General features: G+C 35.4%; 2 protein-coding genes across 3 annotated transcripts in view; one reads left to right on the plus strand and one right to left on the minus strand.

The window, feature by feature from the left end:
• Window positions 1–2,633, minus strand: part of NUP43 (nucleoporin 43) — a 21,732-nt gene extending 19,099 nt beyond the window's left edge. Inside the window, exons 1-2 of the mRNA XM_074187806.1 lie at window positions 2,448–2,633; window positions 707–829 (exon numbers count right to left, since the gene is read on the minus strand). Of these exons, the coding sequence (XP_074043907.1) occupies window positions 707–829; window positions 2,448–2,567 (243 nt within the window). The 5' untranslated portion in view covers window positions 2,568–2,633. The remainder of the gene's footprint in view (window positions 1–706; window positions 830–2,447) is intronic.
• A 13,065-nt stretch (window positions 2,634–15,698) lies between these two features.
• On the plus strand, window positions 15,699–59,987 carry PCMT1 (protein-L-isoaspartate (D-aspartate) O-methyltransferase). Of its 2 annotated transcripts, none has more exons than XM_074187808.1 (8): window positions 15,699–16,176; window positions 34,221–34,325; window positions 35,683–35,714; window positions 39,840–39,944; window positions 42,764–42,884; window positions 44,729–44,814; window positions 52,684–52,900; window positions 59,154–59,987. In XM_074187808.1, the coding sequence occupies exons 1-7, from the start codon at window positions 15,714–15,716 to the stop codon at window positions 52,861–52,863; spliced, it is 1,092 nt and encodes a 363-aa protein (XP_074043909.1). In that variant the 5' UTR covers window positions 15,699–15,713; the 3' UTR covers window positions 52,864–52,900; window positions 59,154–59,987. The 2 variants fall into 2 exon arrangements, with proteins under 2 accessions (XP_074043909.1, XP_074043908.1); XM_074187807.1 differs by having other exon boundaries at window positions 52,684–52,853.
• The last annotated feature ends 12,102 nt before the right edge of the window (window positions 59,988–72,089 follow it).

Below are 72,089 nucleotides of genomic sequence, written 5' to 3' on the forward strand. Positions count from 1 at the left end.
TAGTTTTGTGACCCTGAGCAAATCACTTTTGCTTTAATCTACTAGAGAAGGAAAGGCAGACTTCTCCAGCACCTTTGTCAGAAAATCTCATAGACAAAATCAAAAAACAAACTGAAGCTCAGAGAAATTCACAAAATTAAAAAAATTCATATTTATCTAGTGGTTTTTTGGAGGATGTAGTGGGGGTAAATCTGAACCCATAATTTCATTAGTGAATAAAATTCTTATATTTGCAAATTGGCAACACAGATCAGCTGCTAGTTTGTAATTCACTGACTGAGATAAAATTGAACCTGGTCTTTCCAATCTTAAAGCCAGCTTTTCATCCACTGAGTCTTGATGCTTCTTATGTAGTGAATTACAATTTATTTTCCTTACAACTCTATAAAGTAGACATGGCAGGAGAATAAGGCTTAAAGATTAGGCTAAAATCTTGTAAATTATATGAAACCAAAAGCTTTCTGTTGCTTATTCCAGTTTGAAACTACTGCCTTTCCTCATCAATAAGTGCAAACTAATGAAAGCATTTTGAAAAATTACTATACCAAAAGTTATTATGATAAATGGATGTTTATATAAATTCAGGTTTTCTTAAATTATTCTTGACCCTAGAAAAGTGAACAACAGATTAACTCTGGACCACAGGAATCTATCTTTACAGAAATAATATTTGATAACATTTTAAGTCTTAAAATGTCTAGGTTACCTGCAAGTCCATTACGTCACCATGATGTTTGATATCACACAATAATTGATGATCTCCTTCAAATACTCCATCAGAACTCAAGTTACCAAAATCTCCAATACACCAGAGAGAAACACTGTTTTCCTATAAATTAACAGCATTTTTGTCATGACAGAGTAAGTCCATTTTATAAAATGATAATCTTTGTTCACTTCAAATATACTATGTTTTTATAGAACCTATATCAGATTACTTGCTATTTTGGAGTAGGGAGAGGAAAGGGAGAGAGGGAGAAAAATTTGGAACTGAAAATATTATAGAAATGAATATTGAAAACTATCTTTTTTTAGGGTTTTTTTTGCAAGGCAATGGAGTTAAGTGACTTGCCCAAGGTCACACAGGTAATTATTAAGTGTCTGAGGCCGGATTTGAACTCAAATACTCCTGACTCCAGGGCCGGTGCTCTATCCACTGCGCCACCTAGCTGCCCCTGAAAACTATCTTTACATGTAATTTTTAAAAAAGCTATTAACAAATATATGATGTTTCATTTATGAATTACCAATTATTTGTTGAGTTTAAAGCACTAAAGTAGTTTCCAATCTGTAGGAACCCTAGGAAGGAGAGGGTGGGGAATGGGGTAAATAAGTATTTCAATGAATACATATGGGCATCATTCATTATTATCATTATGTATTGTTTCAGGCACTGATACTAACAGGACAACCATTATCACAAAGGCACAAAATTTTTGGAATTTATATAGGAGTTCTTATCATTTAACAGAATAATTAAGCATCTTTATTATGAGGAAGGCACTGTAATAGGTGAGGAGCAATCAATGCAAAGAGATAAGAAAGTAAGGAAAGATGCCCACTTTCAGAATAATATTTCAGACCACACATGTAGAAGAATAACTACAAGAAACAAAATAAGTGCATAAGAAAATTATTAAAACAAACACATTTAGGGGCAACTAGATGGCACAGTGAATAGAGCACGGGCCCTGGAGTCAGGAGTACCTGAGTTCAAATCCGGCCTCAGACATTTAATAATTACCTAGCTGTGTGGCCTTGGGCAAGCCACTTAACTCCACTGCCTTGCAAAAACCTTAAGAAAAAAAAAGAAAAATGTAATTTATGAGCAACATTTTTAGACATTGCTTGACAAGGCCGTATTACAAGATTTTTCTCTTCGACCACCCCCCCCATTGCTAGAGAAAATGATTGCCTATGGGAAAAAAATGTTTTAAAAGTAATGAATGAATAAGTCCCCCTTAAATATACCTCTGTTAGCATTTATTAAGTTGTGTACCATATGCCTGACACTGTATTAAAAAGAGAAAAACAAAGCAAAAAAGGCTTAATCCCTGCCTTCAAGGAGCTACCGCTCTAACGGAGTTGCAGGATGCCCACGACTTTTTACAAGCAGGATAAAGTGTGAGCGATGTCGGAGGGAAGGCATTCGGGGGCCGGAGGGTGAATCCGGAGGCAGAGGTGGCCGGCCGGGCTCGGGGTCTCCGCTCACTGGTGGGCGGGAGTCGGTACAATCGTGCCCCCTCCCAGGATTCATCCGTCTCCGCTAGGAAGCATGCCAGGGGCACCGGCGCAACAAAAGGGGAAGAGCCTGGCACGGAGGCTCGCTCACCGCCCTCCTCGCCCTACCTGCGGCTGGGGCGCGGTGCTTTCAGGATGGGCCCAAGGCAGGGCCGGGCGCGGGGAGGAGGAGGGTGGCAGCCCCGACACTGGGCCGGGGAGCTTACCTCGTTGTCCCAAGAGCCGGTGGCGAAGGTCTCGGCAGGCTGCAGGCTCCCCGCGGGCACCGGCCGCCAGCGGGTCTTGCTGATCTTCTGAGATACGAACTTGGCAAAGATCTCTTCCATGGCTGAGGCCTCAACTCCACCGCGCGCCCAATCCCTAGGCCCGCCTCTTCCGGCCTGCTCGCCCACCTGCCCGGCCTCCTCATTGGCTAAGAAAGGACACGCGGGGGACGGCGGCCGGAGAGAGACAAACTTCTTTTTTTGTTTGTTTGTTTTACTTTCTTTTTTATTTTAATTTTTTTTACTTTCTTTAGTTTTTTTTACTTTTCTTTTTTTATTTTAGTTTTTTTGGACTTCGTAGCTTTTTTTTATTTTTTTTAGTGTTTTTTACTTTCTTTTTTAGGTTTTTTTTACTTTTTGAGTTTTTTTAAGTTTTTTTGACTTGCTTTTTTTCATTTTAGTTTTTTTGGACTTTCTTTTTAGCTTTTTTAACTTTTTTTAGTTTTTTAAGTTTTTTTAGTTTTTTTAGTTTTTCTACTTTCTTTTTTTTAGTTTTTTACTTTCTTTTTTTATTTTAGTTTTTTTGGCCTTTCTTTTTAGCTTTTTTTTTATTTTCTTTTTTAGTTTTTTTTACTTTCTTTTTTAGGTTTTTTTACTTTTTAGTTTTTTTTAGTTTTTTTAAGTTTTTTGACTTGCTTTTTTTCATTTTAGTTTTTTTGGACTTTCTTTTTAGCTTTTTAAACTTTTTTTAGTTTTTTTAGTTTTTTACTTTCTTTTTTTAGTTTTTTTACTTTCTTTTTCATTTTAGTTTTTTTGGCCTTTCTTTTTTAGCTTTTTTATTTTCTTTTTTAGGTTTTTTTTACTTTCTTTTTTAGGTTTTTTTACTTTTTTAGTTTTTTTTTAGTTTTTTAAGTTTTTTTGACTTGCTTTTTTGGACTTTCTTTTTAGCTTTTTTTAACTTTTTTTAGTTTTTTTAGTTTTTTTAGTTTTTTTACTTTCTTTTTAAATTTTTTATACTTTTTTTAGTTTTTTACTTACTTTTTTTAGTTTTTTTACTTTCTTTTTTTATTTTAGTTTTTTTGGCCTTTCTTTTTAGCTTTTTTTATTTTCTTTTTTTCAGTTTTTTTTACTTTCTTTTTTAGGTTTTTTACTTTTTTTAGTTTTTTTTGACTTGCTTTTTTCATTTTAGTTTTCTGGACTTTCTTTTTAGCTTTTTTTTACTTTTTTAGTTTTTTTGACTTGCTCTTCATTTTAGCTAGGTTTTGGACTTTCTTTTTAGCTTTTTTACTTTCTTTTTTTAGGTTTTTTTTACTTTTTTTTAGTCTTTTGACTTTCTTTTTTTAGTTTTACTTTCTTCTTTTAGTTTTAACTTTCTTTTTTTTAATTTTTAGTTTTTAGTTTGTTTTTTTTTTTTTTACTTTCAGAGACAAACTTCTTTAGCAGGCTCCGAAAGGCTTTCGATTTTAGGGGCGTGGTGAAATGCTGGCAGCCCTGAGCCCTTGAGGCAAGGGACCCCTGGATGGAAGGTTATCTTTCCGGTTCTCCGAGTTCCTCTTCAACTTTATAGTAAATTTTCATATTTATCCTTGCTTTTGTGAATTTAAGAAAACACTGTTCTTCATCCCTCCTCCTCCCCCCATACCCCATACTCTCTTGGAAGCTGTCAATTATAATTTTTCATTTGTATTTTTAATTAGGAGATGATGGTTATTAAAATACAGGAATTTCAATTTTAAATTAAAATCCAGGGTGTTTCTGACAGCAAATACTCATTTAAAGCAAATCTCCAAATTATGTCTTTATTATTTTTTGTTTCTGTGCAGGTGCAGGTCCCCTCAAAACTGGGGGAAACTATTCAGTAAAGTTTCAGGGGCTTTCTATGAGCAACAAAAGGGAATACAATTCCCTTGTGTGGTCTTCAAGGCCCTTCTCAATGTTGCCTCAAACTTCTCCTCTCTTAACAAGACTGACTTCAGGGGCAGTTTAGGTGGCACAGTGGAAAGAGCATGGGCCCTGGAGTCAGGAGGACCTGAGTTCAAATTCAGCCTCAGACACTTGGTAATTACTTAGCTGTGTGGCCATGGGCAAGCCATTTAACCCCATTGCCTTGCAAAAAAAAAAACCTAAAAAATTAAAAAAAAAAAAGAGTGGCTTCCCATCCATTGGGGCATTGGCTGAACAAGTTATGATACATGAATGTTATGGAACACTATTGTTCTATAAGAAACCATGAATGGGGGTGGCTAGGTGGCACAGTGGATAAAGCACCAGCCCTGGAGTCAGGAGTACCTGGGTTCAAATCCGGTCTCATACACTTAATAATTACTTAGCTGTGTGGCCTTGGGCAAGTCACTTAACCCCATTTGCCTTGCAAAAACATAAAAAACAAACAAAAAAGAAACCATGAATGGTCCGACTCTGGAGAAGCATGGAAAGAATTACAGGAACTGATGCTGAGGGAAGAGAACTGAACCAAGAGAACTTCTTCCTCATTAACAACTTTGTGAGCTGGTCAGCTTGATGGATGAAGCTCTCAGCAGTTCAGAGAGCTAGGACAACCCTATTAGATCCACATCCAGAGGAAGAAAACAAAACAAAACAAAATAAAAGCTACAGAATCCAAATGAACACTTAGCTCACTTTTTTTTAAATTTCTCTTATGTTTTTCTTTCCATTTCCACGGTTTGCTTTCTTTTCCCTTGGTCTTAATTCTCCAATACAAAATGACTAATATTTAAACATATGTTAAACTATGATTTTCTTCTGCTAAAAATAAAAAACAAAAAGTTAGTTTTATCCAAGAACTTTTATTCTTTAGGATCTTACCAAACCCTTGGGTGGATGATCTCATTAAAGAGACCAACCCTGATACAAAACTGGGGGGGGGGGGGGGGGGGGGGGGCATTTTATACAGAAAGGACAAAGAATCATAAAACTGAGTTAGGCTACCAATGAGATTTCATATAGATAACATAGTTCTACATTATGATCTCTCATGAATTACAATATTTGCTTCAAATTCTTACTGATAACAATCCTACTTAGGATGGAAAGGGGATGTTTACAAATATCCTTAGGATTGATCCCTTCTCATTCAAGATGTCTCTTATCTTGTGATTTTTTTTTGACCCAGATAAAGGAATTTATTGGTGTTATTATAAAGCTGACCACAGTAATATTGACAATGATCAAGTCAACATTTAGATGTAGGAGACAGACCTTGACATGGCAGATTAACATTTTTACACACAGAGAGACAATGTTCAGATTTATAATTAGTTGGAGGCTGAGAAATTAATTTAAAAAATCAAAAATATAGAATAAGACTTAGAGACATGTTTAACACAATTGTACATGTATGTTCACTAGATCATTCACCCTGAGGGGAAGGGGGGGGTGGGAAGGGAGGGTGGAAGAAAATTGTGTAACTTATAAATATTCATGTAAATGAATGTGGAGGATGCCCTCCAAGGCAACTGGTTAAGTGACTAGTCCAGGGTCACACAGTAAATTTCTGAAGCTGGATTTGAACTCAGGTCTTCCTTAGTCCAAGGCTGGTACTCTTCACTGTGCCATCTTGCTGCCACAATAGTTAATAACATTTGAAAGATTATAAAACATAAAACAATTACTGCAGGAATCAAAGATAAATGTTCCTTAATCTTCAAAGGAAAAGAAAATAATAGAATCTACTAAGAAACTATAAAGAACTTGACCTAATAGCTAGCATTTATCTAGTGCTTTAAGGTTTACAAAACAAAATATCTCATTATTGTCAAATATTATCTCATTTGATCTTATTAACAACCCTCTGTGGTAGGCACCCCTACTGCCTTTTTACCGTTGAGGAAACTGAGGCAGACAAAGGATAATTGACTTGCCCAGGGTCACACAGTTAGTAAGCCTTGGCTCAATCTATTGTACCACCTAGCTGTCAAGGTAACTTCAACACCTTACACAGGTTCTAAAATGTATTATTGAAGTCAGTTGACATACAGAAAAGAAAGCAGGAATCACAAAGAATCAACTTTGATTCATCAAGGTCATTCCATACTATTGACAGTTTCCAGAGTGGTAGATCAGAGGAATGCTGTAATTATATTTTGCCTAGATTTTAGCAAAATGGACAACAAAAATTCTTATGCTGATCTTCTGTACAAGATGGAAAGATAAGGCTAGACAGTTACATGAAGTAAACTGGTTTAATGATTAGACCAAAAAGTACTTATTAATGGTTCATTGTCATCTGGGAAAGTGTTTGGTTATAATACTGTTTAACATTTTTATCATTGATTTGGATTAAGAGGTTAATGGTATACTTATTATATAATTTGCAGATGACAGAAAGTTAGAAAAGTTAGCTACTACTGGATGAATAGAGTCAACATTTAGAGTGATCTTGATAGACTCTAGAACATTGAACTTGAATGGGATAAAGTCTGAGATTTCTTCAGTAGAATATTATAGATAAGAAATAGTTGAAGTGTGTGTTATGTCTCTTCTGCCCCTCCTCCCCTGACAAGCAACTTCTGGGATGTCAGTGAAATGTTACTGTGACCAAATGTGAAGAGTAAATTGACCCTGCCTTATCTGTCTAAAGTCCAGATGTCCATACATCTCTCAAGGCTAAAGGGGGAACCTGTGTCTGTTTGAATTATATACTTTTTTTCCTTAGATTAGTTTACACACTTAGATTGTGAAGACCACATTCTTAACTAATGAGGATGGGTCGGTGGTGGGGGGAGAGATTACATTAGGATATATGGGTCTTTGTCTCTGTCTCTTTGCCTCCTTCACCTTAAGGCTGAGTGGGGTCCACTTCTCAAGAAACGAATAAATCTTTTTTTTCCTCATACCTTGAGAAATCTCCGAAATTTAACACTCATCTCCCACAAACTGACTCTAATAAAATGGAATTTAATAGGATAAATGTTGATCTTTAAAACATGATCTGGGGGCGGCTAGGTGATGCAGTGGCTAGAGCACGGGCCCTGGAGTCAGGAGTACCTGAGTTCAAATCCAACTTCAGACACTTAATAATTACCTAGCTGTGTGGCCTTGGGCAAGCCACTTAACCCCATTGCCTTGCAAAAAAAAAATAAATAAATAAAACATGATCTGAAAAAAATCAATTTCAAAAAATAAAAGGTAGGAGAGGCATAACGAGACATCAGTTCATCTGCAAGAGATCTGGGAGGTTTTTATATTCTGTAAATTCGGAGTCAGTAGATGTGGCTGCCAAGAAAGCTAATGTAATCTCAAGCTTGATAGAGAGGTACAGGATCCAGAAGTAGGAAAGTAATTATCTTACTGAACTCTGCCCTAGTCAGACTACATTTGAAGTAATGCATTTAGTTCTGGGTGCACCCATTTAGAATGAATCCTGACCCAAGGGGGAAAGCATGGGGAAAGTTAGCCTGGAGAGGAAAAGACTGAGAAGGGCCAAGACAGTTATCTTCCAGTATTTGAAGGGCTATCATGGGGAAGAAGGTTTAAATTTGTTTTCTTGACCCCACAGGGCAAAACTTGCAACAATGGGTAGGAGATACAAGAAAGGCAAATTTAGGCTTGATATAAGGAAAATCCTTCCAACAATTAAACATTTGTAAAAGTGGAATAGGCTGCCTCTCTAGGTAGGAGAGAGCAAGCATTTTGAGAAGGAATTCTCATTCAGATACTGGTTGGATTAGCTGGTCTCTGAGAAAATTTATAGGTCTATAGGTCCAATTCTGATGTCTCCTTGAAAGGTTCTTATATAAATAATCAAATGCACTCATCTACCAAATATAAGATATTTGTAGTTTCATTTAATATACCTTATAGAAGTGGACAGGGCCACTGCAGCTATTCTAATAACACTGAAGAGCCCAACTGTGCTTTAGTGGCCAGAACTTTAGATTTAGGACCAAAAGACCTGGGTCTTGGTCCTGTAAGATTTTCTTTTCAGCCAAAAAGTTGACTGAGTTGTTTAGAAAACACACAACTACCATGCATATTGTTTGGTTCCAAAAAGGACCCCAGGTTAAGAACAACTTAAAGGATGGCCCCTGATGTGTTGGGTAATCCTCTATAGAAAGGAGATTTATGAAGAGACATAGGATAAGTAACATAGGGTAAGAAGGAATGGACAAATTGTAATACATTTCAAGGGCGATTGAGACTAATCTTGAAGGGAGCCAGAGGTGAGAAGGAAAAGCATTCCTGATTTGGGGGACAGTCATTGCAAAGTCTAAATCATAAAATGAAACAAGGGGAAATAATTTAGTAAAAGATAGAGAAATACCAGGTTGTGAAAAATTTTAAATTCCAAATATATTTGAATATATATATTTGGTCCTAAGAGCTGCTGAACTTTATTTTTATTTTTGGAGATATTTGTATTTATTTTATTAAATATATCTAGTTTAATAATAACATAGTGATGAATAATATAATTTAATATTTTATATAGAATATTATACATTATATAATAAATCATGCACAAATGAATTAAATATATTATTAATAAATGTGAATATATTCCATTCAGATAACATAAATATATTATAAACAAATTATGTTATATATAAATATACACTGAAGTTTATTGGGGGAGGCAAGAGTGGGAGGGTGATATAGTTAGACTTAAGCTTTTGTGAAAAACACTTTTGTGACTGTGTGGAGGGTAAATTTGAGATGGGAAATACTTGAGGCATATTTTGAATTAAGTTATTTCAATAGTCTAGAGAGGAGAAATGATAAAGACCTGAATGAGAGTGGTAACAGTGTGAGTGGAAGGAAGAGGATTTATTTGAGAAAAAAGTTGTAATGATAGAAATTAGATCTGGCAACCACAATTATAACTTTGGGATCAGTTAAAGTAAGGATAATATCAAAGTTGAGACCTTGTATCTGAAAGGATGTTGGTACCCTATATAAATTGGATACTGACTCTACCCCTAATTTCTGTCCTCTCCTGAGTAACTAAAATTCTACCTAATCTTTGAGCCAACTTTACCCTTTCCCTCAGTTGGGGTCATATAGAGCTTACACTGCTTAGATGAGTTGGGAGTTTCCAGCTATCGTTATTCCTGTTAAGATGGGCTTTGCCTCAGTCCTTCAAAGTACTATGACTCTCAACCCTCCTTTGCATTACTAATTTGACCTGACAAATTACCTTATGAGTTTGTGGGTTTTACAATCTGTCCTGTTGCTATACCTTAGAAATCTTGATACCTTTTCATCTGCCTTGCAAGTAAAAACTCCTTTGCCTCCCCTATTTAGACTGTAAAATCCTTGAGAGCAAAGACTACTTTGCTTTTCAATTTCAATCTCCAGCACTTAGTATAGTGTTTGTATATACTAAGGGTTTAAGAAAAAATACTTTTCCATTGCATATATAAAAATACCTAGAGGAATGCCCCTAGTATATTAGATATTTCCTGTGGATGTACATAGGATATTTTCCTTATTAATATAAGGTCATAGAAAACATTACAAATAGTTGACTCTGGTCCTACTCTCACACATTCTCTATTTCAGTTCCCCGCCCTCAACTCATTCTCTAGTTTCTTGAAGGGATCTCAGGGTGTCTCTTTTCTCTGTCATTGCCTCAAACTCCCACTGATTGTGTTCTCGTTTTAGGGGCCTGGCGACTACCACCTCACTTCATTTAACCACTTAGCATCAAGATCAGCTTTTTTTTTTTTTTTTTTTTTTTAGGTTTTTTGCAAGGCAAATGGGGTTAAATGGCTTGCCCAAGGCCACACAGCTAGGTAATTATTAAGTGTCTGAGACCATTTGAACCCAAGTACTCCTGACTCCAAGGCGGGAGGGAGCTTTATCTACTAGGCCACCTAGCCTCCCCTAAGATCAGATTTTTTAAAAAAATTAAATGTTTCATTTAATGATAGTTTTCAACAATCATTTTTTGCAAAGTTTTGAGTTTAACATTTTTCTCCCTCCCTCTCTTCTCTCCCCCCTTCCCCGACAGAAAACAATCCAACACAGACCATACATGTATAATTATGCCATGCATGGATCCATGTTAAGTTCTGTTGTGAGAGAAGAACAAGATTAGCTTTTATAAGGAGATATTTACTTCAATATTTACCTCCCACTGAGTGTGTTCTCACCTCCCTTCATTTAACCACTTACCATCAAGATAAGCTTTTATAAGGAATTATTTACTTCAAAGATATAGCTAGAACTAACAAACATTTTCCCCAACACCTTAGGGTCATAATCTATCCCTTCCCCTGGCTAACACTTGGTTCTGGGATCTCTTAGATCCCAGTGGTGGGTTACTTTAGTTTGGTTCAGTTCCTACAGAGCATTAGTCCCTATAAGTTCAAGTCCAAAATTGGGCTGATGCCCAGACCCTTCCTTCTCGAGCTTACTGTTCTTCAACTGGCTATAACATCTCAGCTTGGATTTCCAGACTCCTGGACCCCCATGTTTTGCACCCTTGCATCTCATTAAAGATTCTACCCTCTGTACCTAGAATAGAAAAAGGAGGAAGGGAAAAGTTTTTTGGGCTACTTAGGTTAAAGTGGAAAGTAGTCCCTAGTATTTACATCTTCTTAAAGAAATCAACAGTACCAACAGAAAACAAACAGAACACTTCCTTTTTATCTTTTTTAGGTTTTTTGCAAGGCAATGGGGTTAAGTGGCTTGCCCAAGGCCGCACAGCTAGATAATTATTAAGTGTCTGAGGTCAGATTTGAATTTAGGTACTCCACTCCAGGGCGAGTGCTCTATCTACTGTACCACCTAGCCACCCCATTGAGTGCCATTTCTAAATTTTTTTTCATATCATACATCAGGTATTGAAGTTTGGAAAAGTCAAATATGTAATTTCCATTACAATAAAATTGGTTATTAGTGAGCAGAACTACTACTGCTATTGTTGCTGTTGCTGCCTCACCAACTACAGTTACTATGGTTATTACAAAGGTGTCTCTGAGAGGTAGCTGGCAAGACCCAGGAAGATCTAAGTCCAAGTCCTAACACCTACTGTTTGTGTTGGACTACACAAATCATTTAGTGTTCCAGACAACTTTCCAGTACCATATAAGCTGTAGAACTGAAGCCCTTCTGCTTTGAGAGGGAATTTTCATTCTAGGAGTTCTCCATACAAATGAAATGACAGACTCAGTTATAAAGAAAATTGTGTGTAGACAACTTTTGAAAAAATTTCCCTGTATTATTTTGCACAGGATGCTTTGACTTTTTAGTGTCTCACACATGATGAGATTACAAGATGCTACCATAAAATTGTGTCATGGTCAGAAATATTTTATGGAACTAAATAAACATGAGTTTAAAAAATAATATTTTATTTTCCCTTCAACTTTGTGCTGACACAATTTTCTAAACATTTTAAAAAAGTTTTTAATTTCAAATTTTATCCCTTCATCTCTCCCTTCCCTAACCCATCCCTGAGATAGTAAATAATCCTATATGGGTTATACATATGCAATCATATAAAACATTTTCACATTAGTCACTTTGTACAAGAAGACAAATTTTAAAAAATGAAAGTGAAAAATAGCATGCTTTAGTATGTATTTAAACAATCAATTTTTTCTGGGGAAGTAGATAATATGCTTCATCATTAGTCCCATGAGATTTCCTTGGATCATTGCATTGCTAAGTTATTAACAATACTTCATTGAAAACATCACTGTTATAGTGTACAACATTCTCCTGGTTTTGTTCACTTCACAATGCATCAGTTCATTTAAGTCTTTCCGGGTTTTTCTGAAATCATCTTGCTTGTCATTTCTTATAGCATAATAATATTCCATTGCCATTACAGTTTATTTAGTCATTCCTCAATTGAAGAGCATCCCTTTCAACTGTCCATTCTTAACCACTACAAAAAAGAGCTGCTTTTATAAAAATATGTCCTTCCCCCCCCTTTTATGGGATATAGACTAGCAATAGGATTGCCTGTATCAAAAAGTAATATACAGTTTTATAACCCTTTAGGCACAGTTCCAAATTACTCTCCAGAACGATTGGATCAGTTCACATTTCCAGGGACATATGCTTTAGTGTCCCATTCCCTCCAACAGACCACATTTTCTTTTTTTTTGTCACATTAACTAATCTTATACCAAACTTATAGATGTGAGGCTGTATCTCTTGGCTGTTTTAATTTGCATTTCTCTAATAGATGGTGTTTTAGAGCATTTTCATAAGACTATAGATAACATTGATTTCTTTGTCTGAAAATTGCCTCCTTAAATCCTTTGACCATTTAACAATTGGGCAATGACTTGTATTTTTATAAATTACAGTTCTCTATATACTTGAGAAAAAAGGTCTTTTATCAGAGATACTTGTACCCCCCCCCCCCCCCAGTTTTCTCCTTTTCTTAAATTTTGGATGCATTGGTTTTGTTTGTGAAAAAAACTTTTGAGGGGTGGCTAGGTGGCATAGTGGATAAAGCACTGGCCCTGGAGTCAATAGTCCCTGAGTTCAAATCCAGTCTCAGACACTTAATAATTATGTGGCTGTGTGGCCTTGGGCAAGCCATTTAACCCCATTTGCCTTGCAAAAAAAACCCCAAACTTTTTAATTTTATAAAATCAAAATAATTTATTTTACATTTGGTAATGCTCTCTATCTCTTGTTTGACTATAGATCTACAGAAAAACTTTTCTCTGCTCCCCTAATTTGTTTATGGGATCACTCTTAATGTGGAAATCATGTATAGATTTTGACCTTTTCTTGGAATATGTTGTGGGATGTTGGTCTATCCTAATTTCTGCCATACTGTTTTTTAGTTTTCCCAGCAGTTTTTGTCAAATTAGTTTTTGTTCCAAAAACTTGGATCCCTGTGTTTATCATATACAAGATTGCTATGGTCATTTACTATAATGAAATTTATACCCAATCTTTTCTACTGATCCACCACTCTATTTCTTAGCTAGTACCAGATTATTTTGATAATTATTACTTTATGTTTTTTTCATTGATTCCCTTGATATCGACCTTTTATTTTTCTGGCTGAATTTTGTTACTATTTCTTCTAGCTGTACAAAATATCTTTTGATATTTTGATAGGTATGGCACTAAATAGATTAATTTAAGTAGAATTGTCATTTTTATTATATTAAGTCAAACTACCCATGAGCAATTAATATTTTTCCAGTTGTTTAGATCTGTCTTTCTGTAAAGTATCTTGTAGTTGTGTTCTTATAATTCCTGGGTTTGTCTTGGAAAATAGACTCCCAAGTGTTTTATATCGTCTACAATTATTTTAAATGAAATTTTTCTTAAATCTTGCGGCTGGACTTTATGTAAATTTAAAAAAAGGAATAGTGAATTTTTAAAAAGGAATATTCTTAAAGTGTCACTTTTGGAAAATTTGTTTTCCACCCTATTTAACTGCCTACCTTTTATCCTTGGATTTGTTGATCTGTGATTAATATTAACATTTCTCAATTATCCTAATAGTCTTTTCTTACTCTGAACCCTCACAGTACATATTCCTTCTTTGGAATAAATCATATTTTTTATCATTAATCATATTCTGATAATGCATGCTTTATGCGACCAAGTAGATTAAAAACTACTTGAGAGGTTTTCACAGTACATAGAAAAGTTGATAATCAAAAAAGTGAACTATGAAGTTTTTCTTTTTTCCCCAAATCTATGATGATGCTGACAGCTATTTTTCAGCAACAATTTACTAAGACAGGGCACTATAATCTAATCCATCTAGGTCAGCTTTGAGGAGGGTTATCAGGTTCCTGAGAAAGGCTTCTTTTCCCCCAGTTTCCCCCCCTCCTTCTAAACTGAAAGAACATTGGGTAACTGCAGATGGGTGCAGTAGGAACCTATTGAATTTCCTGAATTCTCCAAATATTCATTGAATAAACACAAATAAAAAACTTTATGTAATACACCAAATAATTTCTGTCATTACACGTTCTGTAGCTGAATGTGTTTATTTTACATCTTCATGTTATATATATATTTTATTCGTGGTCACAGAATCTCCAAGATGATTTACAAACAGGTATTGTTTTCCTTGCATTGAAGATTGGGAAATAGATTCTGTGACTGTGTGAGAGAGCCAGAAAACTTAAGGCTGGTGTGATGGCAGCACAGGGACTTGCCAAAGGAGCTACACTTCATTGAAAATTGTTCATTAATGGGGTTTTGAAAAGACCTTTCTGCCGCAACCAACTTCAAAGCTGGTTAATAAGAGCTTTGGGTGTTGATGGGATGCCTAGGGCAGGGTTCCCTGGCTGCTCTGAATTCATCTACAATAGAGCCCAGACCGATTGTGTCATTTGTGATTCTTAATTTGCTGAAACTGCATGCTTGTCAGGGAAAGAGTAACATACACATCCCGGGATAATGTGGAGTGTTTATCCTTTTGAAGGTCCTTGATTCATTTTTATTGGCAAACTATCATTAGAGCTGGGTAGCAAAATTACCCCATTATCTGCTTTCAAATCTCCCTCCTTCTTCAATCCCCTCAAATCTTGCTTCTCTTGAAATAAGTTTAGGGATTTGGGGTAGGGTGGATTAGGTAAAAGGATTGGACAATTATAGGAAATTAAGAGGGCAAAAAGCAGTTATTTTTTTTTATTAAACTTTTGAAAACTTACCTAGGTATAGATAAAAAAAAATAGGACATTTAAGTGTCAGAAGACCTAGATTAAATTTCCCAATTCTTTCCTTTAGTTGGTATGGGACCACTTGACCAAGGCAGTGTCGTGGAAGAGAAAAACCACATCATTCTACAGATGGGGAACCTGAGGTGCAGAGTGTTTCTCTGACTTGCCTGGAGTCAGTGAGAATGACATCTTCATTTTGGTCAACTGCCACCAAGAAAATCAGATGTTCAAACGTGGGCAGTAAATCTTAAATTCTTAGCAAAACAAAAATTCAATAAGCATTTCTTCTTTTGTCCCCTTCCGACTTGCAAGTTTTGCCGTCCACTTTCCTGATCTCATCCAACACTCCATTTTTATTTTGGCTAGACCATGGGGTTAAGGGGGCTCGCCCAAGGCCACACGGCGAGGTCATTATTAAGTGTTTGAGGCCGGGGCTCTAGACCGCAGGGCCGGAGCTCTACCCACTGCATCACCTAGCTGCCCTCTCGTCATTTTTGCCCCTTTTTTTTAGGTTTTTGCAAGGCAGCGGGGCCCAGCGGCTTGTGCATGCGGTGTCTGAGGCCGCATGGTGTCTGTGCACCGCACCGCGGGGCCGCCCCTCGGCTCATGCTTGGCCACCGTTGCCCAGCACGGAGGGCGGTGAGCGGCGGGCATGCCCCCTGCTGCTCTTCCTCGGCCCGGAGGCCCAGGTGCACGGCGCCGGCGGGCGCTGGGGGCGGGGTGCCCGGGCGGGGAGCGCGCAGGGCTGCTGAGTCAGACCCGCTTTTTTTTTTTTTTTTTTTTAATCCTCGGGCAGCCGCCGCCGCCCGCAGCCCCACCCAGCGCGCCGGCCCCGTCACAGAGCGCATGCGCGCAGCGGGGGATGTCGGGAGCGCGCAGCGGCCCCGGGGGCAGTGGCAGTGGCAGTAGCGGCGGCGGCGGCGGCGGCGGCGGCGGCGGCGGGGACGCGGACGTTGACGGGGTGGTGTCGGTGTGGGAGGTGATCGAGTTCCTCGCCAAGCTGCTGGGCACCGCCGCCGCGCTGAAGCTGGTCCTCTACGTGTTCCAGGCTTGCCTCGCGATGGCCTGGAAGTCCGGCGGGGCCAGTCACTCGGAGCTCATCCAAAACCTCCGCAGTGAGTCCCGCCGCCGCCGCCGCGCTCGCTGGGCGGGGAGGGGCGGTTGGGGCGCCCCCGGGGCCGGGCCGCGCGCCCTTGGAGCCCCGCCAGCCCCGGCACCTGCGGGGGCCGTCAGTCAGGGCTGCGGAGGGGCGTGCCCGAGTGCGGGGACCGCGGAGCCGGGGCCCCCGGACCTCGCCGCACCTTGTCCTCCATCTCCGAGCCCGCGGCGCCGGGTGGGGGGAGGGGGCCGCGCCCGCCGTGGCCGTGACCGTGACCGGGGCCGGGGCCGGGGCCGGGGCCGGCGCGGTCCCGGAAAGGCCTAGAGCGAAGGGCCGCCCGGGCTTCGAGACCCGCAGGGGCGGTTTTCTTTCAGGATCCCTCACACAAGCGGACGAACGAGAAAGCCTGCCTTGAAAGCCAGGGGGGACGTTTCTGTCCCCCGGGTCGCCTCACGGTGACCCGACCCCATTCCCTCGGCTTTCCGAGCTCCACATCGCTTTGCGATTAATCACCTTCTGCCTTGGAAAGTGTCTCAACTTTTGTCATATTTTGCCCTGAAATTTGATTGCCGACTTGCTTCGTGCGCTTTGCTGTCTTTACATGGTTGCCGCCCTGAACGCCTAGGATGCTCAATGCCGATGGAAACACTGAGAACACTTCACACAGCTCTTAAAGCCTGCCATTTAACCCATTTGAAACAAGGAAAGAAGACCCCGTTCAAATTATCAGTGTGGTCTTGGTCCCCTTCTCCATAGACTCAGCTTCTTTATTTTATTATCTTATTTATTTATTTATTTCTTTATTAGAGGTTTTTTTTTTTTTTTTGCAAGGCAATAGGGCTAAGTGGCTTGCCCAAGGCCACACAGCTAGGTCATTATGAAGTGTCTGAAGCCACATTTGAACCCAGGTCCTCCTGACTCCAGGGCTGGTGCTCTATCCGCTGCACCACCCACCTAGTTGCCCCCACTCAGTTTCTTTATCTGTAAATGGGAATAATAATAATTTTGTCACCAAAATCACCAAGTCATTTTGAGGAAAGCATGTTGGACAGCAACTTACCATAATAATCTTGGGAGGTAAGTAATAGCAAATGAGTTTAAAATTTATAGAAGTTCTTTGTCAAGAGTCAAGTCTTGGGGGGGGCTAGGTGGGGGGATGGATAGAGCACCGGCCCTGGAGTCAGGAGGACCTGGGTTCAAATCCTACGCAGACACTATTACCTAGGCTTGTGGCCTTGGGCAAGCCACTTAACCCCATTTCCTTGAAAAATTAAAAAAAAAAGTCAAGTCCTCCATCAGGGTAAGCTATTCATAGAAATTAATGCTAATAGATATTTAAGAAAATTCTTACAAATTATTTCACTTGAAAATGTACTAGGTTTAGTGATTACTTTGGCATGTAAATGTTTCTTCATTATGTGAATTGTACAGGTGCTTAGATTTCTATTTTTTCATGTCCTTTTCTGATAGTAAGAAGAATCTAAATGCTTCTCATGAAGGATTATGTATTTTTTTAATGCTATGAAAGAATTGTAATTAAGTAATAGTGTTCTCCTGGTAAGTTATCTCTGTAGATACTTGGCTGTGGCAGAAATTTGTAAATCAATCAGGCTGTAAAGCCTCCTCTTTTAGGCCTAATTCAGGGTTAGCCAAGACTAGATCTTCTTTCTGGTTGTTTTGTGACTGCCTCCATGTATCTCCTATTGCAGTTTTTCCACTGAAATTTTAAAGATGTTTTTCTGTCTAGTGACTAGGTAATATTTAGCACAGATAATGTTGACTTCATACATATATTATTCTTCATTTTAAAATAAGTGATGAACTTTAGGAGGAAATTAAAGTAGATAAATTGCTTTATCATCTTTTGTAATGCTTGTGAAATTTTAAGTTTCAACTTTTTACTGATGCAATATTTTAACTCCTAAGGTTCTTTTTTTTTTTTTTTAAGGTTTTTGCAAGGCAAATGAGGTTAAGTGGTTTGCCCAAGGCCACACAGCTAGGTTTATATTAAGTGTCAGACTCTGGATTTGAACCCAGGTCCTGCTGACTCCAGGGCCGGTGCTCTATCCACTGCACTACCTAGCCGCCCCAACTTTTAATGATTTTTAAAGAATTACTTTTATGAATTTCATTATAAACTTGTATTGAAAAAATCTTCATTTAAATGTTTTTTTGTTTTTGTTTGCAATGTAAACAAAATGTAATTTTTTGTGTATTCATAACTGATAATATCCATCTCTTTTGTTCATTTTAATATTTGACCAGTATCCTATGATTGGACTTAGTGGTTTGAAACCATTGTAAATAGAATAGTTAATATTAGCAATTAGTAAATACAGTAGTTAAGTTAGCAACCTTTTGTATAACTACATTACAGGGTAGATCCATTAAAAGTTAGCAAACATTTATTTTTTATTTATTTTTTGCAGGGCTAATGGGGTTAAATTAAGTGACTTGCCCAAAGTCACACAGCTAGGTCATTGTCTGAGGTAGGATTTGAACTCAGGTCCTCCTGACTAAAGGGCTAGTGCTCTATCTATCAGTAAACATTTATTAAGTACCAGCTAAGTGCAAGGAATTGTACTTGTCAGAGTATCCAACTTTAGCTACTAGGTGATCTTGCCAGTGAATCTGTTTAATCAACTTGACAGGTTGACAAGAAACTAAAATTAGTTTCTTGGGAAAAATCTACATAGAAATGAAGACCACAATAGTATGTATAGACAGTGTGCTTATTGAACATGTTGAATTTTAAACAGTTGGCTAGCCAGACAATTTAAAAGTTAAAGCAAATATGCAAATGAAGGTTAATCTTATGCTTCTATATTTTAATGGTAAATTTGGTTATGGAAGAAGTCTATATAAATAAAGGGAAGAAATCAATCTATACTGTTTAGTAATCTAAGCTATTAGATATAATTGGAATAAACAGTGGACTGGGAACCTGAAAATCCTAGTTGCTAACACTGACTCTTCCATTTAACCAGGTATGTGATGATATTAAAATTCTGTGGTCCTTAAATTTTCTTATCTATAAAATAAGAAAGATTTAAACCAGAGGATAGCTAAGGTTTTTTCCAGTTCTGAGAAGCTTGGGATTGTTTAGTAATGCAGCCTCTTAAAGCATTGCCTTACAAAACCAGGGATTTAAGGAGAAATTGATTGCTGATTATTGAAATATTAAAGAAGGCTATAAATGCTTAATATTTAAAATAAAACTGTCCAAATCACTATTAATTTGACTAGAGAGCAGTTGATTGCACTGTTTTTTTTTTTAGCTTCTAGATGAGTAGTCAGAGAACATTTAGTAAATGCCTACTGTGTGCCAGATACTCTGCTAAGCTCTGGGTTACAAAAAAAGGTAAAAGATTAGAGGAATGCAGAAATGAAGAGCATTTCAAGCATGAAGGCATAGCAAGAGAAAATACCAAGACCAAGAGATGGAGTTTCTTGATAAACTAATACCAAAAAGCTGGTGTGTCTGGATTGAAGTGTATATGATAGGGAATATGTAAGAACTGGAAAGAGTTAGTCTATGAAGGGTCTTGAAGGTCAACCTGGACTTGGTATATTTGATCCTGGAGGCCATGGGAACCATTGGAGTTTATGAAGTAGAAGGGTGACACGGTTGAACCTGTGCTTTAGGAAAATGTCTTTGGCATCGGAATGGTAACTAGACCAGGTAACTGTGGGGAGAGACTTGAGGCAGCAAACCCACCAACATAGTCCAAGTGTGAGATGATGAGGGCTGGTACCATTTGGTGTCAGAAAAGATGTTGAAAAAAATGAAATCAACAGGTCTTGGCAAAAGATTGGATGGAACTCACGTTGAGAGTTAGTGAAAAGTTGAAGATGTCACCTAGTTTGTAGCCTGATAGACAATGGAAAGTAATATTAAGCTTCAGCATTCCATTATTTTTATTTTATGTACTCAAGTGCCAAATAGCTAATGAGATACTTAGCTATTAGTTTAATAAATCGAGGTCTTATTTAGAATCCAAAAAAATACTTTCTCATTTTATTTAATATCTAGTGAAACTTAATGAGCATTCAAACTTTGATATTGCTTAATATTTAATTTAGATACATTTTTGGCAATTTAATCTTAATTTCTAGTTGCCAAATTGTGTTTAGTGCCTTAAACTAAATATTTAGAGTGCTTAAAGGGGGTAGCGAGGTGGCACAGTAGATAGAACACTGACCTTGGAGTCTGGAGTACCTGAGTTCAAATTCGGCCTCAGACACTTAATAATTACCTAGTTGTGTGACCTTAGGCAAATCACTTTAACCCCATTGCCTTGCAAAAGCCAAAAGAAAGAAAGAAAGAAAGAAAGAAAAAGAATAGAGTACTTAATGTATTTGAGGCAATATGATTTAGTGAATCAGAGTGCTGATATTATTGTTAAGAAACCTAGATTTGGGGTGGCTAGGTGGCCCAGTGGATAGAGCACCGGCCCTGGTGTCAGGAGTACCTGAGTTCAAATCCAGTCTCAGACACTTAATAATTACCTAGCTGTGTGGCCTTGGGCAAGCCACTTAATCCCATTGCTTTACAAAAACCTTTAAAAAAAAAAAAAAAGAAACCTAGATTTAACTTCCATGTTGGGTGACAGTGGACAATACACAAGTCATTTTAACCTCGTTCTCTGTTTACTCATGTGCAAAAATGAGAATAGTATCTATAGAATTTAATTTCTATGATATGAATATGAAGTTCAAAATATTGTATGCAAAATCTTTTGCAAAATTTATAGTATTATGAATGTCAATGGTTGTCCTAGGCAACTCATTTATCCTTCTGGCCTAGAGTTTCTTTTGTTAGATCATCATCCTTGTCTCAACTGGGCCATCTTCTCACTCCCACCCCCACCCCTTTTTGTACTTTTTCCCCCTCCATTCTTTCAGGTGATTGTGACCACATCAGCTCTCATGAGTTTATCATCTTTATGCAGATGACTCCTCTCCCTTCCATGTCTTTTCTCCTGAAATTGAATCCACCACTTTTCTATTGGACTCTCTAATTTCATATCCTTTCAAATCCAAAACAATTCTTTATTCTCCTCTAAATATTAACAGCCTTGTTTCTGACTAGGGCACTATCATACTTTCTATCATCCAAGTTAGCAACCTTTGGAGTCTTCTTCAGTTCACCTTCACCTTCATATTAAACCTATTGTCAGTTTTGGTGTTTCTACCTTCATTGTACTTCCACCTTAATTTCACCCTTATCACTTCTTGTCTAGATTGTTGCCATAATCGGTCTAGTCTCTTCTCTTCAGCCCAACCTCTCCATGCTACTTCATGGACTTCCTCTTATCTCCCAAGAACCTGGATTCCTTAATCTGAGATTTCAGGGACCTGCGAAGTTGTATAGGAAAAAATTATATCGTTTTAATTATTAAATTAAAATTTAGCATTTCTGTGATGCAAAAAAAGGAAAAGAGTCCATAATACAGGAAAAAAAAAGAAACACTGCTTTGGAATGGAATAGATACTTCATTATTTGACTTTTTTCTCATTTTCACAGTCTGGTTCTCACCTGCCTTTCCTAGTTTATTTCAGATTACTCACACATTCAGTTATATCAGTTTGATGTATTTCAAAGTAAAAATTTTGAGGAAAATCTACCTAAAGATAAAGAACTATAATTAAGCATTAAATTTCAAACAATTTAAACTTGTTTAATTCAGAGCATTTACAAGTTAGCCCATATGTGTTGAACAGAGTATCCACTTAGTTTCTTGTGTATAACAAATGTGTAACATTCCATCACCCTTTAATTTGCTCCCTTTCTGGAATGTCTTTCCTTTTCTTGACTATTATAGAATATTTAACTTTCTTTAAAGGTTAGCATAAGTACCATCTCTTTCTGGAAACTTACTTTATTTTTCCCCCTGCCAAAATTAGTGTTTTCTTTGTATGTGTATGTTCCTTGAGGGCAGTCTTTGTTTCATTTTTCAATTTGTTTTTTTTTTTCTAGTCTTCTACTTGGCATTCTGAGACTAGGAACCTGGTTGCCAAGTTTTTGGCAGCATCATAGTAGTTTACATTTGTATATTATTTTAAGGTTAGTAAAAATGCCTTATTTATATTCTTATTTGATCCTTAGAGCAACCCATGAGATGATAGAGCAAATGATGCCTTTATTTTATAGATGAGGAAATTGAGACTCAAGGTTTTAATGACTTTTCTTGAGGCTCACTCATAGCTACCATATTCCTCTGCACTTTGATGGTGCTCATCCGAGTTTTTCCCCTTCATTTCCTTAAATATTTTACTGTAAATTTTATGTACTTAAGAAACAGAACATTTAAATAACAAGATATAAGAAATGATGTAAAATAAAATGCCTGCTTTATATTGGCATGTAAAAAAGACCTTGTTTGGAATTATGAGGTGGGGTATTTATTATTTGACAAGAACAAGTAGTTTATCATCCATATCTTTTTTTTAGCAAAGTATTTGATAAAATAATGTCATACTGTTCTTGTGTACAAAAGAAAGAGAAGTCAACCAGATGATAGCTATAGTTAGGTGATTCAGCATTGATTGACCAGAGTAACAGATGGACATGGTTCCATGTCAACTTGTAAAGGTCTCTCAGTGGGCCTTAGGGAACTTTTCTTTGATCTTGTACTATTTAACATTTTTGGCTATCAATGAGTTTGGTAATGGCATAGAGGGCACATTTGTCCCAATGCAAAGTTGAGAATGGTAGCTAATATATATTTGGATAACAGAGTAAGGATCCAGACATATCTGGACATTGTAGAACAATGGGCCAAATCTAGAAAACTGAGACCACTCAATGACTACTTCAACCTTTAAACTTGTTCTGAAAATAACCTAACCACCTCTGATCTGGCCGACATATGGTATAGCTATTCTATTTAGTTCCATTTTAGTAAAATAAACTCTTAGACTAAGGAAGTTTTTAGATTTTTTTTATTAAAAAAATTAAAAATTAAAATTTATTAAAGGTGGGGCAGACAGAGCTAGGAAAACATTTCATCTTAAAACATCAGATGATTTTTGTGTGCTTGCAAACTCAGTATATCTGTGATATTTCAGCCAAAAGTACAAATTTGACTTTAAACTGCATTGAGGAAAAGGGAAGTAACAGTTGTTCTGTTTACTTCTGTAGTCAGATTTATCTGGAATACTGTGTTCAATTCCAGGCACCTAGGCATCATAATTTTGAGAGGGACTTTGATGTAGAGAGTGCCTAGAATGAGTGTGATCAGAATTGTGGAGAGGCTTTTGAGATAAGTGCCATATGAAGATCAGTTGAAGGATTTGGGTATATTGAGCCTGAAGAAAAGTCTTGGAATAACAAGAAGGTATGAAGCTACCTATCTGAGTTGAAAATAATCCATGTGTAAGGAATTTAGGTCAGTTTCTTTGCCCTAGAACAGAGGTTCCTAAACTGCAGTTCTTTTACTTTCTGGCTTTGAATAAAACTTTCTTATACCTTCTATTCTGTATGAAAACAAATAAATTTTAAAATTTACCTTGCATATCTTCACAGAAAAGAGTTTAATTTTTATTTAGTGTATGCCTTTTTCCACTAATAGTAGTACTGTTGGAATATTTTGATAGGCTAATATAGTTGTTTACTCAATACTATTTTTTTGGAGTGAATATTTATTTAGGACTTCTTATATCTGAGTTATACAGTATTTGCTAAGCACTGGATATACAAATACTAGCAAACTAGCTCAGGGAGCTCACTTTTTTTAAATTACTTGACAGAGGAGAAATGACTTGTTCAGAGTCTCACAGTCATGATCTGTCAAAGGCAAAATTTGAAGTCTGTTTTCTTCCTTCAAGCTCTGAGCTCCATCCACTTTTATAAGCATTCTCTCTCTCTCTCTCTCTCTCTCTCTCTCTCTCTCTCTCTTTCTCTCTTTCTCCTCTCCACTTAACAGAGGCTCAAGAAAATAAAAAGTTTAAGTTTGATACTCTTTAAGAAGACTTCCCTGAAGATTTATCTGACTAGATGCACAAATTACTCAATTACTCTAGGTTGAGAATCCTTTCCCTAGAGGAGACTACTAGGATCTCATGGGTTGAAGTTTTAGAGAGGCATTTTAATGCAGGCTTCTTGGGATATATCATATTTTACTATTTAGCCCACTGCCACTCAGAACTGAGTTCTGTTCTCTCAGCCTCAGGGATATGCTACTTACTGTGCCATCCCGCCCAGCTTGATCTTTTTTATGTTCTAATAGTGAGAAATTAGTGAAAAGAATGATTCAAAAGGAGTTTGGGGATGTGAAATGTTCATGTAACTTTTCTAATTTTAAAATTTGTCTAAACTCTATAGTCATTAGATGCCTTAATTTCTTCAGGTGGAGAAATACTTTCTTTATTCTATTATCTATTTCTTTGTGGCTATCTCAATACAGAAAACCTAATGTTCTAAAATTCAAGCTGATTATTTTCTTTTATAAATCACTTCTGAACTTTATCAGTTTTCAGGTTGTTGACCAACTGTGCTCACGCTCACCTTTGAACTCTGTTTACTACTTTTCTTCCTAAACTATTCTTTATTATATAAAAGAGAAAGAAAACTTTTTAAGTTATGATCAAATCTCAGTGTTCCAGGCAGTATAAAAGTTAAAGAGCAATTGTAGATGGGTAACGGTTAGAAGTTTTCCCTGAGGGTTTGGGAGAGAAGGGCTTCTAATAAAGAAATCATACCTCTGGACTTAAAAAAAAAAGATCAATTCTTCACTTCCTTGTGCAGAATTCTCTTCCCTAATAAGAGGGCTTTTATTTTTTCGTTGTTGAATATGAATTTATAGAGTTGTTGAATTGGAAGAAATCAGCAGAAACTTTTTTTTTTAGATATCCATTTGTATTGATGGAAACACTGAGAATTTCTTGCATCTTTGAAATTTAGGATTTGTTTTTGAAAACTGATTTGAATGCCTTAGTATATGATTTAAGACTTTTTGTGATTTTTTTAAAAAAAACTTTTCTATAATACAAATCAGTACTACAAACTGTGTGTGTTTTAATCAATGTATCCTTTCCCTGTGATCTTTTTTTTGGGGGGGGAAGGAACGACTGTATAAGTCTAGTCACTGTATCATTGAGTCAAAAGATGAAGTTTAGTGATTTGCAAACTGCTGTGCACAATATCACTTTGTAGTTCCATTAGCATTGCTTTATTGTATCTATCATTTGTTATTTCCCTTTTAGTCAGCTTTGTCAATATAATATGTATGAGATAGAAACTCAGAGACATTTAAAATTTTCACTTTTCCTTGTGATTTGGGACTTTTTTTTCATTTGGTTATTCATTCCTTGGTTTTTATTCATTTGAGATAAGGCTAAAAGCTTTTTCAACTACTTACTAATATCTTTTTGCCTCCCTCCCTCCCATCTTTAAAATGAATGAAGGTGGTGAGAGAGAAGGTAAATGATCACTACCATTAACTTTGTCTTATTTCCCCTATCAAAGGTTCTTACATTTTTTCCCCTTTTGATTAACTTGGCAAAGTGGAAGTTGGTTTTCATTGTTAACTCTTCTCTCCCATACTGCCCTCTTAACCATTTTAGTCCTCTACTCACCTAGTGCGCTGAAGAGTTTAACAGATCTATTTTCTTTCCTCATCTCCCCCCCCCCCAACCCCTCCCCCCAACAAAGTCCTGGTCACAGATAAACAATGTTAAGAGAAATTCTGCATTGGTTTTGCTCTCTTTATTATATTAGTTCATTCAAGTCTTAACAGGTTTCCCAGTTTCTCTCCTTTTCATCATTTCTTGTGGCACAATAGTGTCCTTCGTGTGTGTGTGTGTGTGTATGTATGTATACTGTGTATGGTATGTGTGGAGGTATCTGGAAGTTTTTGGCTCTCTATCTGACTCACCTAAGATTCATGTTCTTCTAATACTTCGTTCTGTTATCCCTTCCTTCATGTTTTTTATATAATCTTTTCATGAATCCCTAGTGTGCAAGATAGTAAGCTCCTTTCCTTTTGTTCATATTTCAATGCAAGTGGATTCATTTTACCTTTCCTCTTCTTTTCCCTATTAAAATTCTCAGAACAGAACCAGTACTTTTGTTTTTCTTATTCAACTATCCTTTGGAAACATTGTTTCTGAAAAGATGCTTGTTTTTTCCTCTCCCAATAGAATGTCATTATTGTATGATTACAATTACTCATATAAATTTTCCTTTCTAGATTTTTACTCTGTTGTGGATTTTTCATAGAATGCATTAAAATCCTATCTTTTCCATTAAAGATTCATTTGGAATGTTATGATTGTATATATATATATATATATATATATATATATATATCCAGATATATACATATATATATATATATATATATATTTTCCCTTCTATTTGCTCATTTCTATTATCTTTTGTAGCTTTATGTGTTTTGTATTATCTTTTGTAGCTTGTGTTTGGATTTTGGAGTTTTTACTCAGTCCTCTCATTCAGTCAATAAGTAGCTAATTAAAGTATCCATTTTCAGATACTGTGTTAAGCCAAGGAGATAGCAAGAAAGGATAAAAAAAACAGTCCCTGATATCAAGGAACTTAGTCTAATGAGAGAGAGGAATACAAACAGGATGAATTGGTATAGCAGAGAGAAAACACAAGAATTAAGAGAGATAGAGAAAGTCTTCTGGTGGAAAGAAAAATTTTAGCAGGACCTTGAATGAAGGAAAGCTAAGAAAACCAGGAGATAAAGTACCTGAGGAGGGGGTTGCTCCTGAAAGGGAGGCAGAGAAGGAAAAATGCCCGAAGTTGGGAGATGGTCTTTTTTTTAATGAGTTTTTGAAAATTCTCTATTCCATCAATGATCTATTTTTTTTCTTTTTGAATTATATTCACCTTATTTTTTTGATTGTGGGTTTTTTGGACTTTGAACTCTTTCTGGCTGATCTTAAGTTTTGAGCACATGGACTGTTTTTCTGTTTTTCCCCTCTTTTTGTATCCCCCCTCCCCAGGTGGCACAGTGGATAGAGCACTAGCCCTGAAGTCAGGAGTACCCAAGTTCAAATCCGGCCTCAAGACACTCAATAATTACCTAGCTGTGTGGCCTTGGGCAAGCCACTTAACCCCATTTGCCTTGCAAAAACTTAAAAAAATTTGATTATAATAGTTTTCTTTAACTGAAACTTCTAGGTTTTGCCTATGACACTTCTAGGACATTTACTTTAAGAATTTCTTTGAATAAATTATTCTCTTTTAATTTCACTTTGCCCTCTGATTTTATAATAAACCCCTCATATTTCATTGTTTTCATTGATGATTTCCTGAAATCCAATGATTATTAAATTTTGACCTATTTTCTCAGGTCATTAGTTTTTGTAGATAACCTTATATTTTCTTATATTTTTTCAATCTTATGATTTTATTTTAGTATTTCTTGGTTTATGGAGTCATTGATTTCTTTTTGGTCTATTCTGATTTTTAGGTAATCCTTATTTTTGGGCAAAGGATGATACTTTATATTCTAAGCTACTTTTTTTTTTTATTTCCAATCTCATACCCCAGAGCTTTTATTTCATTGTGCTTCATTTTTTACTCCCAGTATTCATGTAGTCATGAAAATAGAACAGAACAAAACAATTTTTCCTTTGAATTGTTATTCTCATTCTAAACTGGATTTTTTGCATATCTCTTAATTTGGAATTTTTTGTTTTCTTTATGGTATCTTAAATCTACTTTTTTTTTTTTTTTTGGCCTTAGTGGTTGAATTATGAATTTTCAGCAAGACCTCATGCTATCCTTTTTGGGTGAGGAGATTAGAGCTTTTTTGGCCCCAACTTGGATCACATCATTTAGCACTGATATCCACCTCTACCACATATGTCTTTGCTAATAGTATTCTCAGGTTTGAAGGTCCGCCCCCATCTTTCAAAAAAAAATGCTGAATTTTCAGTTTTCTCTGTCTCTTAATAGCTGAAGATCTCTGTTGACCTAGACTGGTTGCTGTTAGTCTTGGAGGCTTCTGCAACCACCCTGGGACTTTCTCCTTAGAACCTTCCATTCTTGCTGGCTCTGGTTGCTGACTTTTCTGTCAGAACCCCCTTTCCTATTATCTATTATCTATTATCACTGTATGAAGTAGATGATGCCATAGTTTTATTAGTTTTTCATTGGATTTATTGATCATGATTTGGTCTGGTATATTTTTAAGATTTTGCTGGAATTAGAAATATGTGAAAACTGGACCTGTCTGAAGTGACCATCTTGGGGAGAAGTTTTTGAATTTTTTTTAAAATAAATTTTATTGATGCTTCTTCCTTTTCTTTGGTTTCTTTTGGGAGGAAGGGTAAAGTGTGCTTCTATTGGTTGTCTGGTATTTCATTATTGGTATTTCAGTTATTCAGAATTTTACTTTTTAATAATATTTTCATTTATGTGGTTATAATCTTGGTACAAGTAGTTCTGGTTTTGTTTATTTCAATTGTATTAATTCAGAAAAATTTAACATCTCTCTGAATTCTTTACATTGGTTGTAATTTAATGCACAGAAATATTTTATTGTATGCATATAACCCAATTAGCCCCCATTTTATTTCCTGTTGTTTAGCTACCACAAAAATGCTATATTTGGTATATATTGGAAAATTATTTTTGTCTTTTACTTATTATGGGATCATTAATACCCAATAGCAGGATTGTTGAATCAAATAAAATTAACATTTTAGCATGTTTCTTGCATAATTCCAAATTATCCAGCATCGTTGGACCAATTCATAGTTCCACTGTTAATACAGTTGTGCTTGCCTTTACATATAGCATTTATTTTAATATTTACCAGTTTGAGAGGCATGACATGAATACACAGAAATTATAATTTGCCTTTCCCTTGTTAGTGATTTGGAACATGTTTTCATATGGTTATTTATAAATTGCAATTCTTTTGAAAACGGTTTCGATCCCTTGATTTATCTATGGATGTGGGATGGTTGTTAATACAAGTTTCCTTTATAACTTGATATTAGACTTTTTTTTTTTTAGGTTTTTGCAAGGCAAATGCGATTAAGTGGCTTGCCCAAGGCCACACAGCTAGGTAATTATTAAGTGTCTGAGACCGGATTTGAACCCAGGTATTCCTGACTCCAAGGCCAGGTGCTTTATCCACTATGCCACCTAGCCGCCCCTTGATATTAGACTTTTAACAGTGGTATTTGTTGTAAAGATTTTTTTCTTTTTGTCTGTTTCTTCTATTTGCATTTATTTTTCTTGTACAAAGTCTTTACATTTTATAATTGAAATTTCTTTTGTTTTATCTCTTATTTCTTTAGTTAAGAATCCTCTTGTTAGCCCTAAAGTGTACAAGGGTACTTCTGTTCATTAATTTTTTTTTTAATGAAAATGACATTTTATATTCAGATCATGTATCCATTTGGAAACTTTCTGTAGCATAAGATGTAAGATGAGGGAAGGCGTCACTGTAATTTTCTTCTTTTAAAAACTCACTTTTCTTTTTATATATTTTGTACATTTGCATTTATACATTTTATACATTTTTCCATATATTCCTTTTTTCTCCCCTTCCCAGAGAAGCCATTCCTTATAATCAAGAATTAAAAGGGGAGAAAACAGTTCAGCAAAACTGATCAATATAACAGAATAATATGCTGTATTCTACTCCTATTGCTGCAGAAGAGGGGAAGTGCCTTCTTATATTTCTTCTTTCGGACCAAGCTTTGTAGTTTTCCAGAATTCATTTGTTGATTGCCACAGTTCTTTACATTTGTTACTATTATGTGTATTGTTTTTCCTAGTTTTATTTGCTTTGTGTCCCATGCTTTTTTTTCCTTTATATTTATTTCTTACGGCACAATAATATTCAATTACTTTTGGACCACAATTTAATTCAGTGAGTCCCTATTTTTCTTGCTCTTAAAAACATTTTGGTGATATTGGTCTTTCCCCCCCCCCTTTTGGGGTGTTGATGTGGAAATGCTAGGCAGAAATCAAGTAGTTAAAACTGTGCCTTTCTATATAGTAGACTGCATCATGAGCCCATGCTAGAGAAAAAAAATGTTTTTATAGTATTCCTTCCTGCTACTCTGAGAAAAGTCCTCCCTTATACCAGACCTTGAATTGATAATAGCCCTCTGTGCAGTATGTTCCTCAGCCACAGAGATTAGAAGGATCGCACAAGGACAGGGAAACAGAGGCAGGAACCCAATGTGATAATAAACTGCTAGCTATCTGTTTCCCAAAATGAGCCTTTGTTATCCCTGAATACTCTGACATAATCCTCTTCACTGTGCTGGGTAGCCCCCTCCCCTTACCCCTCTTCCAGCACATATGCCATCTCTTGTACCCCTTAGTTTTTCTCCCTGCCAGCTGCTTATCCATTAGGGAGTAAACCCAGATGTAGTAGCCTTGTACCTGTGAAATGAAACTTAATCTGACCCTTAACAGCCTGAGTCTTGATGTTAAATTCTTTTCACTTTTGAAACCTTGTCTCATCACCTGTGCCTCAGACTGCATCAGGAGTAAATATATAAATACCTAATATTAGAACTTTTAATTTTCTTTGTCTAAATTTAAATTTTTGCTGGATGGTTGACCCAGTTCACAGAATTAAATTGTATTATCGGTACCACTATCTTTTCACAAACCTTCCAACATAACTGTTTTTTTTTTTGGTCATCTTTGCCTGTTTGTTGAGTGTGAAGTGATAGCTTAAGGGTTGTTTTTGATGTTCATTTCTCCTATTTTTAGTGATTTGTAGTATTTTTATTATTAATTTTCTAAATCTAATTTATGTCAACCCCCAATTGCTAGTTTTCCTAGCAGTTCTTGACAATTAGGGAGACTTTTTTCTTGTACTTTACGTACTTAGCTTTATTAAAAAAAAGTAGGCTATTGCTCTTAATCCTCTGCTTCACTGATCTAGTTTTCTATTTTTTAATCACTACTAAATAGTTAGTTACTTTTTTTGTGATTTGGTTTTAGGTCTGATTATGCTATATGCCTCCTTTTTTATTTTGCTTTTTCAAATTATTTCTCTTGAGCTCCTTAGCCTTTTTATTGCTTCCTTTTTTAGTTACATAAAATATCCCCTTGGTAATTTGCTTTAGCATTAAATCTGTACAGTATTTCATTATCACCATTTTATTATATATACATGTCTCAGCCACAAATTTTGAACTCTTATTATAGAAGTCTTCCTTTATTTTTGTAAAGAATTCAATTTTTTTTCATATCTTGGTAATTATCTCTAGTACCAATTTATCATGTAATCTATCTTACTTTCATTTTATTTCCCAGTTTAGATTTTCTGCTCTAGCCAAACAAAAGAACCTCAGAATTTTTACCCTTATTAATTTTGTTTCCTCTAAAGATTCAGATTGCAATCCATTTCTTTTTATCCCATTTCTTTTTATCCTGTGAAACACTTGACTATGTTCTTCTAAAATAAGTTTACCACAGGAGCTCCTTTCAGTGCATTCCTTATTAATATCCAATGTGAGATACCATAAGAACACTTTGACTTTCTACCTCTCATCTCTCACCATGTGACTAGGCATCTTATTGTAGATTTCCTTGATGATATTTTATTACTTCAGAGTTCCTCTGCTCGCATAGATTCTTAATTTTCCATGATTTTCGTTTCTTCAGAGACTCTTGTATTCATATCTTGCAGTTCAACAATACTAGTAGAATACTGGCTTTAAAAAGGTGATCCTTTATTTCCAGGAAATTCTTAGTCATTATTGGAGTTTTGCAGTTTCCTAAAGGCCTACTCTTCTATCCCTGTTTAATTGTTGGTTTAATTCAGTCTCTTTATATTCTTATTCTAGAGACATAATGACGGGCAAGTTGTATAGGTCCAAAATGCATTCTGTTATCTGAGTAATAGACAGTTTTCTTCCATTTGATCTTTCCTACATGCTTGATCAGGCCAAAACCATCATGGTCCATATATTTTTTTCCATAATTATTGTACATGCCAATTTCCCTTTTTGAAATGCCCTCAATTCTTTTTGTCAAAACTGCTAAAATATTCTATTCCACTATTACCTTTCCAGCATATCTATAATCATCATTATTGAATATTCATTAAGTTCTTATTATGTTTAAGGCACTGATAAGTTCTAGAAATGCAAAAATATGATTACTTTATTCTTTCCAAGGTTACCAAGATCTCTTAATTGTCAAAATCTAATGACTTTTTCATCAGTCCTAATCTTTGATTTCTTTGTAGCTTTTGACACTATCTATTTACCTTCTCTTGGATACTCAGTCTCTTCTAGTTTTTCAGACAACTCTTCTCCCTTGGTTCTCCTCTTATCTTCCTTCTCCTTTTCACTTTTGTTGCCACATCTTCCTCTAGTTGCCATTCATTTACTGGCATCCTAAAGGGCTCTGTCCTTGACTCTCAGCTCTTCTTTCTTGACCATCTTGCTTAATTAAAAATCATTAGTTCCTGTGGGTTTAATGGCTACCTCTTTGCAGATGTCTCTGAGATCCTTATGTCCAGCCATGTTTTCCTGAATTCTATTGCCGTATTGTGAATTGCTCCTTCTACGTGTCTCATAGGCATCTAAATGAAACTTATGCAAAGCAGTTCTGCTTTCAAAACTCACCCTACTCCCAAACATCCTGTTTCTGTTAAGACTGTTAAAGAGCACCCTATCTGAACAATTGCCTAGGTTTTCAGCCTCAGGTGTTCCTCTTGATCCCACTCTCTTCCTCACCTCAAAGACCTTGCCAAGTCGACTTGACCTCATCACAGTGCTTGGTTCTGTAGGCATACTGATTGATTGATAGATGTCCATGCATCCACATTTCTTCTTTGCTCATTTAATTTTTACAATAGTTCAAGCTTTTAGCATTTTTTCTTGTTGGGATATTTGCAAATTTTAGTTTCCTTTCCAATCCATACTCTTGACAGCCGCCAAGTTAATATTTTCAAGTTTAGCGTTTGACTGTGTTAACTCTCCTACTCACAAATTTTCCGGGCCTCCCCCCCCCCAGGATGAGAGAAACATTTATACCTGGCATTTAGAGCCCTCCAACAGTCTGACTCCCACTATGTTTTTTTTTTTTTTTTTTAGCACGAGTTCAGCCTAAACCAGACTAGATTATTTGTGAACCTTTGCACAAACTTGTTCATTGTTCCTGGAGTGTGCTCTCTCCTCACCTCTCTTAGAATCTCTGTCTTGTCTTTTGAACACTGCTCAGGTGTGTGTCAATTCCCACCTGAAGTCTTTTCTGACTGGTATTCGTATTATGGTATTTCTGACTGGTATTCGTATTATTATCTCCTGTAATTACTTTGTATTTATTCATTTGTAATGAATAAGTTTTTTCTAAAATGTAGATGAGTAAAATTTAGACCATTTTATTTTTAGATTGAATTTTCCATTGATTAGAATGTTGCTTTTTGGGGGTGGCTAGGTGGCGCAGTGGATAAAGCACCGGCCCTGGAGTCAGGGGTACCTGGGTTCAAATCTGGTCTCAGACACTTAATAATTACCTAGCTGTGTGGCCTTGGGCAAGCCACTTAACCCCATCTGACTTGCAAAAAAAAAAAGAAACCCTAAAAAAAATTTTTTTGCTTTTCTGCTTGATTTAAAGAATAAAATATATTCATTTGTGATCTTTTCCTTCATGATTCCCATCCTGTCCCCAATATAAAAACTGAATATATTTGTATTCACAAAACTCTCTGTGGAATAAATATAATAATAAGAAATTATTGCTTATTAAAAGTATGGGGAACAGGATTTAGAGAAAGACCTGTAGAGATTATTTAATCCCTAAGCCCCCTCATGTTTTTATGGAGAGAAGCAAATCACAATTTGAATTCATTTCTTTTGGCTCCATATAGGTTAAGGTTTCATCTATCACTCTGGTCACATGAGTTATGTCTTTATCTAACTTTTAAAAGTTAGATATTTTATTAAGTATATGCTATGTTTTGATTAGGTAACCTGTGCTTTTTCCCCATAATGCTGATTAATTTTTTTTTTGCTTTTAAAAACTGGGTGAAAGGAATTTTTAAATACCTAAATTTTTATATTTTGTTGTAAAATCTTTTTATATTTTATATATTGCAGAAAATGGAATAATCAAGTCAGAGAAAGTATTTGAAGTAATGCTGGCCACAGACCGTGCTCACTATGCTAAATGTAATCCCTACATGGATTCTCCGCAATCAATAGGTAAGCTTTGGACTACCAGAAAATTTTGTTCTTTAGTCATTAATTCTTAAATGATTAAGTTTTCCAGGTGACAAGATTCTTTAAGGATTCTTTGACTCATTCTGTAGTGTTGCCTTTGTAGCTTGAATTTTGTTCCTAATCAGGTCCTATTAATCAAATTGTTACAAATTTTTCTTTGCTCATAGTTTTAATAAAAAAATCTTATTTTTAAAAACCTGATAATATGGGAAACATTTGTACTTTTCATTGAATATTTACTAATGTGTAGGGGTCATTAACCATTATCGCTTAAGTTTTTCTACATGGCACTATAATTTTTTTTTTTAGCAAATATTTAGAAGACCTAAGAATAACAAGAGTTCTTATCTTCCTCTCTGCTTCATTTATTCTTGAGTTTTTTGATTGTTTGTTTTTAGAAAGTTCCTTATCTACCTCCTTCTCTGAAGCAGGTTTTTGCTGAACTGCTGAGCCTTGGCAGTAGGCACCTTTGAGGCTTAGAAGTGCCTCAGGATTCTGTCCACCTACTGTCATGCTTTCTCCTTAAATGAAGCACTGTAACACCCAGCAGAGAAGATTCTGGGGAACTTCTGAACCCCGAAGGCACTTGCTACCACAGCTCAGTGAAAACTGCTTCAGAGGAGGAAGCAGGTAAATAAGTTGTGGAGGAAGCAACTGACAGGATATAATTATGCTGAGGACAGGAATGTGTAAACTGATAAGACACCGAACTTGATGGACTATACTTGGGCAAATTAAGAATAGTATTATAGAATTTTGAGGTAATATAACAAGTTGCTCAAATTTCTTTCTCTCTAAAATCATTTTTTTTTTCTTTTTTAGGTGTACTTAGGCTTAAAATGGAATATGAAGTAATGAATTGATTTTGGAAAAGGTGGTCAGTGATTTGTAGTCATTTAAATCAGTATTTGTAACTTTGAGAGAAATAAAGCTAAAACATCTTTTTTGCTTTGCAAAAACTGATAGAAACATTTAGAATATTGAAACTTTTCATTTGTCTTTAAGAGCAGTATGTAAATTGTCTAATGTTAATTTCTACAAAGTTGTACTCTGGAGCAATACAAAGGAAGACGTTAAAATTTCTGAAGGACAGAATTACAGAATTAAAGTGGTGGTTTGCAGAAACTAAAAGAAATCTGTGGGCAAGTCATTATCTTTATTGTTAACAGTTAAATTAATTTTTTTCAATTAACAAAAATTTGTTTTCTCTTCCATCTTCTCTCATTGAAAAGAAAAATCTTTCTAACAAAAATGGATAGTCAAACAAAACAAATTCTTTCCTTAAGCTATTGTTTTTTGTAACTGAACATAAAATATTAATTTTCTCCTTGTTTTACAGGTTTCCAAGCAACAATCAGTGCTCCACACATGGTAAGTTTAAATTTGATCATCTTTGCATATGAGCTGACATAAATTTTGCTGTTTTTTTAGTGTTTTTGCTAAAAATGATTTGAGAATACTTTTTAAAATTTTAATTGTCATTTTGTTAATGTGAAAATTATACTTATCCTTATGTTATAATATTAATAGTATCACATTACCATTTAAAAATATTATTAGAATTTTTGGTTTTAACCTTGCAAAAACTACATAATTTATTGTTTAGAGATCGTTGGAGGTCAGGGGAAGGAGAGGTGGTTTGTGTGTGTGTGTGTGTGTGTGTGTGTGTGTGTGTGTATCTGTCTGTCTATGTTTTAAGAATTTAGAACAATAACTACTCTAATCCCTAGTCAGCATTTTAGGCTGGAGCTATGTACCTCAATTTAAAGATAAAATCCTGATTCTCATCACTTTTGTTTACAGGTCATAAGTAAGAATACTGGCAAAGTTTAAAAGTTAGTTAAGGAACTCAAGCAGTATATAAAAGGAATGCTCAGACAATGCCTGCTTTTCAGCATGGAAGAGTTGTAATTTTTCCTTAGGGAAAGGCTTGGTATCTAGCTCCTAGACCTCTACCATCCTCCCTCCTGGGTACTTATATGGGGAACCCATGGTTTATTTTTTATTATTTGTGTTAATTGAGTAATCTGTTAATGGAAAAAATTACCTGATAGTACTATTATTTTAAAACTAAATTTAAGGGAGGCTAGGTGGCGCAGTGGATAGAGCACCAGTCCTGGAGTCAGGAGTACCTGATTTCAAATCCGGCCTCAGACACTTAATAATTACCTAGCTGTGGCCTTGGGCAAGCCATTTAACCCCATTTGCCTTGCAAAAAAACCAAGAAAACTAAATTTAAAATTTTGGTCTGTGTTTATAATTATTATTAAAGGAGAATTTCTAATCTTTTGAAAAGATTTTGGTGTCCTGTTTTGTATTACAGTCTTAAATATAGTGATTTTGAGTTCTCAGTAAAACAAGATAAAATTTTTCTTTTATTTCTATACTTTCCTATATTTTTCAGTTGTATTTTAAAACTCTACCTCTGAAGCTTGTAGCATTAATTAATAAAATGTCCCTATTTGTAAAGTCTACATTTTTTATTTTTGTATTTTTTCACTTGGAATCTCTTAACTTGAACTTCATTGATTTTTCTGATTCTATAATCCTGAAGTAATATGCCCAAGTGTCATTTTAAAACAGAGACCCTATGCCAAAATTTATGTTTAGTTAAGAAATACCATTTATCCAGTAGTGGCATAATCAGATATTCATTGAACAGCTAATATGAACACAAAATTCTAGTGCTATCAAACAAATATATTAAAGATTAGAATTTTAAGGTTCAATTGAAATGGAAATTATTTTATAATCTTTTATAGATATTAGATATGGATATATAGGTACTGGATCTATGATTTTGTTAGTATGTGAAACTCCTGAGTAAGGAAAATCTCCCCTTCAATACAGATCAGTCAGCACTTTCTGTGACACTAAGTGGCTTGGTGACTCAAGCTTTCCTGACTTTGAGTCTAGATCATCCATTAAGACAGTTCCCAGGGCAGTAGGTGGTGCAGTGAATAGAGCAACAGCCCTGGAATCAGGAGGATCTGAGTTCAAATCCAGCTCCAGACACTTAATAATTACCTAGCTGTATGACCTTGGGCAAGTCACTTAACCCCATTGCCTTGCCAAAAAAAATGTTTCTCCATATATATTTGTTCATAGTTATTGAAAATTATGGACATGGGTCATCATTAATGTCTCTAGGTTTTTGTTTATGATTTTTTTTTGACTGCAGTTTAGTTATGCTACATTTTTGTTAATTGAGTAAGTACTAATCTTCTCTAAATAGCAACAAAATCTTTTGAGGACATAGAGGAGGTCAAGATGCAGTACTCCTGAAGATATCTCCCCCACCCTTAAATATCTTCATTAGATTCTAATCATTCTCATTATCTCTAATCCTTCCCCTCCCCCCAGTAGCTAAACTCCTTGAAAAAATTGCCCACAAGTAGTGCCTCTATTTCTTTCCTTCTCACTTCTAAACCCTCAGTAGTCTTGACAATTAAAATATTCCTTTCCAAAATTACCAGTGATCCTTTGTTGACATGTCTAATGACTTTTTCTCCATCCTTGGTCACCTCTCCATTGTCTTTGGCACTGATGATTGATCATCATATCTTCCTGGATACTCTGGATACCCTGAAGACTTTCATGATATTGTTCACTTTTGGTTTTCTTAATTTGTCTCACTATTCCTTTAGTCTTTTTTTTTTCTTTTTATCCTTGTCATATCTACTAATTGTGGTTGATACACAAGGCTCTGTCCTACATCCTTTTTTTTTTCATTCAGTACTAACACAAATGGTTATTTTATTAGGTTAATTTATCCTCTGCAGATAAATCCTGGTTTTTTGTATCTAAACTTCCTGGGGCAGCTAAATGGTGCAGTGGATAGAGCACTGACCCTGGAGTCAGAAGGAACTGAATTCAAATGTGACCTCAGACACCTGATACTTATTGGCTGTGTGACTTTGGGCAAGGTCACTAACCCCATTACCTTACAAAATAAATAAATAAATAAACTTAATTCCTCCTAAGCTCCAATCCAACACCAGTGACCTTCTGAACATTGCTGATTTGGATGTCCCAAACTCACCATTTCCAAATCAGAACTCATTATCTTTTCCTCTAAACCCTCTCCTCTTCTGAACTTCCCTATTTGTCAAAGAAACTGTTGTCATCCCAGTCACCTAGACTAACATTCCTGCACCATTCTCAGCTCCTCACTCTTATCCCAAGTGTCCAGTCATTTCTTCTTGTCATTTCTGTCTTCCAGCTTTTTTTCTCTGCAGTCCCACAGCCACAGCCCTAGTTCAAGTTTCTAACTGTTCTCCTTGTCTTGGATCTCTTCGCACTCTAGTCCATTTTCTCTGCATGACTATAAAGTGATTTTTTTTTTAATAAAGCATAGGTCTCATCTTGTCATTTCCTTCCTCATGGAGGTTCAGTAACTTCCTCCTACCTCTGCCTTTTGTTTTTCCCCATGGAGAACATGTCCAGGGATCATATTTTTGTCTTTTTAAAAAATTCAGTTGGGTTAGCATTATTCTGGCACATGATAAACACTTAATAAATCCTTGTTGACTTGACTCCCCTTTTCTCCATAAATAACAAATGTTTAGTACTTTACAAAAAACTGTCAAAATATTTTCAGTCATAAATTTTCATATGAAATGTGCTTTTCTTATGAGTATAAAAGGAAAAAATTGTGAAATATTAATAACTATTTCATTCTCTAAATATATTTCTATATAATATGTATCGTATTTACTTCATGAACATATTTTAGAGTAGTATAGAAACCATAGAACTGAAATGACCAAATATTGACCAAATACCTTTGTTTTAGTAGAACATTCAAAAATGAGAATTATTTTATAAATACCTAGTACAAAGATGAGAAATATAGCATCAGATATTATACAAGTAAACAATTTTGAGGACTTTTATAAATAAATATCAAATGAAATGAACAGAGCAAGCAGAATAATGTACATAACAAACAACTTTGAAAACTAACAAGAATTGTGATCAATGCAATGATTATTCATTATTCCCGAGGATCAATGATAAAATAAGCCCTCTATTTCAGAGAAGTAATAGATTTTGGATGAGATATAAACAATTTTGTGTGCATCCATTGGTAGAATGTTTTACTTAGTTGTATATTTATTATTATAAGAGATTTACTTCCATTTAAAACAATAGGTTGGGATGGATGGGCAAGAAAATAGATTTCTATTAATTTAAAAAAAAAGTGGGTATACACTACAGAAATACCTGAACTTTGAGATGTGGTATTCAGTTTTCACCTAATTGCTTTACTTGTTATGAGTGGAAATAATCTCAGGATGTTTTATAATGTAAAAATAAAACCATCAAAACTGAAAATGTGTTTTAAAAAGAAATATACATCCTGTTGTTATTACTTTATAAAGAAAATTGACCAATTTTATTTAAAATCCATTTGAATGGTTTACTTAGAACTGTGAGGAAAAAAGAAATAAAATGAACTGTAATTACAGCATTTTTTCTATTTTTCTTTGTTAGCATGCATATGCTCTAGAACTTCTGTTTGATCAATTGCATGAGGGAGCCAAAGCTCTTGATGTTGGCTCTGGAAGTGGAATCCTTACTGCATGCTTTGCCCGTATGGTAAGAGATTTGTTTTTGTTTTGACCCTGGACTTTGATAATAAAGGTATTCCTCAATGTGTACAACACAATCCCTAAATGCCTTAGGAGACTATTTAATTCAATTTTTTTTGGCCAAAAATATTCATTGCCTTATGGTAAATACTTTGTTGACAGTCTACTCTGAACTTAGGCTGTCCTTTCAATTCTGTATTCTGCGTTGGCATTTAGATAAGAATTTAGTGAAGGTCTGAAACTACAGTAATATAATTTATTTTTTTAACAGTTTCCTATATATGATTATGATCCAACTAAATTTAAGATAAGTATTTGTAAAGTTTAATGCTTAATATTCATGAAAGTTTTACCATGTGCACAGTACAGTGGGGAAGCTACACAGAAATACTTTTTATCCTCAGAAATCTTAAACACTAATGAGGGCATAAAAATTCATAAAAATATATCCTAAATTTTTAAAGAAATATAATGGTTGATGCTTGCAGAGGAAGGTAGTTGTCAACTCTTTAAGGTCAGTGTCCATCTGTTAATGGTGTGATGGTTTGGTCTTTTAGCCTTGCTGGTTCATAATTTTTTGCTCGTTCTTTTGGAGGTCAATGGATATACCCTAATCATTACAATAAAAAATTAATTTACAAATAAACATGCCAATTAATTTATGATCACAGGAATAATTTCCAGAAAGACTGAATGAAGCCAGACATTCATTCTATTCCTCAGTAGAGAAATCCAGATTATAATCAGAACATAAGGTTGGATAGTTTTTAAGCAATATTATCATGAAGTTCCTATATCTTTGTGAGCTCCCTTTTTCTTCTTTAGTCATCCATAACCATATACTTGCCAAAGATAGTAAAATATTTCTTGGCTATTCAGGGCATTCCCTTTTCTGGATACTGAAGGAAAAACTTAGTGTACTTTTCCTTTTTCTATACATATTAGAGGGATGGGTACTAAAATTTTGTTTATGCATATCATTCCATCCTGGTCACCATCTTAGAGGTAAATTTGCATTATATTGACTGACATCTAATGAGCCACCTTAATTTACCTCTGAAATATGTATTTAATTTCAATCTTTCTGATCTTCATTTTCTAGATCTTGGGGCTTAAATTTGGGTTTATGTTATTTCTATGTTAACCCATTAATAACGACTTTAATAGGGACTGGATCTGTGATTTCATTGGTGAGGAAATCGCATTGGTGAGGAATTACCAAGGAAGCTCCTGGCAAGGAACTTCTGCCAGTTTAGGTCAGCACCTTCTCTGCCACCATGGCCTTAGAGAATACCAAGAGACTTGAGAGGTAAAGTTACTTATCCCTGGGTTATACAGACAAGTGTGCATCACAGGCAGGATAGGCTTGTAAGTCTTCATGGTTTCTAGTCATTCTGCTGTCTTGCTTTTTATATATATATAAAACTAATTACAGATTTTTCTGGGTGATTGCAATCCTTATGACTAAATGGTGTTAGTGGATTAACCAACACACAATAATTCTCTGACTCTTTGAACTCTAGCTGTCATCAAAAAAGCAAAATTTGATTGTAGGTAGCATTATAAAGAGAAAACTTCTTTGTGGGAGCTTCTTGGCTTTAGCCTTAATTGTCATCACATATTAAAGAAAGTCCTTGAGCTAAATGAATGTATGGTGACTAGTATGTTTATTACTTTTTTGACTTGCTAATAATAGCATATTCTTAAATTTTTCAGAACTTTTTTCCAGAATTGGAAATTCTAGAATATTTATATTAATCCTATTGATTTTCTTGAGGTATTAATGGGGTAGCTAGGTGGTATAGTGGATAGCATACTGGTCTTGGAGTCAGGAGGACCTGAGTTCAAATCTAGCCTCAGACATTTACTGTCACTTTTGGAACCTAGGGCAAGTCACTTAACCCCAATTGCCTACCAAAGAAAACAAAACAAAACAAAAACAAAACAGTTCTGCCTAACAATAGATATAATAGGAGTAAGGGCAAAGCCTACCTGACAATAAGTCAAACATCATGAGGTTAAAGTTCCTTGACAGATTTTTTTTTTACTTTTCATATCAGATGGCTATTTCTTTTCTGACACACCTCTAGCGATTGAACTGGAAGCCTCTGTTGTGGAGCATTTATGAAGTAGAAGTCTCATTCTAATTTTACAGTAATTTTTAATTTTGGGATTTTGGTCAACTTAGATTGGGAAGAAGGGTATAGGCATAAGGTGTTGTGTACATGAAGGAGGAGTGAGTCAGGGTCTGGTCAGGAATAGGGGGTTAGGAGAAGGGAAACTCTAGGTAAGGGAGAGATTGGAGAAAGGCTCACTGTTAATTGCTCTTGCTGGCCTTTTAGAGACTGAATGGGCATTTTCTTTCAGTAACTGAAATTAAACTATATTATTATAGTATTTAAATTCAATTCTTAAAAGAAGGAAGGTCCAGTAATGAAGTAAATAATCATTTGACCCTTTAATGCTGGAAAATGCAGTTTTTTTTCCAGTATCACTGTGTGTGATACTCAAAATTTGTACTCAAAATTTAAATAGTACAAAATAATTTGTTTGAAAAAGTTTCAATTTAATCGAAACTTTTATTTCATTGCTTTTTAAAAAAAATTAAACATAATTGCTTAGAGAAGTTGGCCATGAAAAAGATTGAATCAGGTAGTTGATAAATTATATGCATGAAAATGCTGAAAATGCTGTGAAGTTTTTCTTTGTCCTTGAAAATTTGTAATTGATTTCTCTCACAACAGTGAAAATTTTAGATAAGGAAATACATTACTGACATTTCAAGAGAATAAAAAATACAATAAGCTACCAAATGACTTTTTTTAGGTTGGTGCTACTGGAAAAGTCATAGGAATTGATCACATCAAGGAGTTAGTAGATGACTCAATAAATAACGTCAAAAAGGATGATCCGACATTTTTTTCTTCAGGACGAGTCAAATTGGTTGGTAAGTATAAGAGAAATTTAATAAATATTTTTGTAATTTGGTTGATGAGTATAAGAAAACTTAATAAATATTTTTGTAATTACTGTAACTATAAATTTATTAGCATTTAAGGAAAATAGAATTTTTAAAATAAAATTTATTTCAGAATTAGAAAGTTTGAGTTTAGAGAGGGGGAAAAATTTTACTTACCCTTGCTTAAGAGCATTGTTTTATTTTAATGTCAGTGACACATAATTACACTCATTATTTTAAATTCCAATTGTGTAGGTGCCATTCATCTCTAAATCTTATTATCTTATATTACATTGTTAGCTTCTTTCCCTGGATGGCTCTGACTCCTGCTTTGTCTTCCATGCTAGTTGATTTCTGACTGTTCACTTAGTTTTGTTTCTATGTAATTGATTCCCATGATATGATTAAAATTTTCTTTGAGTTAAATGGCATTAGTTGTTATGTGCCGGGTTACTCTTTGGAAATTGAAATACTGTTACTGTTTATTATTGAATGAATAATGAGTACAAATATGCCATTGGAAACTACTTATTTAGGAACAAGGAACAAAAATGGAAGTACAGTGTCTTTAGCTTCATTATTCTAAACAAATGACTTCATTAGAAAAAGTATTTTTGTTGAAAAATATTGTTATAAAGAGAAGCACAAGATTGTCATTCTTGATTAAAAATCATTAGATTTATGCAAATTAATATGGACTCATAAAACCTTAGATGCATTTCCAGCAGCAGCATCAAAAATATTTATTCACCTAATTCTCCAAGCTATGCAGAAGTAATTGTGTAGATCTTATACCCTTTCACACTAGAGATTTGGAATCTAAAACAGAAAATACTGATATGGAAAAATATATGTACAGAACAGCAAGCAAATATGTAGGAAGCATTAAACATATGCCTGAATCTAAGATAGAGTCATCAAAATATAGAAAGACAGCTGAATTTTGGGTTTGGGAAGTCAAGCTGTGGGCTAGAAACTAGAAAAAAATTTTTGTGGGTATTATCTCTTGAGATAAAGTGAAGTTAGAGAAGTAAGTTTTTAATTAATTTTTTTTTGAGAAGTAAGTTTTTTAAATTTATTTTGAAGAGTTACAATTTTAGAAGTTGTTTGACGATTATTAGACTTATTGTGGGGTGGAGGTCAGGCTGAGCCAATAGGGTAGCGGGTAGCAAGTCATTATCAAGTCTTTGTTAGTTACTGTTACCCAAATAAACATCATTCATTTTTCAGGTAAAGGTCTTAAACTGTGTCCTGTGATGGACAGATCCTGATTTTTTTTATTAAAAATAAATAAAAACCCTTTCTTCATTCTGTTTAATGATATACTTCACTATATATATATTACAGGAACTTATGGCTTAAATTAATAGGTATTAATTTCAGAGATAGTGGGTGTTACATTTGGTTTTATTTTGGGGGGAGAGCAAAAATATACGGTCGGAGAGAGCAATAAAAGAAATCGAAAGGCATTCTGAATTGTGCAGAGAAATTAGAGGATGAAAATGGATATATGTAGAGAGTTGACTAACTATTTTGTCGACAAAACAAACTTTAAAGTAAATTTATGATCAATGAATTTAATATTTTGATAAAAAAAAGTTTTGGTGATAGATACTTTGAAGTAAAACTCAAAATTTCCTTCTGGTACATTTGATTTTAATGTAGGAGACACTGTTTTGTGTTAAGATGGATAGATTACACTATAGGAGCTTCCATCCACCCTTAATTTTGATCACGTTAAAAATCATACTACATAAACTAAATAATGTAATTCCTTGTTATAGTTAATTTTCTTTGTAGAGATTTCAAAATGAAACTGTTCTTTCTTACAGTGGGGGATGGAAGATTGGGATTCCCCGAAGAAGCTCCCTATGATGCTATTCATGTAGGAGCTGCAGCTCCCGTTGTGCCCCAAGCAGTAAGCCTTTTGTTTTTGTTTCTTTTATTTTAGATTATTGTCCTGTTTATCATATGAAAACTAAAACTAGCTTGTCACTGAAAGGTTGTACGTGATTAATTTTTGTTTCACAGAAGCTTTTGAAGAAGACAGTCTTTTCTGGGGGCAGCTAGGTGGAACAATGGATAGAGCACGGGCCCTGGAGTCAGGAGTACCTGAGTTCAAATCTGGCCTCAGACACTTAATAATTACCTAGTTGTATGGCCTTGGCCAAGCCATTTAATCCTGTTGCCTTAAAAAAAACCCAAAAACAACAACAACAAAAAAGACGGTCTTTTCCATTGAAGAAAGGTTGTAATTTGAGTTTGGGAGGGATTATCCACATTGACAAAATCACAGGTCCTATAAGACTTCATTTCTAGTAGTAGATATATATAAAGGTGACTCTTAGTTTATCTGTTTCACGTAACTTTTTATTGAAATAATATTAAAAATTGTTATTTTAACCATATTCTCTTATGGTATAGTTTATTTCAAGCCATATTTCTTAATATATCTAAATAGCCCAGGGATTAGGACAGCCCTTTTAGCATTCCTGGGAAGGAAACTTTAAATGATACATATGTGTTTGTGTGTGTGTGTGTGTGTGTGTGTGTGTGTGTATGTAGTACTTAACAATTTACAAAACATTTTCCTTATTATTCTGCTTTGAGATCTAGGCTAAGAAATTTGACTCCAGTCACAGAGGCAGGACTTTTTTTTTTCTTTTCATTTTTATGGTTTTATTTATTTTATATTATTACAGTAATCTTGTTATGAAAGTAAGCATAAACTACACTCCCTCCAAAAAGATAGAAAAACCTCAAGAAAAATGAAGTGAGAGAGATGAGAGAGGAAAAAAATGTACTTCAATCTGTGTTCAGATTCCATCAGCTCTTTCTCTGGGATGAGTTGCCTTTATCATAAGTCCATCAGTAGCTTCTATATCTTTTCCCACAGTTGCTATTACTAGCTGTATTTCCCTCCATTCTATTCCTCCCCTTTCCCATTTATCCTTTTCTCTCTCTCCTTTTACCCTGTCCCTGCTCAGATATATGTTGTATCTAACTACCCTATTCCATGATCTCCCCTCTCCTTTATCACCTACTCCCCCTCCTTTCCCTGTCCCCCTTATCCTCTCATCCCTTTCATCTCATTTTTCTCTAGAGTAAGATAGATTTCTATACCCTATTATGTTATTTCCTCTATGAGGCATTTCTGATGAGAATGAAGGCTAATTCATTCCTCCTTACCTCCCCCCCTTCTACTCCATTGCAAAAACTTTTTCTTGACTCCTTTATGTGAAATATCTCAGCCTTTCTTCCTCTCTTTTCCCTTCCTCCCAGTACTTCTTTTATCACTCATTGACTCCATCTTTAAACTATATTATATCATTACATTCAACTCTCTTCTGTGCCTTGTCAATATGTGCTCCATCTAACTGCTCTTACAAATGACAAGGTTCATATGAGTTATCAATTTCTTCTTCCAATGCAGGCATACAAACAGTTCAGCATCCTTAGATCCTTCATAGTCCTTCTCATCCACCCTCTCTGTTTCACCTGAGTCCTGTACATGGAGAACAGACTTTCTGTTCACTTCTGGTCATTTCAACAGGAAAGTTTGAAAGGCCCCTGTTTCATTGAAAGTATATCTTTTCAGGGACAGCTAGGTGGTGCAGTGGATAAAGCATCGGTCCTGGAGTCAGGAGTGCCTGGGTTCAAGTCCGGTCTCAGACACTTCATAATTACCTAGCTGTGTGGCCTTGGGCAAGCCACTTAACCCCCTTGCCTAGCAAAAACCTAAAAAATAAATAAATAAAAAAGTATATCTTTTCCCCTAAAGAGGATGTTTAGTTTTTCTGAGTAGTTGATTCTCAATTGTAATCCAAGCTCTTTTGTCTTCCAGAATATATTCCAAACCCTACAAGCCCTTAATGTAGATGCTTCCAACTCCTCTGTAATCCTGACTGTAGTGCCATAGTAGTTTAATTGTTCGTTTCTGGCAGCTTGTAGTATTTTCTCTTTGACTTGGGAGTTTGGGAATTTGGCTTTAATATTTCTGGAAGCTTTTCTTTTGGGATCTCTTTCAGGAGGTGATTGATGGATTTCTTCAATTTTACCCTCTACTTCTAGGATCTTAGAGGAATTTTCCTGGAGAATTTCTTGAAAAATGAAACCTAGGCTCTTTTCCTGGTCATTACTGTCAGGAAGCCCAATAATTTTAAAATTATCTTTCCTGGATCTGTTTTCTAGGTCAGCTGTTTTTCCAATGAGATCTTTCACATTTTCTTCTAGTTTTTCGTTCTTTTGGTTTTGATTTCTTGATTTCTTGCAAAATCATCAGCTTCCTTTATCTCTATTCTACATTTAAAGGAGTTTTTTTTCTTCTTTTCTAGCTGGCCAATTTTGCTTTTTAAGGCATTCTTCTCATTTACCTTCTTGGTTGCTTTTTCCATTCGGCTTAAACTGTTTAACATGTTATTTTCTTCAGTATTTTTTTTGGATTTCTTTCACCAAGCTGCTGGCTTGGTGTTCATGATTTACCTGAATTGCTCTCAATTCTCCTCCCTGTGGTTTCTTCTACATCTGTTACTTGCTCTTCAAAATGTTTTCTGAGCTCTTCCTTAGCCTGAGCCCATTTCCTATTTCTCTGACTTTATCATCTTCTTAGTGTGTATTTTGAGCTTCCATGGGACCAAGGTAATTTTCTATGGTCAGGTTCTTCTTTTTGTGATGTTTATTCATTTTCTCAGCCTATGACTGATTTGTCACACTTCCAAGACTTTGTGGGGTCTTTGGGACAACCCCATAGGGACCTTAATTCCTCCAAGGTCTTCTGAGAGGCTCTGACTGCTCTCTTGGCCTGTGCTCTGATGATCACAGGCCCTCCCCTCTGCCCTGGAGCTGATAGTAGGGGTCCTAGAAAGTGACCTGTATCTTAGTGGGGCAAAGAGCAGAGTCCAGTCCCAGGGAAAGCAGGGAGGCCTCTGCAGTCTCTCCCCACCCCCTTATTGTCGGTGGGCTGAGCACTGTGGAAGTGCTGGGTAGCTCCCAGCATAGGTTCCCACCAAAGAACTGTTCTGAGGTTGGTGCTGGCAGGGGCTCCATGCTCACTGTGGTGTTGCAGAGTTCTCTCACTTGTCCTTCAAGACGTCCCTGGTGATCTCTGGGCCAAGAAGTCTGGAAACTGCCCCCTCTGCCATGGGCCCAGGTGCCCCCAGGGACCCTGGCCTCCCGTGGACTGTTCCTGGAAGACTGGACTGTTTTACTGTTTTACTCCAGCCTGACTGCGTTTCAACTCTTTCCAGACCTTTCCTGTGGATCTTCTAAGTTGTCTTGGACTAGGAAATTGTATCACTCAGTCTTTCTGTGGGTTCTGCCCCTCTAAATTTTGACTAGAGTCATAATTTCATGGCTTTTGGAGTTTTTGGAGTGGTGAGTTTCTAGCATCTTGGTTCCACTTGGACAGGACTTTCAATTCAAGGTTTCATCCTCAAAGTCTCAGACTTATGCTCTGTCATACTGCACCTCAGTGTCTACTGGGCATAGCATTGGACTGGTGCTGAAAGGAATAGTATGTGGCACTTGCCCTTTGGAAATTTAGTTTTGTTGGAAAACAAGATCATATTTAAATGGTTTTAACCATTTCCTTCCCTGTTGCCTATAGGATTTTCTTGGAGTTCTAAAGTGTTATTACATAATTCAAATTCACAAACTCCAAATGTTAGAAGTGGAACAGTTGCTTGGCCATTCAGGCAATTCAGGCCCTCAACAATCTAATTCCTACCTATTTTTCCCAGCCTTTTTTCTTACTGTCCCTTTTTTCCTAAACTCTTCATTCAACAAAATTGAATGATGAGTCATTCTTAAGAGGCTCAACTCATTGATTTCCTTTATCCCTGGTAGTTCTTGTGTTTTTCTCCTCTTCAGGTTTCCTTTGACTTTTATTAATTTATAATATTCACATTGTTTTACCCCAGCAGAATATTAAGTGCTTGTGAATAGAGACTATTGTGGTTTTGTCTTTGTATTCCTAACTTCTAAAAGAGTGCTGTAAATTTCTTTTATGTTCATGTCTCTAATTTCATAGCTGAGAATTTCCTCAGTGTCCTCTGCTCTTCTGAAACCTAAAGCCTTCAGAGAATTGCTCTAGGATACTAAGAAGTAGAGTGACTTTCTCAGGGTTTTAGGATGTTTTAGAGATAGAGCTTGACCCAAGATGGTCCCAACTCTGAGGCCAACACTCTGTTTACAATACAGGACTAGTTCTTAACCTGGTAAGTGTATAATAAGTGTGGGTCAGCTAAGGGCCATGGACAGGAAGGCCTAGAGGCAATCATAGAAAACAAGAGTTTCTTTTGGGCTGGTTACAAGAAACTTGTTGAAGGGAGGAATAAGAGAAGTAACTTGAATTATACCTTGATGGGTGGACAGGCTGAGAAGAAAGGGGAAAAGGCTTGTGAGTATATCAGACATGTTTAGGGAAAATACTTATTCTATTGGGGCTTTAAATACTGTTGAATTTGATCACATTAAATAAACATTGATAATGATCATAGTCACAGTCATCCATTTTACTTTGTCTAAGGTTTGAATTACATATGATTTGAGGTAGTCCTTGATGTTGGTACCCAATACAAAGTTAATTAAAAACTACAAAGATCTGGGGCGGCTAGGTGGCAGTTGGATAAAGCACCGGCCCTGGAGTCAGGAGTATCTGGGTTCAAATCCGGTCTCAATAATTACCTAGCTGTGTGGCCTTGGGCAAGCCACTTAACCCTGTTTGCCTTGCAAAAACCTGAAAAAAAACCCCCCAAACTACAAAGATCTCTTCTATGTAATATGATCCATTCCTTTCCATGCAATTAATTTGTCTTAGTACTTTAGTGTGGTGTACTAGTAAAATCAATAGTTTGAGAATCAAGAGATCTGAATTTGAATGAGAACTTGGCTATTTAAGCAAGTCCTTTTTCTTTGCATCTCAGTTCCATTATCCAAAACAAAAGGTGTTAAGTTAGATGTGTAAGCCTTGTTCCACTTCTAACATTTGGAGTTTGTGTATTCGAATTATGTAATAACACTTTAGAATTCCAAGAGTAGGGTAGCTAGGTGGATAGAGCACCAGCTCTGGATTCAGGAGTACCTCAGTTCAAATCCAGCCTCAGACACTTAATTTATCCTTTTTGGAGGCAGTTGCCACACCATTATTCACGTTTACAACTAAGGCTTTATTTAGTCCGATTATCTTTTAAAATTAGTTTTGTGTAATAGTCAATATAAGGGGTGTCTAGGTGATGCAGTAGATAAAGTACCGGCCCTGGAGTCAGGAGTACCCGGGTTCAAATCCTGTTTCATACACTTAATAATTACCTAGCTGTGTGGCCTTGGGCAAACCACTTAACCTCATTTGCCTTGCAAAAACCTAAAAAAAAAATAGTCAATATAAGCTTCAAAAGTGGGTATTGCAGGTCTTAAGATGTCTTTAGTGATTTGTCATGGGACTCTAGTTCTCAGTTGCTTTTTGGGAGGGAAGAAGGATTTATTAGTTCTAGGTCAACCTTTCCTCAGGGTGCTCCTGGAAGAGTCCCTGTCTTGACTCCAGTTGCAGTTCATTCATTTAAATCATGTCCCACTCTTTGTTGACCCCATAAAGTACCAACTTTTGGAATAGCATTGATTTATGCCTGTTTGATCTAAAACAATGTGTGAAGGATGATGATGGAAAATAAATTTCAAAGCTCTGAAGGCATGATCAGACCTGTGTCTTGGGAATATTAATAATTTGACATCTAGATTGTGGTTTGGAAGGAGGAAAACCTGGAAGTAGAGATATCTGGTAAGAGATGATTGATGAAGGCTTGAAGTGGAAGTGGTGGCTATGAGAGAGTGAAGTAATAGATTTTTTTTTTTTTTTTTAGTTTTTGCAAGACGATGGAATTAAGTAGTTTGCCCAAGGCCACACAGCTAGGTAATTATTATGTAGAGTGAAGTAATAGAACTAGCATTTGCATTGTAGTTGACTTAAATGCCTGTTGCATTCTGGTTGACTTCATTCACTTTATTTGTGTTTTTTCTTTTTGCTATTGCATAATATTGTATTTGTTATATGTTATATTTGGGATCTTTTAGTCACTCATTTCCTGTGAAGGGATAGTGTGTCACAGATCAGAGTATGAACAATTTAATGATTTTTTCTTCCATAATTCCAAATTATTTCCAGAAAAATTTCACTAATTGAACAGTCTGCCAACTATTTATTAGTGTATTTTATTTTCCCACAACCCCAACATTACTATCTTTATGAATTGGGATGAGAGACAGTAAATCCAGTGTTGTGTTTTTTTTTAAGGTGTTTTTTTTTTTGAAAGGCAATGGTAACCCCCTTGCCCAAGGTCACACAGCTAGGTAATCATTAAGTGTCTGAGGCTGGATTTGAACTCGGGTACTCCTGACTCCAGGACCGGTGCCCTATCCACTGCACTATTTAGTTGCCCCCAGTCTTGTTTTAAGTTGTATTTCTCTTGTGACTAAGGACTTTTAACTGTCCTTATTCTTTGATGACTTAACTATTGGAGAATGACTTAGTCATGCATGTGTACATTCTCTGTAGATATTTAATGCAATGATTTTTTCCCCCTTTAACCCATAACTTTTTTCATCTAGCTGTATAGATTTTTGTTTGTGTAACCATGCTTGTATTGGGGGTTGGGATGGGGGGGTGGCTCTGCCAGAATTTGATTTAATCCAGGTATCGAACTCCCAAAGAAGAAACTCCATCCTTTGGTACAAATTGCAACTTGTTTGCAACTGGTCTTATTAGAAGAGGCATCAAGAAAAATTACATTGTCAGTAGTTGGTTTTTTAGCCACCCAACTCTTTGCAACCCACCAAGGGTTCAGGTCTCTATCCAGCCTCTTTTCATTTAATATGATCAAAATTGTTTGTTCTGTCTTTTCAATTTCCATTATCCCTTGTTTGGCTTTGTATTTTTCTTTTGATCTGATAGTTGTGAAGTAGGTGATTTTCCATCTCATTTTCAACATATTTTATTTTAGATAGTTTATTCTTTTGGAATTTTAAGTATATTGTAAAAATATTAATATAAAATGTGTTCTGAACTTGGGGTATGTTTTAATATCTTGACAACTTTATTTCTACATAATTAGTTACCATTGCAATCCTATGTATTGTGCTTTATACATTTAAAAACATTATTATGAGAAAGGAGGTTTGTAACTGTCAAGGGCATCCAAGACATAAAAAAAGTTAAGAATTCCTCTTCTAAAATTACTTTCTGCCAAATTTTCCTAGTCTCTTCAGAAATTTTCTTTTAGTAAAAATGGGGGGAAGGGCAGGATTTAAACTTGGAGAGAGTCATAATTTCTCTTTGGCTTGCCTTCCTTTCTGATCTGATCAGGAATCTTTTGAGGATCCAATTTCTAGATGATTATAGTTTAGGAATTTTATGGCATTTTCAGTTTTATGTTTTATATTTAAATAACCTTTTCTGTCTATATGCTTTTGACTTGAGGTCTCAGAACTGTCTTAGCTTTAGATACTTAAAGGCTCAAGGCACTTCAAATGAAGTGACCATTATTTTCATTACCCAGAGATTCATAGACTTGTAGTTTTTTGTAGTTCATGGAAGGATATTTGGCTTTTCCCTAAAGGGTATAGATTGGTATACACAACAACCATTATACTTTAATTCCTGATGTATTAAAAAAGGTAGTTTAAAAAAATCCCTGTGCAGTTTGTGTGTTGTACTTAGAAGTATAGTAGATGGACATTTTCAAAAAGGTGATTGTTAATATAGATAACTCATGTTTTTATTTTTACTTTATTTTAGCTAATAGATCAATTGAAGCCTGGTGGAAGATTGATTTTACCAGTTGGTCCTGCAGGTGGAAACCAAATGCTGGAACAGTATGACAAGCTAGTAGACGGCAGCGTCAAAATGAAGCCTCTGATGGGGGTGATATACGTGCCTTTAACAGATAAAGAGAAGCAGTGGTCCAGGTGGAAGTGATTATCAATTCCACTCTTTCTTCTTCCACACGTACAAGGTGAAAGGGTGTGGATTTTAAGCAGTTAGACAACAAGGGCTACTTCTGTTCACCTTTCTGCTACTCCATGCTTTGAAAAGTGGTCCTCTTCATTATGACATCATGAATTTGTTACATTAAAAATGAAGAAAAATCATTGCATGGTCTGCACTTCTTTTGTTGATCATATTTTTGGAAAGTTGGGTATGGCTGTGGTGGCATAGTGGGATTTATACAGTTGTCTTTTAGAGATTTATGTATCTCCTTGGAGTTCAGTTAAAATGCTGTAGTGGAGTGTTAAGTGCTAGGATAATTGAGGTTTGGAATCATTTATCATAGACTTTATCAAGTTTGGGTCTAGGTTATTTTTGATAGTAAATAAAATAATTATTATTTGAGTAATAATAGCCTACTCATTGGCTTGCATAATAATTCTTTACAACCCCAAGAAGTAGGTCATATAAATTTGACTTCCCCTGCTTTACAGATAAAAAGAATGGAGGTTCTGAGATGTGAGCCATGATCAGGCTCAGAATTAGAGTCAGAATTCAGGCCTCTTGTCCCTGATCCTGCCTTCTATCCCCTCAGCCCTGCTGTCCAAAGCTCCTGTCTTTAGAGAGAGGGAAAGAGAGAGTGTGAGAGCATCAGCTGTAGTTTGGTTGGAGTAGTGCTGAATCTCCCAGTTACAAAAGCCTGTAAGAGTCAAGAATTTAGAAATGAGTCAAAACTCAGTCCATGCTTCCCTTTGTTCTGAGGTGGTTGTTCTGGTTGAGCCCACCCTTTACCTGGCTGTGGTTAGAATAACCTAGCCTTGAACTTAAGCTCAAGCTGCCAGACCCGAAAAGAATAACACTGTAGTAGTATTCCTGCTGCTGTTGACAGTTGTACTAAAAGTAAACTCATATAATTATACAAATGATCCTGTCAGCAGTTTTATTTGGTACTAGTGTGTATAAGTAATTGTAGAGTTCAGTAAGAACTAAAATATACAAATAATGCCATATCAAATTACTGAAACTTGCTGAGTAGAATTTTGGTGTTCTTTAGTAACAGTTTTCAGTTTTTTCTCTTGGGGAAACTTGTACAATTAATACTTTGTTTAGAATTTTAAAATGAAGACATTACATTTTTTTAAAAAAGTATAATTTTGAAGACTTTGAAACTAAACCAATTTTAAAGTATTTAAGGAAAAGGAAGGTAATGGATTATGAGAAATTGTAAGATGTTATAGTAATTGCTAAGTTGCTAAGTATTTTAACACTTTTAATGTTTACTATTTAAAAGATCACAAACTTTGGGAGTGAGAGTATTATTTGCATACCATAGAAACTTTTCTCTATCTCTTGGGAATAATTTTTTTCCAATTACATGCAGAGATAGTTTTAATTTATTTATTTATTTTGAATTTTACAATTTTCCCCTAATCTCATTCCCATCCCACACCCCCCCACAGAAGGCAGTCTGTTAGTCTTTACATTGTTTCCATGGTATACACTGATCTAAGAAGATAGCTTTCAATACTTTTATTTTTTGAGGGGGTTGCAAGGCAGTGAAGTGACTTGCCTATGGTCACATAACTAAGTGTTAAGTGTCTGAGGCTGGATTTGAACTCAGGTACTTCTGATTCCAGGGTTGGTATTCTAGGGTTGGTATTCTATCCACTGCACTACCAAGCTGCCCTCAATATTCTTTTTTTTTTTTTTTTTTTTTTTTGCAAGGCAACTGGGGGTTAAGTGGCTTACCCAAGGCAACACAGCTAGGTAATTATTAAGTGTCTGAGACCAGATTTGAACCCAGGTACTCCTGACTCCAGGACTGGTGCTTTATACACTGTGCTACCTAGCGCCCCCCCTCAATATTCATTTTTATAAGATTTTGAGTTCCAAATTTTTCTCCCTCCTACCCTCTCCTCCTCTCTCCTACCCTCTCCTCCTCCCAACCCCCCCAAGACAGTAAGCAATAAGCAATCTGATATAGTTTATACATGTACATTCATGTTAAATGAATTTTTTGGGAATAATTTTTAAAGAATTATAGTTCATTTTTTAGATGATCTGTATTTGATCTTTTTGTTTAAATAAGTGCATTTTATTGAAACCAAATCCATAGATCAAGAACAATATAGTTTAAATCTAAGTTTAATCTAATTAACTAAAATTAATATATTAAAATAAATTTGTACTTTAGAGTATATTACAAAGAAAATTAAGCCTACAGATCAAACAAATTCTATAGGTTTAAATAGGTTTTCTCTTTTAGCTTGTATTTTTGAGGGAGTAATATTATAAAATAAAATACTTTAGAAGGTTGAATTTGAACAGAAGTATTGAGAGCAGAAATTTTTGTATCCAAAAGCCTATGCTGCTTTTAAAATCTAGGTCTGGAACAAATCTTGGTAGGTCATCTAGTTGGTTTTTTCCTCTCCTATATCTCTTCAGGCAGAGTCATTTGAACCATTTCTATTAGATAATAATCTACCCTCTTCTAAAAAAGATATTCTGAAGAAAGAATGCTTGTTAATTCTCTAGCAACCTTCACTACAATTTTTTTTTTTTTTTTACTTTTTATCTGGCTTAAAGTTTATGGAAATAAATAGTGATACTTTTAAAAAAAATATCACAACCATTTCCCTGTATTTACATTCTCTCTCTCCCCGGTGACCTAGTGAGTACAATTTATATAATACCAGGGCTGTCCAGTCTTACTTTCAAAAGTTTTTATTGAAACAATAAATATATTTTGATTTTCCATTTTAGTGAGAGCTCTGTGGTAGCTCAGCTGCGTTTACTAAAGCATTTTTAATTTTAGTAAATCCACAGGGGGCTGTATAAAATCACCCTGGGCCACATGCTGCATTTTGGACAGTCCTGATATTTATCAAGAGAAACAGTTAAGCAGTATCAACATAATGACAGTATCTGACAATATATGTACATACCATTCTTTATCCATGGTCTCTCAACCCTCCATCAAAGGAAGGGAGAGGTACATATCTTTTCTCTGAGACCAAGATTGGTTATTATATTATAATTACACAATTTTTGGTTGTTTCTGCTCTGGTTTTGATGAAATTCTTACATATACTTTCTTCATGGAGATTGAAAAGAGTTAATAACTGTCCTTTGGTTTCTGCAAATGATTAATTTATTTCTTAGCACTTCTCCAAGTTATCTAATCCACCTTTTAAAACTTTCCTCAAGCTTAGTGCTCTTAAGTGATGGAGTACTGACTTTTTGTTACATGCTTTAATTTGAATCCTGAACCACCACTTAATTCAGTGTCTCTATATGCAAATCTGTTTCCCAATAGCTATAATATCTAATAATGAGATATGATATTTGTGTAGTACTTAGCCTTGACCATAGAAGATGCTTAATAAACCCATCTCTACCCTTTTCTACCTATAGAGGCAGCTGGTGGCTCAGTGTATAGAGAGGGCTCAGTCTGGAATCAGAAAGACAGTTCAAATTCAGACACTCAGTAGCTGTGGGAACCTGAGCAAGTTGCTTAACCTCTGCTTGTCTCATTTTTTTAACCTGTAAAATGAGGATGATAATAGTAGCTATCACTCAGGGTATACTTATTCCCTTCTCCCCTTCTCCCCTACAACTTCACTGGATTGTTTGTAGTAAATAAGAATGTCTGCCAAACACTTATAAAGTACAATATAAATGTAAATTGTTATTCTTGATAATCTAGAGAGTATCTTAGATTTTAGTAACTTTATTGGGAGGCCCAAATCAAGGAAATTCTTATGCCTTACTAGGGAGAACAGTTATGGTAAAAGAGAGCCACTAAAAATGCCCACGAATTCCAGTGCTGTATATTGAAAGATGTCCCTTGGGTTTGTGGTTCATTATCAGAGGAAAAGGATGCAAACTTAGGAGGCTTTCTCATTGAGGAGTCTCTAACACATTTACTTTGTTAGTTTTTCTCAAACTTAAGATTTAAATTAAAATGCCATGCCAAATAGAAATTGATGTTTTGTAAATTATATACACATATATCTGGGTTGAAAAATGAAGGATTGCATTATCATGACCTACCTCTGAATTAGAAATTTATAGAGTAGTCATTATTTCTTCTAAATATTTTACTCTTTTCCCACTGTTAGTTAATAGACAAAAGTTGTTGACTAACTGGAGAAAAGTTTTTTCATTTGTTAATTATAGTGTAAGGAATGCCTTCTGGGTTTTTTTTTTTAATTTCCTCATAATGCAGTGTTTTGCAAAGAGTGGCAGATGCTGCTTAAGGGGCTTTTTATTTTTTTACTTTTTCCTTCCCTAATAGAAACAATTTAATGCCTACTGTTCTACTTTTTTGAACATTAAAAGGACCCCATAAAGATGCAAAATATATTTAACCTGATATATTTTACAATTGTGAGTTTTTTAAAATTCAAAATTTTCTAAATTTTCTAAAATTTAAACAATAATAATGATGAAATTAGAAAAACAACTGCATATAAGCACATCTTGACAATATAGCAAGAAATTTGTTCCAAAATCACTTCAAGGGTCCAAATAATAGTGGCAAACACCACAGTAAAAGCTCTAGGTAGTGCCATAGAAATCTTTCTTTTAGTATTGGAGACATTTTAGAATGAAAGTTGATATAGATTTATTTTTAAAATAGATGCTAGGGGCAGCTAGATGGCGCAGTGGATAGAGCACCGGCCCTGGAGTCAGAAGTACCTGAGTTCAAATCCGGCCTCAGACATTTCATAATGACCTAGCTGTGTGGCCTTGGGCAAGCCACTTAACCCCACTCACTGCCTTTCAAAAAACTTAAAAAAAAAAGATGCTGTTTGGATCTATTGCTCTTTAGATAGTGAAACATCAGTGGTTATGAATGCTCTTTAACATCTAGTTAGAATTTGCTTGATTTTAGTGTAACGGGATGAATTTATTTTTGGTTTCTAATTTAATAGACAAGCATTTTATTTGTATGATTTGCTTGAATTTTGGTGCATGTTAACTTAATTAACATTTGTATTTTAATATAAATATTTTCAGATTTGTCTTGCATATCTAGTATCACTATTACTTTGGATTTGCAGATATATTTTTTGGAGTTTATTTTTTTCATCTTTATGTGCATGTATTTGTGTGGTGATGATGTATAAGCTTAATAAGAGCTACTTATGATAACCAATTCTTTAATTAAAATACCTTGTGCTTCTGGCATTAAAAATGGAATGTTGTTAATAACAGAAGTGACAGAAATTGGAGTTATTTTGTTATGGAGCATAATTAGCACCTTAGTCCAAGATAAATAAAAGAAAAAGCATTTTTTTCCTTTTAAATATTTTCAGTTATTAAGAAATGAAAAAAAAATTGAGGCAACTGATGTATTATTTCACAATCATCATGTAACATAGACCTACCTAAAGAAAAATATTATCTCACTTATTTAAACTTTAAAAGTAATAGCCTTCATATTCTGATCACTTATCTCTCTGTCAAATATAAGACCATTAGAGAAAGAGACTTTTCTGATAGTTCCATTTTAAGACTGCATTTTTTAATTCCTTCTTCTCACTGACAGTGCTGGAAGCACAGTGCTGTATCAGATGGAGCTGATAAAAACGGCTTTATGAAATCAGCTGACAGGTATATTGTATGTACACAGATGATTCATAATTCTCCAAAGTAGTGAATTCTACTATTCAGCTGAATTAAACCTTTAGTTTGGGAAGATGTCTTATTTTATGAACTTTAAACAATGAGCAAAGGCTAACTGAATTTTAGTTACATACAAGTTGCCATCTTTAGAATTAAAGTCATGGGGAAGATTATAGTCTTAAGATAGGGCTGCCAAAATTCAACCTGCAGACCGATTTTATGTGGGCCCCTGTAGGTTTACTATGCAGAGCTCTCACTAAAATGGCAAATCAAAATATGTTGTCTAATGTTTCAATAAAAACTTAGAAATAAAGTTGGACAGCCCTGGTCTAGGAAATGATCACATTTTCTTTTGAATTCATGGCTTTGATAGAACAAAGGTACCATATTTATCATAAAAGTCAAAGGACTAAGAATATTTTGAGTTTCACATTTCACTCTGGAGTAGCACGAAAGATGTTTGAGATGGCTGACATTCATTTTGCTTTGATTTGAATGAAGTTAAGGCATGGGAGCTTTCTTAGCCCTTTTTTCCTCTTCTCTTTTTAAATCATTTTCCTATATCTGTTGGTAACTGCACCTAAAATGTGAGATGGTCATACACTTTGGATTTAGTAACTCTGTGTATTGTTTTTTTTTTCCCCCTGCAGGGATGAATTGTAAAAGCTACATCAACTTGACCTGAATATAATACAGTGGATCGCTCATCTCCAGTTCTAAGAGCTTTTTGAAAAACCAACAGCATTACAACTTATTTCAGACTTTGTCACAATGTTATAATCAGCATGAAAATGCGTGGTTTTGTGGAGTTTCCAGTTCTTTTAAAGAATCGCAGAGCCACTCTGGTAGAGAAGGAGGCAGGGTACATATTTGTGCATTGTTTCTTTTAACATGCCTGCATTTTATATTCATCTATTTAAAGAAAGGGGGTTTCTGCAGATCATGAAAAACAGCTTATGAATTCCGATCCTGACTTTGGGGGGGGGATTAATTTTTTTTCTCTTCTCGGGTCCTTAATTTAGCTCCAGTATATTCATTGATCAGGTTGCTTCTGTGCATCTAATGACACCATTTACATCAGGTTTTCTGTATTCAGATGTCTGTTAAATGCTATTAAGAAAATAGAGATGAGCTTCCTTTTTAAAGCTTTTGACGTGGTGTCATAGAAATAGCATGTAGTAGATACAATCATTCAGCTGCTTTGTTATCTTTAAAACCAGGCATTTGTACATAGGAAACTTCAAGAGATCAGAAGTGATATCTCTTATAAACTTGGCTGTTCAGATTGGACATAACTGACATAGTTTCCCCTTGAATCCCTTCTTTTGAAATGACCAGAGACTTGTAGCTCAGTATTGTTTTTCCTGTTTGTAATTCACTGCTGATAATGTATATGAATTTAACATGCTGTGTAAGCTGTGTCTTAGTTACTGAACAGTTTATGCAGTGCTGCTTTGCCAAATAAAGTTAAAAGCAAAAAGGTTTGTTGGTGGTTTTTAAAAGATTCACTTACATTTTATTTGCAGTTTTGAATTCTTTTCTTCCCTTCCTACCTTTCTTCACCCTTTTGTGTAGTCATGTAAAACAAAATTGCTAAATTGACCATGTTCTCTCCCCCCCGCCAATTTCATCCCCCCCCCCCAAAAAGAGAAAAAGAAATTATGCTTTAGCTTGTACTCTTGAGTCCATCAGCTTTTTATTTGGAAGTGATAGCATGCATCATCACGTGTCTTTAGGAACTGTGCTTGGTCAGTGTATTGATTAGAGTTAACTAAAATTTTCAAAAGTTAATTATAATATTGCTGTTATTATCTACATATTGGTTTCCTGGTTCAACTCTCCACTTTGTATCATTTCATTCTAGTCCTCCCAGGTTTTTCTGAAACCATTCCATTTATCATTTCTTAACACAACAGTATTCCATAACCTTTATATGCTATGACTTGTTCAGCCTTTTCCTAATTATTGGGAATACTTTGCAATTCTCTTCCTTGATGTGATGTTTTCAATCAAAAGGAAGAGTATGCTTATCACTAAGGCTGATTAGAAAACTTGGAAAAATGCTGATCCCTTCTGATAAACATTAAAAATTTATAAATATTTTTTGAAGTGCTTTGTAAAATATGTTTTTGGTGTTTTTTAGTTTTTACAAGGCAGTGGGGTTAAGTGACTTGCTTAAGGTCACACAGCTAGGCAATTATTATGTGTCTGAGACCTAATTTGAACTCAGGTCCTTCTGACTCCAGGGCCAGTGCTCTATCCACTGCGCCACCTAGTTGTACCTGTAAAATAGTTAAAAAATAAAAAAGCAAATTGCATCAAACAACTAGATCTGGAAATGATCTTTGAGATCATCTAATTCAAACCCATATTTTAAAGTTAAGTAAACAGATATACAAGAGGTTATGACTTAACCATGTTGGAAATGTAGTTAAGTCTCAGAGGCTAGATTTGAACTTGGGCCCTCTTCAGATCTATATTATTTCTACTGTACTAGATTGCTTGCCATAAGTATCATTTTTTATGGCACAATGAGGTTAAGTGAGTGTCCTAATGGAGAATATCTGTGATCTTGGAAAGAACTTCATTTGTAGCAGATTTATATCTCCACTGGGAGCAAGTTTATTACCATATTAATTTTAAAAGTAGATTTCCAGAGAGGAGTAAGACATTACTCTTTTATTTAAATGCTCTAGTTTTACACATTTTAGAGTAGGATCTTTTAAATATCTGAGTTGTAGGACAAAATGCAGAAAGAATAGAATGAACCCAATATCTGCCATTTGCCATGGGGACATAGAACTGACAGACATGGGGCTTTCTTGAAGCTGGGTAATCCCATTGTTTTCTTGCTTTCATTAGTCTATTCTTGACTCTTTTAATGTTATAGATTCCTACTCAGTTTTAATTACACAAAATACATCATGTCATAAAGTATTATTATGTTGAAATTTTAAGAAGCCAGATTCACAGATCACAGGCTAAGAATCCATGCTCTTTGGATAATTTAGATTTTTTTTTTCTTTGGTTATTTAGTATCTTCCATTAGAGCTGGATTGGAATCTTGTCTCATCTAGAACATAGGAATTCCTATTCTCAAATCAGTTCTTGCTTCTTGCCTTCTCCCTAACCCCTCCCCCAACCTCCCCTTGCTTGTTTCTTAACCCAGGGCTCAGGTCCTTTGAGAGAGCAAATGTCATAAAAATCAAATGCAGAAACTGATGAAGACATACAAATTCAATTTTAATTTCTGATCAAATTTGAGAAGACTTTTATTGAGTACATCTTTGTGAGATATAGTCCTTGTCCCCAAGAGACTTTCAATCTATATGGGAAAAAAGGGCACATTTAAAAGTCTAATTAAGTCATTTTGACTATTATAAATACCCAAATAACTAAAAAGGACATATAAAGGAAGATGCTATCCACATCCAGAGAAAGAACTGATAAATAGATGTTATGTATAGGATGATATTTGGGTCTAATGGTAGTCATCTCTAGGATGGGATGGGGGAAGGGAAGAAAACAATTTACATGTTAACTATTACCTATTTTAAAAGAATAACATCATACATATTAGAGTTGCAGGCTCATTTGCAGTCTTTTAATATACTCTTATGAAAATGCTTGGTTTACTCCATAAATTAAAATAGAAGTTTTTAAAATAGCTTATTTGTGCCAAGTGGCATATGCTAGCTGCTGACTAAGAAGACATCCTAAACATTGAGATTTTTCTTCTTTTGTGAGCTAAATTTTGAGGTTGTACTACTATGTTTTGAATAACTTCACAAAAACAAATTTTAGAGGAACACAAATCAAGTGAACAAACATTTATTTAGCCTATGTTACCCACCAGACAGTATGCTTGGTTTTGGAACTACAAAGAAAGACAAAAACTAAACTATGCTCACAGTCTAATGTTGGAGACAACATGCAAGAAATTCTCTATAAGAAACATTTATTGATGGTAACTGAACAATATCTCAGAAGGCACCAAGATTAAGGATGACTGGGAAAAACTTTTTTATTTTTCCAACTCCATGGGCAAAGACTTTTTGTAGAAGGTGGGACGTTAGCTGGAAATGAAGAAAGTCATTGGACAGAGAGGGAAATTAGTTTTCCTCCCATCTGTTTCTTTACTCAAATCATTTATTGAATACCAACTAGGTTTGATGTTTGTTCATGTTGTGGGTTATATTTGTATGTAGACATGTGATGAAGTGAAAGAAAACACCTGAATAAATTTGACTCAGTTTCTTCTCCATGAATAGCTTGTTCTCAATTTGTATGTATAACATATAGCTCAACAATAAAAACCCATCATAAAATTTGATTATCTTGATTCTGAATCCAGGTAATGTGAACTTTATGAGACTTTTAGAATTTTCCACAAAATGTAATTTATTATACATTGTAGTAAATACTAGATTTTTTGAGCTCTTTGAGGGCATGGACTGTTTTTGCTTTACTTTGTATACCCTGCACATAGCATAAATGCTTGAAGACCAAATGTTAACAATTTGTTAGGGTCAAGCTTTAGTACACTGGTCTGTGACTGCTTAGACCAATTAAAGCTTGGAATGCTCTACCACATGCCAGGCACCAAGGGTCCACGGGAACATTTGAAGTGGAATTGTCTCCAAATTTGTGCATCTCACTTAAGGGCTTAAATTCTTATCGACTGAGTGATTACATGAATAAAATCCTGATTTGTGGCCAGAATCAGAATCTAATAGCTCAAGGTACCCCAGAAGCTATCTGGGTAGTGTATTGCATTCACTGCATTTAGAATCGGCATCTGTGTTCTGTTCTGTCACTGTGCCTTTTAGCTCTGAATCTATTATCTAAATAAGTGCTTGTTAAATTGAATGTGGACCTGACCCAAGGAACCTTCTATCAACATCCTCAACACTGATGAGTCAGGCCTTGTTTGGTTTTTTTTTAGGTTTTTGCAAGGCAATGGGGTTAAGTGACTTGCCCAAGGCCACACAGCTAGGTAATTATTAAGTGTCTGAGGCCGGATTTGAACTCAGGTACTCCTGACTCCAGGGCCTGTGCTCTATCTACTGCGCCACCTAGCTGCCTCTCAGGTTTTGGTTTTAAACCCTTATTGAACAGGGAACCCACTACACTATTCCTGAAGTAGTCCTTTCCACTTTGGGATACTTCATTTCTTTTTCTTGACATTGTCTAAACATACATCTCCAAAATTACTCCTATTGCTTCTGGAGATAAAAAATTTCTATTTCATTGACAAAACCGTGTTCCAGCTTAGCTATTCATGTTCCTTTAAGTCTTTTCTCCAGACTAAGCTTTCTCAGCTTGTTGAGCTGGATCTTGATATGTTGATCACCTCATGGCTGCTGTTGGGGTGACAACCAGTGGATAAAAGCCTTAACTTCCTTTTCATTTTGGGTGGGACAGTGTTAGACAAGAGACTCATTTTTCTAGTATCAACAGCCTGGTCAACATCCACTGCTATGTTAAAAATGTGATAAGAACTGAACAGAATGCTCCACATTTTTATTTCTGGTGCTTAGTATTTGTTGCCATTTGGAGGATTTTGGTGCTAATGACTTCTTTAAGACCATAATATGCTTTAAATTTTCAGTTATTTGTATAAGTAATTAAACTATAAGGTAGTTATTTAAGGTAGCTTCTGTATGCTTCTGGTGTATAGCTCTGGGGTGATAGACTTGAAAAAAATTGACCCAAGATTACTAATGCTGAAGAAGTATCCAATTTTGTGACTAGAAGGCTAGCCTTAGAATTGGGAAGATCTAAGTTCTAGTTAAGTTATTAGCTTAAGTTATTATCTATGTGTCACTTAACCTTTTAGGACCACTACATAACCTTCTAAGAACATACATTATAGATGAGTTACTGATCTGCAGTCACAGAATTGTTTCAAAGTTCCCTATAAGATGAAGTCACAGGTCTGACTCCATGCAATGCAAAATGCAGATCTATCACCTTAATATGAAATCATTACTATTGTTACTGGCAAAAGCAGTCATGTGTAGAAATAGAAAATGAAAACAACAAAGATTACTAAAATCAAAGAATAGTATGTTTCACTACCTCATGACCAATCTTGATAAAATTCTTTAATAAATTCTAAAAAGCAGTAAATCATTTAACAGTGGTAATAGAGAAAAATTGAAAAGAGCACACGAATTTTGTTTTAGCAATTTGTATGCCTACTTCAAATTTCTTTTAGTAAAAAAAGAAAAAATTTTTTAGTTCATTCTATGTTTTATAATGGCATGTTGAATGACTAAGTTATAAATGAAATCAACAGAAATTTGGTCCAGATTGAATTGAATTTTTTTTAAAAAGCAATTTTTTTTTTTTTGGCAAGGCAATGGGGTTAAGTGACATGCTCAAGGCCACACAGCTAGGTAATTATTAAGTATCTGTCCGAGGCCATATTTGAACTCAGGTACTGCTGACTCCAGGGCTGGTGCTCTATCCACTGTGCCACCTAGCCACTCTCCTATTAATTTTAAAAATTAACAAGCAATTATTCCCCCCCCCCATTTTTTTCCATTCCCAAATGAAAAACAGAAACAAAAAACCCCACTAAAACTCATACCACAAATATGTATAGTCAAACAAAACAAGGTTCTACATTGGAAATGTGTCTCAGCTCACATCTTGAATCATCACCTCCCTGTCAGGAGGCAGGTAGCCTGTGATACTTTTAGTTCCCTGGTTAGTTATTGCAGTGATCCTAATTGGCCTAAACAGTTGAACAAAACCAAAAATGTTACTGTATTTTTAAAAAATTAGCCTAAAGTTATATTATGAGAAGGTAGCATTTAAATAATTTAAAGTTTGCAAAATGCTTTCATGTTTTCCCATTGGATACTCATAAGCCTTGTGAGGTAGGTGGAATTATCTCCATTTTATAGCTGAAAAAACTGAGACTGGGAGAACTTAAATGATTTGCACAAGGTCACAGAATGACTGGTGAACATCTGAGGCAGGATTTTAAATTGGGTCTTTCTGACCTCAATTCTAGCTACCATGTCACCCAGAGCTGCCCCTCATTAGTTACTTGATTTTGAGGTGTAGTGTAAAACAGTCTTCAGAGAAGATGAATTTTATTTTTTTCTCCTTTCCAATTTTCCAAAGTGAAATGAGTATATGTGAATATATTTGCAGGTATAAATATATAGAGGTGAGTATATGCATATATATACATCTACATGTGTGTTTATTTGCATGTGATATATTTTCATACTTTCTATCCTGTTAAAAGGTAAGTTTCTTGAAAGCAAGAATTGCTTTACAAGTCTTGGCTTTTTATCCCCATCAATTAGCTCAGTGTATTGCCCACATGAGTACTTAAACTTGTTTGATTGACAGTACTGACAGAAAAAACAAATAGAAACCAAATGAAAATCAAACCCCAAACCCCAATCAACAATTCCCTCCAATTTAGGAACTATAATTCCTAACCACCATTCCCCCTGTAAACTAGTAAGGACCAGTTTTGGAAGCAAAATTTAAGCAAGATGTGAAATTCATAGAAAATGAACACAAGTCTCCAATTGACAAATGGTCAAAGGATATGCAGAGGCAATTCTCTGATGAAGAAACCAAAGCTTATCTAGAATCATGTGGAAAAACTGTTCTAAAATCATTATTAATAAGAGACATGCAAATTAAAGCATCTCTGAGGTACCACATAATACCTCTCAGATTGGCCAATATGACCAGAAAGGATAATGAACAATGTTGGAAACAATGGGAGATCTGGGACACTAATGCATTGTTGGTGGAGCTGTGGATTCATCCAACCTTTCTGGAGAGCAATCTGGAATTATGCCCAAAGGGCAATAAAAATGTGCATACCTTTCATCCAGCAATATCACTACTGGGTCTATATCCTGAAGAATCATGAAAAAAGGTAAAAATCCCACATGAGGGGAAAAAAATTTTAAAACTCAAATAAAAAACGATTAAATCATGAGGGATGGTATTTCAGAAAAGTCTGGGAAAATTTGCATGAATTGATGCTGAGTGAGGTGAGCAGAACTAGAAGAACATTAAACACACTACCAACAACATGGGGTGATGATCAACCATGATGGACTTGCTCACTTCATCAGTGCAATAATCAGGAACAATTTTAGGGGATTTGTGATAGAGAATACCATCTGTATCCAGAGAAGGAACTGTGGAGTTTAAATGAAGACCAAAACTTATCTTTAATTTTTAAAAGCTGACTTATGTATTATATAATTTTATTATCTAACGTTTTCTTCCTTTTGGATCTGATTCTTTCATAATACATTCAGTTTTGATCTATGCTTGGGAACAAAGGGAGGGAGAAAAATTGCAAAACTCAAAACCTTGCCAAAAAAAAAAGATTGGTAGAAACTACCATTGTAATTGGAAAACAAATAAAATATTTATATAATAAAAAAAAATGAACACAAGTGATTAATGCAGTTAAGTTTTATAAACAGAAGCTTAAAAGGGCAAATAGATCACAATATGAAATAAATTTATCCTGAAAAAGATTTTTTAAAAACTGAAATGATCCCAAAGGACTGACACATGTTGTTCTGAATATTTGACCACTCTACTTAGCAAATATTTCAATGAATCTGTGATCTGTCATGAGTATTCCCGCCAGGTGAACAGATCTCAAATTATCCATGCCTTCTCATCTTGTGTGAAGGTTGTCTATGCCCTCCCACAAATCTTCTGAAGGGATCCACACTTTACACTGGTGGTGTCCTTCTGGGTCTCTTGCTAGCCCCAACTTTTTTTCTTAACTGGTAGCATTGGAGGGACTGGCCTACTGGGAAGGATGGACTGGATTCAGTACAAGTGACAATTTGGAACTTCAAGTAAACATTTTCCCAGCCTTGTGACTGAGAGGCTATACTAATTGATGAGGATAAAGGACAAGTTGGAACAGAGTCATTAGACAAAAAGGGTTAGTTCTTCATCTTTCCTTTGAGACTGGGAAAGAAGTAGAACTTCTTTAAGCTGGTCTCCCTACCCCCACTGAGTGGGTTGAGGGTAATGGAAGTTTCTTAGTCTCCAAAAATGGCCAAGAGCAATCATTCCATGATCCTTTCCAATCTCTTTGATATTTGCTTCCCAGGGCAGGTGACTGAATGGTAGTTTGTAGATAGATATATCCCCAGGTAGAAATTTTATGAGATCAGAAGATCCAGAAGTCACACAAGAGGCTTGAAGATAGAAGCCCCAGTGTCCATCAGTGTGGAAATGACCAATGTCAAAGGGAACACCTTCAATGGATGCTGAAAGACAAGTAACTCTGGAATAGCAGCAGCTTGGGGAGCAGGACCCCTCATGGTGGAGAGGCGTGCTGGCTGTGGATACTAGAAAAGCATTGTGCTTCAGAGCCCAACTGAAGGCTATGCTTAAGGAGAGATAAGAACATCTGGGCCAGAAGATGGGAAGTAGTATTTTACTACACACGTTCTTGACACATGTCACTCACTACCATTGTACTTTAAGCTTTAGCTCATTCTTTCCATGAATATTGTGTGAATTTGTGGGAGAATACACCCTAGGTTAGGAGAGATAATATTTTGTATTAACTGTTCATTGCATACCTTTTCTAAAAGCTACTTATGTCACTGATTGTTAATGGTGATCATCTTGAAAGGGACTTATAAAACTAGCACCTACAACCAGAAGAATAGTAGTGGTGGCCCAATTTGGGGAATGGTTTCATAGAAGGTACTATATACATTAGGAGCCATCTCTTTTTTTTCCTAGATCTATATTTCACTGATGAGGTATACTACAATTTTTTGAATACATTTCATAAATGGTAATATACTGCAATCTATGCCCACTATGAGTTTTTCAATTGACCTTTGGTGATCCAAAATTCTGATTCTTTGGAGGTTGTGAAATTACACAATTTATAGTTAGATAGCAAAACTCAACATTGACTGTGTAGGGAGGTTATTGCTGTAATTTAAAATGTTCATTTTAGCATTAAAATATTCTCTCAATATAAATAGTGTTCAAGGAAGAATGAGGTTAACATTGGGATCAAGAGAGAATCAACAACATTATTGTTTAAACAGCAAGTTTGCAAACAAAACAAAAAACCCCATCAAAAGAAAAGTAAAATCTTTAAAATCAAAAGCAAAAATCCCCCCAAACCCCAACCAAGAATTCTCTATAATTTAGGAATTATAATTTCCAACACCTCCTATCTGTAAACTAGTAAGGATCAGGTTTGGAAACAAAATTCAAGCAAATTGTAAAATTCATAAGAAAATGAATATAAGTGATTAATGCAGCTAAATATCATAAACATAATCCCCAAAGGGCAAATAGACTACAATATGAAATAAATATACCTTGAAAAATGAGATTTTTTTTGAAATTGAAATTATGATCCCAAAGATTCTTCTACGTGATCCCATGCTCAATGTTATCAAATGGTTTGTCAGTTTTGATAACTGTAGGGTTACTAAATAAATTGCTCTTAAGTTTTAAAGTACCATATAAGTCAGTTAATCAACAATACCCACCATGGGTCAGATACTATGCTAGGCACAGGAAATATACAGATACAGGCAAAACATTATCTATCCTCAAGGAGCTGACATTCTATAGGGGAAGATAATGTGCATATAGAAGTAAAGTATCCATAAAATAGCTACAATAAATTTTTTAACTGGAGGCACTAGCAGTGGGAGGGGAGAACTAAAAAAGAAAGAAAAGGTCTCATGTAGAGGGTAGGCTTAAGTGGAACTTTGAAGGAAGATAGTAGTCCTAAGAGAAAGAGGGATTAAAAAGATGAATTCCAGGGAAAGAGGAAAGATTGAACACAGTCACACTGGTGAGAGAAGAGTAAGGAAAGTCATTCATGGTTTATTTCTTGGGCTTTGTGGGGCTATAGGGAGAAATCATCATTTTATGTGCTCCATCTAAGGGTTAGTAGGCAAAATTTGTAGAAAGTTAGCATTAAAGGAGACCCTTTTCCTTAATACTAACAGAACTAAGAGTCTAAGCATAAAGAATTGGAATAGGTAGATGGGTAACACAGGAAAAATAATGAAGTTGGAGTTATGATAAAATGATAGTCAAAGAATATCCCGAGAGATAGATACCTGTAAAATAAGTATTGTGTTTTGTGCTGTCATTCCATCCCAATAATGTTGATTAGGAGAACGCATATGCCTCATACAGTGCCTATAGAGAGATGGCTTTTGACAAAGAAATCTAGGGTTTAAGTTCTGACTGATACACAGAGGCTACGTGACCCTGGGCAAGTCACTTATTAATCTCTCAGTATTCTAGGCAACATTTAAGACTATAAGTTAGATTGAGGAGGAATACAGGAAGAAACTCAGGCTATGTGAGAACAAAAAATATCAATACAATTTTTATATTTATTAAAAAAGAGTGACTTTCAAAGAAGGTGTTAATCTGAATTGATTGAGGGTTGTTTTCCAGAGTAGTAATAGCTAGCATTCATAGAGCTTAAAGGTTTGCAAAGAGATTTCCATATTTTATCTCATTTGATCCTTGTAACAACCCTGTAAAGTAAGTAACATTATTCTAATTTTTACATATAAGGAAACTGAGGCATTAAGAGATGAAGTGACTTGCTTAGGGTCATACAGCTAAAGCATCTGGGATAGGATTTGAACTGTGTGCTTCTTGATTTCAATTCTAGAGCTCTATGTATTGCTCTACCATCCTCTCAATTAATCCAGCTCACATCTTTGTTGCCTTACCTTCTTTACCCAAATCCAATCTGTTAACACAGCCTATTTTGCCTTTTTTAAAATCTCTCATTTATTCCCCTACTCTCCTCAGATACTGCTACCACCATGGTGCAGACCTTTTTTTTTTTTTGAAAGACTTTATTTTGTTTTACAATTCCCCCCCCCCATTCTTGCTTCCTTCCCCCCCACCCCCCACAGAAGGCATTCTATTAGTCTTTACATTGGTTCCATGTTATACATTGATCTCAACTGAATGTGATGACAGAGAAATCATATCCTTAAGGAAGAAAAATAAAGTATGAGATAGTAAAATTACATAATAAGATAATGGTTTCCCCCCCCCCCCACCAATTTGAAGGTAGTAGTCTTTGTAATAGTCTTTGTCTTTGTTCAAAGTTCATAATTCTTTCTCTGGATACAGATGGTATTCTCCATTGTAGACAGCTCAAAATTGTCCCTGGTTGTTGCACTGATGGAATGAGCGAGTCCAGGTTGATCATCGCCCCTATGTTGCTGTTAGGGTGTACAATGTTTTTCTGGTTCTGCTCATCTCACTCAGCATCAGTTCATGCAAATCCTTCCAGGCTTCCCTGAATTCACATCCCTCCTGGTTTCTAATAGAACAATAGTGTTCCGTGACATACTTTAGATGTACACAATTTATTAAGCCATTCTCCAATTGAAGGACATTCACTTAATTTCCAATTTTCTGCCACCACAAACAGGGCTGCTATAAATATTTTTGTACAAGTAATGTTTTTACCCTTTTTCACAATCTCTTCAAGGTAGAGACCTAGTAGTGGTATTTCTGGATCAAAAGGTATGCACATTTTTATTGCCCTTTGGGTGTAATCCCAAATTGCTCTCCAGAAAGGTTGAATGAGTTCACAGCTCTACCAACAATGTATTCATGTCCCAGATTTCCCACATCCCTTCCAATATTGATCATTGTCCTTTTTGGTCACATTGGCCAGTCTGAGAGGTGTGAGCTGGTATCTCAGAGATGCTTTAATTTGCATTTCTCTAATAAGTAATGATTTGGAGAAATTTTTCATATGACTATGGATTGCTTTGATTTCCTCAGCTATAAATTGCCTTTGCATATCCTTTGACCATTTGTCAATTGGAGAATGGCTTGGTTTTTTTTGAAAATTTGACTCAGTTCTCTATGTATTTTAGAAATGAATCCTTTGTCAGAAATACTAGTTGCAAAAACTGTTTCCCAATTTACATTTCTTTTGATCTTGTTTATAGTGGTTTTGTCTATGCAAAATCTTTTTATTTTAATGTAATCAAAATTATCTAGTTTGTTTTGAATGATGTTCTCTATCTCTTCCCTGGTCATAAACTGTTTCCCTTTCCATAGATCTGACAGGTAAACTACTCCTTGATCTTCTAGTTTGCTTATATTATTTTTTATGTCTAAATCCTGTATCCATTTGGATCTTATCTTGGTATAGGGTGTGAGGTGTTGGTCTAATCTAAGTTTCTTCCATACTAACTTCCAATTTTCCCAACAATTTTTATTAAAGAGAGAATTTTTATCCCAATACCTGGATTCTTTGGGTTTATCAAACAGCAGATTACTATAATTGTTTCCTGCTATTGCAAATCCATGACTCTATTTCTTAGCCAATACCACAGTTTTGATGACTAATGCTTTATAATTTTAGATCTGGTAAGGCTAAGGCACTGTCTTTTGCACTTTTTTTTTCACTGAATCCCTGGAAATTCTTGACTTTTTATTTCTCCATAAAAATTCACTTACAACTTTTTCTAATTCATTAATGTTTTGGAATTTTGATTGGTAGGGTACTAAAACAAGTATTTTAGTTTTGGTAGAAT

Source organism: Macrotis lagotis, chromosome 5 (genome assembly GCF_037893015.1).
Source record: "Macrotis lagotis isolate mMagLag1 chromosome 5, bilby.v1.9.chrom.fasta, whole genome shotgun sequence".
Taxonomy (NCBI): Eukaryota; Metazoa; Chordata; class Mammalia; order Peramelemorphia; family Peramelidae; genus Macrotis; species Macrotis lagotis.

What these genes read in the sequence shown, in the direction of transcription:
- PCMT1 (XM_074187807.1), top strand. Translation starts at nt 15,714, where the DNA reads ATGCCCCCTGCTGCTCTTCCTCGGCCCGGAGGCCCAGGTGCACGGCGC. An exon ending in GCTCATCCAAAACCTCCGCA is followed by an intron (nt 16,177 to 34,220) that starts GTGAGTCCCGCC and finishes TATATATTGCAG; the next exon opens with AAAATGGAATAATCAAGTCA. An exon ending in GGATTCTCCGCAATCAATAG is followed by an intron (nt 34,326 to 35,682) that starts GTAAGCTTTGGA and finishes CTTGTTTTACAG; the next exon opens with GTTTCCAAGCAACAATCAGT.